This window comes from Tasmannia lanceolata, unplaced genomic scaffold (assembly GCF_043159265.1).
Source record: "Tasmannia lanceolata isolate RefF3 unplaced genomic scaffold, GAP_Taslan_0.1 ptg000012l, whole genome shotgun sequence".
NCBI classification, from domain to species: Eukaryota; Viridiplantae; Streptophyta; class Magnoliopsida; order Canellales; family Winteraceae; genus Tasmannia; species Tasmannia lanceolata.
In genome coordinates, this window is record NW_027518689.1 from 2,946,096 (window position 1) to 3,018,184 (window position 72,089).

At 37.9% G+C, this 72,089-nt stretch overlaps 3 protein-coding genes, 2 long non-coding RNA genes and 1 pseudogene across 16 annotated transcripts; 4 read left to right on the forward strand and 2 right to left on the reverse strand.

Annotated features, from left to right (window-relative positions):
• Positions 1-23,950: 23,950 nt before the first annotated feature.
• On the forward strand, positions 23,951-25,220 carry LOC143888251 (F-box/kelch-repeat protein SKIP30-like; annotated as a pseudogene).
• A 1,813-nt stretch (positions 25,221-27,033) lies between these two features.
• LOC143888252 (pectinesterase-like) lies at positions 27,034-30,362 on the reverse strand. The gene is made up of 4 exons (XM_077392613.1): positions 30,137-30,362; positions 28,834-29,026; positions 28,501-28,562; positions 27,034-27,728 (listed from the first exon to the last, which is right to left on the reverse strand). Exons 1-4 carry the CDS (start codon positions 30,360-30,362, stop codon positions 27,034-27,036), a joined length of 1,176 nt encoding a protein of 391 aa, XP_077248728.1.
• A 6,536-nt stretch (positions 30,363-36,898) lies between these two features.
• LOC143888253 (lysine-specific demethylase JMJ27-like) lies at positions 36,899-39,887 on the forward strand. Its single transcript, XM_077392614.1, has 8 exons — positions 36,899-36,964; positions 37,043-37,105; positions 37,581-37,670; positions 37,925-37,988; positions 38,034-38,380; positions 39,120-39,469; positions 39,662-39,818; positions 39,876-39,887. Exons 1-8 carry the CDS (start codon positions 36,899-36,901, stop codon positions 39,885-39,887), a joined length of 1,149 nt encoding a protein of 382 aa, XP_077248729.1.
• A 3,525-nt stretch (positions 39,888-43,412) lies between these two features.
• LOC143887020 (uncharacterized) lies at positions 43,413-60,737 on the reverse strand. Of its 3 annotated transcripts, XR_013253984.1 has the most exons (10): positions 60,229-60,737; positions 57,500-57,741; positions 56,484-56,573; positions 56,320-56,416; positions 56,023-56,125; positions 55,385-55,427; positions 55,191-55,307; positions 54,657-54,942; positions 54,501-54,549; positions 43,413-43,591 (listed from the first exon to the last, which is right to left on the reverse strand). XR_013253984.1 is itself a non-coding variant. In XM_077391149.1 (9 exons), coding segments are annotated over exons 1-4 (390 nt in total). In that variant the 5' UTR covers positions 60,430-60,737; the 3' UTR covers positions 43,413-43,591; positions 54,501-54,549; positions 54,657-54,942; positions 55,191-55,307; positions 55,385-55,427; positions 56,023-56,123. The 3 variants fall into 3 exon arrangements, 1 of the variants encoding a protein (XP_077247264.1); XR_013253983.1 differs by having other exon boundaries at positions 56,320-56,573; XM_077391149.1 differs by lacking the exon at positions 57,500-57,741.
• LOC143887019 (uncharacterized) lies at positions 49,544-52,334 on the forward strand. Of its 2 annotated transcripts, none has more exons than XR_013253981.1 (4): positions 49,544-49,737; positions 51,265-51,345; positions 51,508-51,794; positions 52,085-52,334. It is a non-coding gene; the product is annotated as an uncharacterized LOC143887019 (long non-coding RNA). The 2 variants fall into 2 exon arrangements; XR_013253982.1 differs by having other exon boundaries at positions 49,545-49,737; positions 51,265-51,334.
• Positions 60,738-62,078: 1,341 nt separating the features above from the next.
• LOC143887547 (uncharacterized) lies at positions 62,079-66,225 on the forward strand. 9 transcript variants are annotated; one of them, XR_013254238.1, is made up of 5 exons: positions 62,079-62,707; positions 63,501-63,659; positions 65,401-65,473; positions 65,577-65,626; positions 65,714-66,225. It is a non-coding gene; the product is annotated as an uncharacterized LOC143887547 (long non-coding RNA). The 9 variants fall into 9 exon arrangements; XR_013254230.1 differs by having other exon boundaries at positions 62,096-62,707; positions 65,701-66,225; XR_013254236.1 differs by lacking the exon at positions 63,501-63,659 and having other exon boundaries at positions 62,087-62,707; positions 65,701-66,225.
• The last annotated feature ends 5,864 nt before the right edge of the window (positions 66,226-72,089 follow it).

The following is a 72,089-nucleotide window of genomic DNA, read 5'->3' on the forward strand; positions in this document are numbered from 1 at the left end:
CTAACAATATATGGACGATTGATGAATGAAAAAGGAGAATAACAATTCCCAAATTTATTAGTATATATCATGCATACATACAATCCAAAAAAACCAGAAAAGAACAACCTCAAGAGGTCTTCTACTGAAACTAACTCAATGAGAAATCTCTTCGAAATCTAAGTAAATATTACAGTGGAAGCCATATCTAAATGAATATTGACCCAATTTCTAATACAGTGATCAAACTCAGAAGCTGCTATGCGTTGCAACATATGATGCAACCAAGAGAAGGAGCATCACAAGAGAGAACTTGGGTGTTGTAGAACTGTCATTTGATGGATCCCCACCTGCCACTTGTGGTGGTACTTCTGATGAAGTTGGCTCTTCTGCTGGAGAAAACGACGGAGATGATGCCGGAGCAGTTTCAGGCGCACCAGAGGCTGTCCACAAGCAAAGGTTTTAGTAAAACTACTAAAAAAAACTCTTTGACTGTTCGGTTCTTTCTTTCCTAACAGTCACTTTTTTGGGCCCCACATATGCAAAATGCACAAGAGTAGCTTGATCTTGATCTGACGGATGAGAACAAGATCATGTGGGTCGCCTCATAATGTTCTTCAACATCAATGGCCTCAATTACATACCCAAGCAGAACTCTATTTGCAGATTCTCAAGTAGTTAATAAGCTCAAGGGTGTTTGGATTACCGGAATCAGAAATTGGCATGTCTATTTCAATTGAACCAGAATACGACCTCTTGGGGCAGAAACAAATGGTGACATGAATTCCCCCATCTATTTTCCCCTTAATTCGTAATCACATGCCGGAATCGGATGGAATTAGAATAGGATGCCAATTCCGATTGCTGATTCCAGCAATCCAAATGCACCCAAAATATAATATATACTATACTCATATATCCAAATGCACGCAAAATGTAATATATGCCTATACTTTATGTTATTGGTATATAAATGAGAGGGATTTGCTAGGAAGTTTTTCAGAGGCATTTCGCAGCTGACTTTTGCATTAAAGAACAGCCATCTCAGATGAATTAAATGAATAAGACAAAACCTGTTGAAAAGTGAGCCTATGTCGCCGTTCTCATGCAAAAGTCGGCCTCGAAGTGCCTTTTCCTGAAATTCCCTAACAAATACCTAAAATGAGATTACTTGATGGGCCACCACTGGTCCAACTCATTAGTTTCCATCAGTTGTAATTAGTGTTGGTATTTTTAATTATTGAAAGCCTTAAATGCTTTTGGATTTTAGTTAATCAAATTTCAACCCTTTACAAGTTTCAATTTTGCAAGATCTCTTTTAATCTTCTTTATATCTTATTTGATTTAAATATCACGTGCGGATTTGTGGCTTACATATATTCGTAATCTTCAAATTAGTACCTCGATTTGTCAATTATATTGTTGAACCAATCATTTTAATCCCAATCCTCCAACAATTAGCAAGGGGGGCAATTTGGGTCAGGTTGGGTCCGGTTGAGCTTTTGCTAAAAAATGAATTGGAATCAACTCGAACCCATCCCAATTTTATGGTAAAAGCTCAAACAAAATTCCTAAAAATTCGACCTGAGTTGAACCCCTAGCAATTAGATCAACCTAAAAGTGAATCTTAAAATAAAATTGAACTGTGATCTTACCAGTGCAAATGCTAACAGACGGGGTCTGGACATTGCAAGCGGTGGGAAGTGCCATAGCCAAAGTCTGGTTGATATTGAGCCCTAGCGAGGCCGCAGTGCCGTTGATGACCAAGCAAAGGCATTGTGGCTGAGACCTGACAACTCCGGCAAGCTGCGAACAACACGCAGGTGAAGGGACCTACGAATTACCCCTAATGTAGTTTAAGCACGGCGAGAGGCTGATGATTGCATTGTTGCAACTTTGTTGAGCCATGGCTCCTGCCCAAAGTGTCATCACAAGGACCATAACTAGACCCATATTCATCCCTCTCAAAGCCATTTTGTTTTGGGTCTGTAACTTGAGTTCACAAGAATGAGGATTAGAGGTCTTGTGTTAGATTTGAGGCTATTCAATTAAATATTTCTGAGTTTGGGATGGAGATGAGAGAGAGATATATAGAGAGAGAATAGAAGAAAATTCATGTGGGTTTTGTTGGTAGCCAACTTTGCTACTCTCAAAACAGGTTTTTGGTCAGCCTAACTTATTCAAATAGAGACTAACCTTTTGAAGGGGAGTGATATATTTGCCCCCTTTTCTTATCTAGGCCAGCCCTCTCTAGTGTCTTTATGACTACCCTTTTACACCACAAGGGGTGGCCGAGGGAAGAAAAAGAGGCGAAGATATCATTCGCCCCTTTTGAAATGTAAAAGTTTATTGCACTAGTCTCGTCTAATAACGCGTGGAAACTTTGAAATAAGAGAAAAAAGGAGGGAAGAAAAATGTGAAAAGCCCTCTTTCCTTCCTAATTCTCGGGTGGCTGTAGTGTCAAAGACGCATGCATATTATAATTTGTAAGGAAGAACTTTGCCTATGTTCCAATTGTTTCTTGTTCCTTTTCTAGAATGAAATGAACGTATTCTTACGTTGGTCCTATCTTGCATTGGGTTGGGTCATAGTTTCTAGGAGGAAAAGTACGGTGCCCGTAGAGAAGTCTGAGGAAATGCTATATCCAACTTTTTTTTACTTGGGACAGTCCCCTCCAGTGTAAAAGAGAAGTCCTAAATACAGTAGAGGGGGCTGTCCCAAGTTTAAAAAAGGGACGAATATATCACTTGCCTTTGTTATCATGTTTAAGTCTTTTTTTAAGAGAAAGATGATTATTACATTCATAAAAATTATAGAGAACCACCATGCGGTAAAAGGCAATTTTTGGGTCCTCAGTGTTGGAAATTTGCCTTGTTTTCCATCCTTGCAGTTTCCAATTATAAGTTGGACTAAGCAAAACAAGAAAGGTGTTTCTTTGGATATGGTAAAACCTATGATATCTAAGAAAGAAATCGTGGGGTTACGGTTTTCTTGAGAGAGAAAAAGTGAGCGAGTTTTTTTGGTTTCCCTTGGTTTTTCTCTCTAGTCATATACTCTTGCTTGAGAGGACAAGAGAGAGTTCTGGTTTGGGGTTTGTAGGTTAATCCCATTGTATTCTTTATAATTTTGCTTTATCATAGTGAATATTGTGTTTCCACCCATGGATTTACGCATCTTGTCTATTCCATGTGTATGATCAGATCGGAGTTTACCTGGTTGATTTCTCAACAAGGGGCACATATATAAAATCAAGACCGTTGATCTTGTAAAACATCATGATGAGACCCACATGGTCGCGATCCCTTAAGGAACTGTTTTAAGAAGATGATGATTCATATGTGGGTTAGTGGGCTACCTTACAAAAGAATGCGTGATTTTTATTTTTTTTTGAGAGAGAAACATAATTACATTCATAATCATATATAACAAGTATAAAGAGAAAGGCCATGCAAAAAGTCACTTTTACAATGTATGGTAAAAAGCAATTTTTGGGTCCTACATGGTGGCATGTAGGTGAAATTGAGATAGTTGATTTTATAAATCATGTCTACGATGGAGCCCACGTGACAAACTATTAGATCATTTTAGATCATTCAGATGAGCCAAACTACAATGTTTCACATTGGCACATCTGTAGCAGTTGATTTAATATGGGTGCATAGAAATTCGCTTAGGCCATGTTTGGATTGCAAGAAAACATTTCTTGAAGAAACTTTTTTCCTAGGAAACTTTTTTGTTTCCACAATTTAGGGGAAAGTGATAAATTTTAACAATAATTTTATAAATTAAACAGAAATTTTCCTTTCATATGTAATCAAACAATGAAAAATATGAAAATTTGGAGAAGTTTCACTGTCCAAACTTTTCCATAAAATATCGGACCTACTATCATACATAAGTCATACCGATTAAATGATAGGTTGTCTGTAAAATTCCAAATATAATCAACTAACAATGATTGATTAGGATTAAATTTTCATCTTAATTATATCTTCATAATATATTATGGATGAAATTTGCTCCACTGTTACAACCAATATACATATAACAATACAAGCAAATAACTGAAAAAACCAACATACAAAGATGATCTCTTTTACGTACCTAGATGGGTTCCACTTGGGGTAGAATAAATTAGTTTAGATTTTTTGAAATTCTCTCTAGTTGTTGGTATGGATAGGAGTCTTATAGATATAAGGGTTATCAAGATTGGCTTGCGTAGGAATTTTAGAGTAAGCGGTCAAGGAGGTTTTCTATAAATAACATGTAAGTAGTCATTTTCAAATTAATGAAGAATTTTATACAAAAATTTTATTTTTTGAGCACGAAGGAGGATTGGCCCTTTCCTCTAAGTGGGTCAAGAGGCTGATCTTCCCTTTAAAAAGATCAATCATGTTACGAACCGATTCGGGTTCATAACAATTGGTATTAGAGCAATACAATCTGACCTCATGTAGAAGCTAATTGAAGGAACAATGGATCAGTCAGATGAGACTATTAGAAAGATCAAAATGCATCTAGCTCCTATGAATGCTAAGTTCTACAAGATGGCATTGTCTCTTGGTGTGAAGTTAGAAGAACCTCCATATCTATAGAAGATAAGTGAAGAGTTCAACGAGAGCACTGTCGAGAAGGCTTGCACAATGAAAAAGAAAAGATGAAACAGAAAAAAAGGAAGAAAAGAATAAGAGCGAAAGAAATCAGGAAGAAGAAAAGGTGAAAAAACACAAAAGAAAGGCGTCGATGATTATCGTCGTTGTCAATTCTGAAAGGGTCATCATCAAAGAATCCATCATTTTGCTCAAATTGGTCAATGCTATTGAGAAGATCCTCACCACCAACCATCTGTGCGTCAAAATATCTTTTATTTCAAAAAAACATAGCGAAGGAGCTTTGATGAACAACACGATGAGATCGATTTGAAAATGAAGCTGCCTAAAACCCTTAAGACGACATACGAAATGATGACTAAACCCAAGACAAAGAGAAGAAGAAAGGGAGCTGTAAGCCCAATGGTTCTCACCTTGGCATTCCCATCTTATTTTTATGATTCCAATACACAAGTGATTTAAGATCACTAATGTGTTTGAATGTCTAAGTTGTAGATGATAATGGTGTTAAGACAAGATTGCTTGGATTGAGGCCAAGAAGCTCTTATTGGACCACATTCGGAAGGCCAAAGACATCGAAGATCCGAGGCGAATGAAGACTTGAAGAATCACATTGAAGATCGAAGTTATGTTAGAATGTATATGATTCAATCTTAGTTTAGATTTTAAGAGGCATAAATTAAGTTAATCTCACACACCCTAAATGTCAAAGTGTTTGTCTTTGTGGTGTTCCAACAATGTGGAACTCTCATAACAATCTCAAATTGGTGTAAAGTTGGAAGCCAGTGAAACAGATTTGAAAATCTGCTGCTGATAGGCTTCTCGGAACTCCGAGAGAATTCTCGGAGCTTCGAGCTTGGAACTCCGAGAAAAGCCTCGGAGCTCCGAGATTTGGTCCAGTAGAATTTTTCATCTTCTATTTGTATTCCCGGAACTCCGAGAGAAATTCTCGGAACTCCGAGACCACTATAACGGGAAGAAATTTGACCGTTGGGAACTTTGCCAGATTTACGACAATGCCCCTCAAATGGTCATATTGGGTTTTCCTATATATATGGGTATTCCAAACTTTCTAATCATCAATCCTAACACTCTAAAACTCTACTTGAATATCCCAAGAGTGAATCAAAGCTTGTTTATGCCTCTCATCCTCTAAGATTAGGATTTGGATCATTAGGCTCAATTTGTACATCTTCTACAAATCTTGTAAACCCTTGTGAGGGAGTTTTTGTTCTTTCTTTCTTATTCAAGAAACTTGTATTAGGCGAGTGTTCGGAGAAGCAGAGCCCACTCTCCGTGGTGAAGATTGCCACCAAGGTTAAAGGCGATCGAAATTGTAATCGACATTGATCTTCGCCGAAGTTAAGAAGATCACATAGTAAAGCCATCAACGGGTTTGGTTGGTGGAGTGGAGTAGGCCTCTCGTTTGGAGGACCGAACCACTTTAAATTTCGGGTGCACTCTCGCTTATCTTATTGCTTTATATTTGCATTTGCACCTTTAGATTTAACTTGTGTGCTTGAATTTCATCTTGATCTCTTAATCTTCAAAATTGGGTTGAGTTTTTAAAAAAGGTTAAAACTTGTTAGCAACCTTATTTTTAACCTCCTTATTAGTTGCCAATTCGGGACCACCCTTGGAATTTCAGGAGCAAGAAGGAGAAAGGGAAAGGGGAAGAGAGAAGAATTTCAGAATGTTCTGCGCGAGATCTCATTTTTCATTAAGTGACCAGCACTTGATGAAAAATGAGATCTCGACCTTAAGGACAAGGTTGATTTCAAGGCTGGTGGACTGTTAAGTACATAGATGGATCCCACTTAGGGTAGAATAAATTACTTTATATTTTGTGGACTTATTTCTCTAGTTGTTGGTATGGATAGGAGTCTTAGAGGTAAGGGTTATCTAGATTGGCTTGTGAAGTGAGTTTTAGAGGAAGTGGTCAAGTGGGTTTTCTACCCTAAGTGGGACCCATCTATGGAATGTTCATGCTTCATTCTATCCTAAGTGGGACCCATCTAGGTACGTACCAATCTCACTGAAATTTCTTGAACTCGTATTCTGCTTCTTGCATGGGGATGAAGGGTCAATATCAGGCTCCACTATAGCTATTAACTTGCAGTTGTAAGTGGCATCCCTTTTATGATGAATAAATACTTGGGGAAAGACCTATGAATACAATTGGAAGGACTCACTTCACATATTTGCTAGAAGTTTGTAATTATTAATATAATTAGAGTACATCAGTTTGGATCTCTTTAAGAGAGATGATTACGGCAAGTTGACCTATCATGATATACACAAATGAGATAGAGGAGCCCATGGACATATCCTGTAGAAAAGTATTGTTTATGGAAATTAAACCAAACCATTATTATCACCAATACATCCTCGAAAGTGTACGGTTCCATCAAGAAGAGTGTGCTTGTCATGTAGCCACTAGAATCAATGACTACTGAGCCCTTTTGTCATGATGTCAGCAACTTGATCATTAGAAGAGATGGATTGTACTTAAAGTTGATTCTTCATCACATAATCGCATATAAAATGAAAATCAATCTCAATCTATCTTTAGTGTGAGCATATATGAAACATTGGATTAAGTGAAAGATATGTAATGTCAATATTATCACACCAAATTAATGATGGAGTAGATGTTGTCGGTTGTGTGTGTAAACAGTATTTTGGGGATTAGAAATATACTTTAAGATGATGATGCCGTAGAAGATGGAAACGTAACCAATCAAAAGCAGTAATCTCACATGAACTGTCAAGTAAACAAAGAAACAGAGAAGAGGTCACATATCAAGTCGCGGCACAAAAACTATTCGCTATCCTCACGGCAAATCTCGCTCCACTATAACGAATCAACAGTGCAAATGGGCTTCTTAGCATATGCCTCCAGGATACATCAACTCTCAATCCAATGGTCTGAACTCACGCAGCCCGAATGCCTATCGAGCTCGCTTATCTTGCTGAATGTCATTAGAAAATTTTGGGAGAAGAAAAATTGAAAGATAAAGAAACAAAGAGAAGACAAAGAAGATAACAGGGAGCCTTTTTTCCCAAAGGATATCTTTCTATTATCTTTAAAATCAACTTTATAGAAAATAAAGAGATCTATAATTGGCGAAATGTTGCACCCCTTAATGCGCAAAAGACATTTCCAAACAGTCCAATAAGATCACTTGGAAACCGTATCTAGAATGGTAAAAAGAGATGAAAAATGGCAAAGCTAATACTCTTTCCACTATAACGTTGCGCTTATGAAAAAACATCTTAACGTCAATGTTAATCTCCAAATAACGACAATGTTATTCTTCTATTACCGGCAACGTTAAGTAAGAAAAGGATAAAACGACAAAGAAAAGGGTGAAGAGAAGGAAAAAGATAAAACAAATAAATAAAAGAGAAAAAGCTTCAAACCACGAGCGGCCAGGTGCGCATGTGTGGTATAGTTAAAAGCTCATCGAATCCACTTGGTGACTCATGTGCGTAGGACCCCTGCTTTTCCTTATCCCATTCACAAGACAAAAGTGGAAATATATATATAGACACACACTCACACATACATATATGGGGAAACTGTTAGGGAGCTTGAGCTCATATAAGCTTATATGAGCTAGAGTGCCCAAACATATGGGTCCCACATTTTTTGGGGTGATCCAAACCATTCATTTGCAAGGCCCCATCATAGATAGGGTGTGTACCAAAAATCAGTTCCATTGGATCATCCTAACCCTCCAAAAGTGGAGGGCAACATGGGTAGATTTGTCGACAAACAATGTCTGTCCATTTTCCCTCTACTTTTGGATGGGTTAGGATGATCCTATGGACTTGATTTTTGGTACACACCCTATCTATGTAAAGGCCTTCCAAATGAATGCTTTGGATCACCCCAAAAATGTGGGACCCATGTGATTGTGTCACTCTAGCTCATATAAGCTATATGAGCTCAAGCTCACAAACAGTTTTCCCTATATATATATATATATATATATATATATATATATATATATGAGGAAAGTGTTTCTAGTCGGTGGCTAGAGAATCTTCTCTAGTCCGCTGACCAAAAACACAGTGGGCCCATGTTGTTTAGATAATCCAAAACGTTCATTTGATAGGCCCTGGCATAGATAGGGTGTGCCCAAAAAATCAGCTGCATAGGATCATCCTAACCCTATGATTTGTGGAGTTTATACTCGTCCATTTTAACCTCTATAAATTGAAGGGTTAGGATGATCCTATGGAGATGGTTTTTTAGGCACATCCTATTTATGTCAGGGCCCATCAAATGAATGCTTTGGATCATCAAAACAATGTGGGCTCACTATGTTTTTAACCTCCACTGTCCATTTTTAACTTTGACAAATCGAAGGGCTAGGATGGTCCTATGGAGCTGATTTTTCGGGCACACCCTATCTATGCCAGGGCCCATCAAATGAATGCTTTGGATGATCCAAACAACATGGGTCCACTATTTTTTGGTCGGCGGACTATAGAAGGTTCTCTAGCCGACCGACTAGAAACACTTTCCTCATATATATATATATAAGGCTCCCTCTCTTCAAGACCAATCTTTCAGCTAATTGGCACCTCCAAGTAACCATAAAAACACACATCAAGTGTGATGAGCAGATCAAGACGAACGTGATGAGCTTTTCCACGTTCGGATCCAAGTCAAATAGAACTTGGTTGGTGCGATCATCGATCCAGGAAGCCAGAAGAATTTAATCTCCGAAGGACTAGTGGCCAAGATGAGATTGACGACCACTCCACATCCACGGCCATATCCACTTGGATGGATCCAAGAAGACATGGAAGAAAGATCACACGTCAATGTACGTTGAAGTTCGCCATTACCGACAAGTACGTTGACGAAGTCACCTGTGAGATGGTACCGTTAGATGTTTGCCAAGTAATTGTTGGTAGTCCGTACTTATGGGACAGCGATGCTATTTTCTACCGTAAGAGAGAAAGTATCGGCTCGTCAAGGATGGAAAAGGCTACGTCATTAAGGTAAATCAACCGACGGAAGGTGCGAAATCACTCATCTTCGCCACTCAAGCCAAAAGGTTAGTGAATGCTAGCGGCAAATTTGTGACGCTCATGACAGGGGCAAAGTCTAGTAGTTCGCAAATGACGGACACACCAGAGACCCAGGCCATCCAACCGAAAAGAGATCCTAAGCAGAAGAAACAGAGATGTACTCGGAAAGTTCATCAGACGAGACGAACGAGCCGTGGAAGACTCCAAGATGAGCCATATTGAGCATTATTCAATTGTAAAAGGCGGACCCATGCCAAGCCAATCGAAATGGACATATGAAGGTGGGGAGCCAATAGCCTTCACCCATCTCAACCGTTGATTTTGCAGGAGCAAAATCCCCTAAAGAGGGGGAGCCATGATCTAGGTGGATTGTGGCTAAAGGTGGGCCCGATTGGAGGCACCACACGTAGCAATAAGTTAGAGCCCGCATGTTTTTTTTTTTTGCCAGGATGATGTGGCATGTTTTTAGCATGGGGTTGATGACATGGCGTGGAGAGAGTCCTACTTGCACGAGTGAAAGGAGAAATTCAAGTTTAGAGATAAACACTATCTCATTCTTGGCAACAAACGTGACATCAAAGGAGCCTACATGCCAGGATTTATCTTATCTAATTAGAGATGTGTTTTAGGAGTTCTTATCTTTGGAAATTTGATGTAAACAGTGACATTAGTTCCCAATAAAAAGAAATCCCACGTACAGTGGAGAAGAAGGATTGCATTTTATTTTCTTAGTTAAATCTACTAGAGAGCTCCCATATTGGAGAGGACAAAAAAAAAATTGCAACGTAAATCCAACTTTGAATCACCCCTTTTTCATTTATTTTATCAATCTTGCATCCGCTGCGCAACGAAAAGCGTCCAAATTTTTGGACTGCATGAGATATCAATATTGCAATTGTATGACGATAGGAATAGAAGTGTAGAATCCTCGAATAAAAAGAGAAGCATATGTGTGAGATGTAGTTAATCAAATGAACAAAAGAAAAGAAATGAAAAAATTAGAGCAGAAAAATATAAGCATAGCAAATGTTGCTCGAAATTCAATTAGAAAAAGAAAACTGCATGGAAAAGGTTGTTCTTTGCCTTAATCAGAGGGAATCGTAGAAAAAGAGATGGACAATTCATAGAAATTAATTACAAAAATTTTGAAAAAAAAAAAAGAAAAAAAAAAGAGAAATCTGCAATACAAAGAGGGAAAAAATAGAAGTGATAATGAAATGCTCTAGAAATAAATAATAAAATGAACAAAACACTACACTTTTTAGTTATTGCTTAAATTAAATCAATTGAAAGAGTCGATAAATTACGGAATAAGAGGGAAAAGGTTCAAAGATGGAGAATTTAGGTTTTTAAGACATTAATAATGTAATTTACGAAGGAGCCATAAAGAAAAAACGAGAAATTGTTGGAAAGAAAGATTCGAACGTAGAAGGATATGGGGCTGGAAAAAGATAAGATTTTCAACTCGAAGGTTGTTCTTCAGTTTCAGATATGAAATTTGTTCATTTCCTTTTCTCTTTTCCTTTTTTTTTTTTTTTTAAGTTTTCCGGTTGGGGAAATGATAAATTTCAGCGGAAATGAAATTTTTATAGGGAAATGCTATCAGCACAACCATATTTTGATATTTGCACAAACCCGGCTATCTTTTCTTCTTTAATTGGCTTTGTGGTCTTTTTGGGAAATTTAATATCCTTTTGACAGCTCTTTAAATACTAAAGGTTTGTGAAAATATCAAAATATGGTCGTGCTAATATCATTCCCCTTTTTATACAGTTAGGGCCTATTTGGCGATCATGAAAAAAGTTTATGGAATATTTGTTTACATGGTGTAAGAGAAGAGAAAGAGACAAAAATGAAAGAGAGATTTGAGGGGATGGTGAGTCACCCAGGCTTGGGAAGCGTTTGGAAAATAGGGATGATTAAAATCCTAATTTAAAATCAGATTTTTTTTTTCCTTTGTTTGCCAAACCCATCATGTGCTCTCCTCCACTCACGTCCCCCTCAATTATCTCTCTCACCATCCCTCTCCACCCTTCTCTCACCTTAGGTAGAGAAATATTCCATGAATTTTTTTCATGGTTACCAAACATTTTTTTCATGAATGCTAAACTAAGGGGCGCCCTTGGAACAAGGGGATGAAAGGGTGCCCCCATTAGCTGCCCATCACCAAAGTGCAATTAATGTTCTTTGACTTCTACATATTATAAATGCAATTATGCACAAACGTAAGATCATGTGAACTGAATATATTTTAAAATTCTACTGTTTAGTTCCACCGCATTTCAATGAATCAAAAAAATTACACCGTCCCCTGAACGATTGTTCTTGCACTCAACGAACCATGATCCAAAAATCTCACCGATTACACAATTCTAGCCATCCACTTAGCATCAAATCCGTTGAGCCTTCGGTTTCAAAATTAACATTGTAAAAAATAGAATTCAAGTCTCACTCTCCTTCTCTCTCACCATAGTTAGGCATTAACCTAATCCTTTTTCTAGGTAAGCTGGGATTGAACCTGTGACCTCAGGGTTAAGATACAAAGCCTCAACCATTGAGCTACAGGAGCAACCCCATATTTTATGCATTAACCAAACCTTATTGACTAGACTATTAATTTCTTATTTACAACGACTAAACTACCATATGGCACATTTCAAGGCCTCAACCCTGACCCAACCTGGCTTGTACCAACCCAAACCTGAGGCTATGCCCTACTCAACCTAAGGAAATGCTAACCCAACCCGAGCCAAAATTGGGTTGGACCCCAACCCAAGTTGCAACCCTCCCTATACGGCTATACATATGGGGGCACTACATAAAATCTCACAAAAACAGCTCTTTAAATGCAATCCTGTCTTGGCCTTTTTCAAAGATTTTCTTGTTTTCTAATTTCTCACCAGAGAAAATCTGAAGAAGAAGAAAGCTTCACATTGCACATTTGAAGGTGAAATCCTCTCTCTCTCTCTCTCTCTCTCTCTCTCTCTCTACAAAGCCAGGCATGCCTCTCTCTGTTTTTGATACTGCAAATTTGCTTTTGTTGGATATATGTTCAAATATAAGCCCATAGATAATGGACCAGGTGTTTGGGCTCATATGGGCTGAAGCCCATAACCTCTTATTCTCTCATCCTTATCCCTTCAATATTTATTCTTGGAATAAATAGGGGCTGGAGGCAACGTGTTAGCATTCCACTTAGATGGAACCCACATAATGCTTCAAGCAAAGATTCCACCGACTCTCTTTTTCTCCTCATTGCCTCTAACAATCTTGAAGCAAATTTTGGGCTAAACCCTAATAGGAGAAAGCTTTGAGCGTGGGTTTCTTCTCGCTTGTGTCTGTCTCTGCAACTCATATTTTGTGGAGAACAAAACAGAGACGAGTTGACTCTCTCTCAAGCAAGCTATGGGTTGTAGTTGGAACAGAATCCATCGGATTGCTTTGTGCAAAACTTCTCTCACATGAAACCCCTGTTTTGGGTGTGGGCTTCTCTCAAACAGATTTTGATTGGAAGTGGGTAGGATCAGAATTTTGGTTGTTTTGTGTTAAACCCCACTTGCAGACACCCATTCTCGGATAGATAGTTGCTGTAGAAGGAGGTGAGGCTACAACAGGAGGCAACCTTCGAGACGGATTTGAGGAGAGAATTTGGCCGTTTGGTTTTCCTATCCAAATCAGCCTTCACAAGCAGATTTGGGCGTGAGACACTCACCCTCACCTGATCCTCCATCGTGGGTTAATTCCCACTCACACATAGCAGATTTGGTCGTGGGTTTTGTATCCCACAGTAATTATTTTTTGCGTATGTGGTTTTATTCACACAGAAACAAACATTTTGGGGGTTCGTTTCTTGGATTTTGGTCCTTGCCGATTGGGTTTCTCTTCGCTCGTTTCACGCGGTTCGTTGTGGTTCTCTCAGTTCGGGTCTTGGATTTGACTTTTGGATTGGGTTCTCGCGATTCGCCAATCAGGTGCACTCTTTTCAATTTATTTTCGTAAATATTAAAATGGAAAAGTATGCGATTCCCTTTGAGATGGTCAAACTTCAATCGTTTGGAGGATCTGAGTTCAGTTCCTGGAAGCGAAAGACTCAGTTCGGTTTGAAATATGTGAATATTTTCTATACTGTTCTGAGTACCTTTGCTGATACGGGAGAAGATGTTGATGAATCTCAATGGAAAAAGGACGAGGATTTCTGCAAAGACTTCTTATTAAATTGTTTATCAGATCGTCTTGCAGAAACCTATAGCAAATTTGGCACTGCTAAAGAAATCTGTGATCATTTAGATGCTCAATTCAAGAAAGAGGAAGAATTGTCCAAGACTCACCTTGTGGACAAATTCATGGATTTCAAATTCCAAGAGAACCTGGAAATCACTCCTCAAGTATCTGATTTAGAAATTTTGAGATCTAAATTGGCCAATGAGAACATTCCTTTACCTGATGCTTTTCTGGTAGGTGCAATTATATACAAGTTACCATATGCATGGCACTCTTTCAAAACAGAAATGTACAGAAAGGAAGTGCAAGTGGGACTGGATGATCTCAAACAATTCATTCGAATCGAAGATGAGAATAAAGCTAGGAATAACTTGGAAATTGTTAGACATCAACAGTCAGCTGCTAACACTGTGATATATCCCAAGAAATTTCCTAAGTCATCTAAGTCAACCAAAAGTGATACCCCTAAGTTGGAAGCCAAAAAGCCTATCTTTAAGAAGAAGAAGGGCAAGTGCCACAATTGTGGAAAGTGAGGTCACTTTGCTGCAGATTGTAGGTAACCTAAAAAGGTTAAATCTGACACACCACAGAAGCAAGCTACTATGATGATAGATAAGGCTGAGCCTAAAAGTTTTGTTGCCATGTTGGCCAAAGGGAAGGCCAGTACTTCTTCTGAGTGGTGGTTAGATACAGGTGCCACTTGTCATGTTTGCAACTTAAAGAAACTTTTCACTGATATTACCCAAGTAAAGGAGACTGTTACAGTGGCTAGTGGAGCAGATGTAGAGGTCACTCACACTGGTACTGCGAACCTGGCCCTTTCTTCAGGTAAATTATTAACTTTAAAAGTTGTTAAAGTAGTTCCTACTATTCAAAAGAATTTGATTTCCATTGGTTTGCTTGACAATGCTGGCATGTGTACATCCTTCTTGGGTGGTAGAGTAACTTTAACAGTTAACTCTTATTATTTTGGATGTGCTTTCTTGATAGATGGTATGTATAGATTGAGTTTAGCAAATGAGACTGTTAGTCAAGTGAGTTCACCTTTGATTGCTCCTAAGTTGTTACATAACAGACTGGGACATGTGAACTATAAGAAAATGGTCCAACTTGCTAAAACTTATGGTATACTTTTAGATATGTCAAATGATTTTGACAAGTGTGAGGTTTGTGCTCAAACTAAGATCACTAGAAAACCTTTTCGTCAGGTTTCTAGGAGCACACAACTTCTTGGATTGATACATTCTGACCTCTGTGACTTTAAAAGTTTTACTACTAAAGGTGGTCAGAAGTATATGATTACATTTATAGACGATATGTCAAGATATTATCATATTTATTTGTTAAAATCAAAGGATGAAGCTTTTGCTAAGTTTAAGTTTTCAAGAATCGAGTTGAATTGCAACTGAACCTGAAAATTAAGAGAGTTAGGAGTGATAGAGGAGGAGAATACACTTTTACAGAGTTCAAGGAATTCTGTGCCTCTCAGGGCATAATACTTGAAACTACTGCTCCTTACTCGCCTCAATCTAATGGTGTAGCTGAGCGTAAGAACATGACGTTAACAGAAATGTTAAACTCCATGTTATTGACAGCCGGCATGCCTAATTGCTATTGGGGAGAAGCAGCTTTGACTGCAACTCACATTCTGAATAAATTGCCACACTCAAAATGTTCATCCACTCCTTATGAGTTATGGCATGGACATCCTTGTAGATATGATACTCTTAAGACTTGGGGCTGTATTGCTTATGTAAGGATACCAGATCCTATGAGACCTAAAGTGGGACCTAAAACAAACACTTATGTTTATTTAGGAGGTGCAGAAGATAGTGTTGCTGATCGTTTTTTGGATCTATCAACCAATATGGTTATAGAATCTCGAGATGCAGTTTTCTTTGAGAATAAATTTCTCAGAGATCAGGGTTTGACCATACCAGGCAATATAGAGGTGGTTACAGAATTGCCAGTTGAGTCAGAACCAGTTACTTCTGACACTTGTCCCAAATTAATATCTGAGTCAGTTCCTGTAAGAGTTTCTACAAGAGATAGAGTACCCAAAAATTTTGGTGAGGACTTTGTGACCTACCATTTAGAGAATGATCCATCATCCTATAAGGAAGCGATGAGATCTAGGGTCTCTTTGTTGTGGGCAGAAGCCATTGATGATGAAATGAGCTCTCTGTTACAAAATCTAACTTGGCAGCTAGTCGATTTGCCAAAAGGGGCCACGACTGTGGGCTGTAGATGGATATTGAAGAAGAAACTTAATCTTGACGGATCTATAGCTCGATATAAAGCACGTTTAGTAGCTAAGGGCTATACTCAAGTGAGTGGGATAGACTACTTTGATGTCTACTCACCGGTCTGTCATTTGGCTACAATAAGAATTCTTCTTGCTTTGACATCTATTGAGCATTTTGTTGTGCATCAAATGAATGTAAAGACAGCTTTTCTCAATGGAGAACTGTCGGAGAAAATCTACATGAATCAACCTGAAGGGTTTGTCATGAAAGGTTTTAAGCATAAAGTTTGTAAATTAAACAAATCTTTATATGGTCTTAAACAAGCACCTAAATTGTGGCATCAGAAATTTGACAAAGTAGTAAAGAGCCTTGGGTTTCTGTCAAGTGACTCAGATAAATGCCTTTATTATCGTTTTGTGTCGAATAAGATCGCAATTATTTGCTTGTATGTAGATAACATGTTGATTCTTGGTTCCGATCTCTCTGTAGTGAGTGATGTGAAACTAGCCTTAGGTAAAGAATTCGACATGAAAGACCTGGGTGTTGTTGACACCATTCTTGGTATGAAAGTAAGTTTTGAGAGGCAAGGAATTTCCCTTAGCCAAGCCCATTATATTGAAAAACTACTTTCTATATGGGGATGCAGTGAGTGCAAACCGATTGAGACACCATTTGATTATACCAAGAAGCTGATCTCTAATGAAGGAGACAGTGTGAATCAGTTAGATTATTCTAGACTGATTGGTAGTCTCATGTATGCTATGAGTTGCACTAAGCCAGACATAGCCTTTACAGTTGGCATGCTGAGTCATTTTACTAGTAATTCTGGCCATGAGCATTGGGATGCCCTTATGAGGCTAATGAGATACCTTAAGGGTATTTAAAACTATGCTCTTTGTTATGGTGGCCATCCTCCTGTTTTGGAAGGATATTCTGATGCATCATGGGGCTCAGAATTAAGTGACAGTAAGTCTACCAGTGGTTATGTGTTTACCCTGGGTGGAGCTGTTGTAGCGTGGAAGTCGAAGAGACAGACTTGCATTGCCTTGTCGTCTATGGAATCAGAAATTTATGCTCTAGCTTCAGCTGCAGATGAAGCAGAGTGGATAAAGAATCTGATTATGGACATTCCACTTACTAGGTTAAGGATTCATTCCTTAAGTGTCTTCTGTGATAATCAAGCTACAATTACGATTGTGAAGAACTCACTCTTTAATGGTAAGAGGAGACATCTTAGGCTGAAACATGCCATGCTGAATTATCTCATTGAACACGGGATTATCACTTTGATTGATGTAAGATCGAAGGATAATATGGTCGATGCTCTCACAAAAGGATTGAATAAAGCTCGAACATTCAAAATTGTAAAGGAAATGGGATTAAAATCTGTAATGATAGAGGAAAATTAAGTTAAAGCCTTTATAGACAAGACTTAACTTATATTATCCAGGTTATGGACTTAATCTACATTCTCCATGTTCATTTGAATTTTCGAATATTCCTTGTATGGCCCTAGATAAGCACTTGATATGTTTTCTTTATGTTTAAAGTTGTTGTATATCATTCCACACTTGATGATATACTCTCTTCTGAGATAGGTTGTACATTCCACATTTGATGATACAATTTAACTGAAACTTTGTTATCCTGTTTGGGAAGGGTTGGACATTCCACACTTGATGATTCAACTTGACTCAAATATGGATAAGATGACTTAACATTTTATGGAAACATGAAATGGTTGTTTGCAAAAGAAACCAATTTTTGGTCTTGTTCTTTATTGAAACTTGAAAATTCTATTGAATGGTTCTTTGCAAAACAAGCTATTTTGGTCTTGTTCTTTATTGAAACTTGACAATGATGCTTATGGTGAGAGTGATACTGATACTTTTTCAGTCATTCATGTGTGTAATTTATGTTTTACACAAATGGTTGGATTCATTCTCATGAAATCCATATTGTGGTAATTCATAGGGATTGGCGAAAAAGGAGGAGCACATCTTGATTTTGACTTTGACGAAGATGACTTACTTGATGATGAGTAAATCTTCTAAAGTTGTAAAGACTGAGTGCCTTCTTTCTGTATGTGTATAGAGTTCACTTATATGTGAAACTTTATTTTTGGATCTTGATGAGAATCATACCCCATGAATGAATTTTTCTGAGATCAGTGAGGTTCATGTATATATGAAACTTCATTTTGGTTGAGTTTATTGTATATAAAACTCTTGTTTGTTCATAAAAGTATTTGTGTTTTTCAGTTGGATTACAGATCTTTTATGATAATCTGATGTGGATAGTTTAATATATTGTTTGAACATCACACTTTCTATCTATGGATCGTGCCATATGTAGAACATAAGGAGGAGATTGTTAGATATATGTTCAAATATAAGCCCATAGATAATGGACCAGGTGTTTGGGCCCATATGGGCTGAACATAACCTCTTATTCCCTCATCCGTATCCCTTCAAATATAAGCCCATAGATAATGGACCAGGTGTTTGGGCCCATATGGGCTGAAGCCCATAACCTCTTATTCTCTCATCCTTATCATTCAAATATAAGCCCATAACTCTCTTTTTCTCCTCATTGCCTCTAACAGCTTTCATTCGTACCTTTACTTTGAAATTACTGCTTTCTCTTCCCTTTATGTGCAAATTTCAGTTGTTTTTTTTCCTGGTTGGAATTTTCGTTATGTAAGAATGCTATGTTGGGTTTCTTGAAGTTCTTTATCTGAATAATATGTTGGGATTTCTTGAAGTTTTGACGTGAATTTTCGTTCCATTGTTTTACACAATACTATATGTTTGGATTTCTTGAAGTTTCTAATGTGAATTTTCTTTTTGTTGTTTTATAGAGTAGTATGTGGGGTTTCTTGAAGTATTTGATGCGCATTTTCTTTTCATTGTTTTATAGAATAGTATGTTGGGGTTTCTTGAAGTTCTTGACCTGATTTTGATGCGGATTTTCTTTCCATTGTTTTATTCACCGTCTTCGTAGCAAAATGTGAGGTGGGCTTTATGCCTACTCGTAAGTGATCGTAAATATTAGGGATTTTCAGTTCAATTTGATTTTCTTTTTGTTCTTGACATTGATTTATTGCACATTTTCTTCTTGACCTGATATTGATTTCCTTAGTTGTTATTCTTTGATACTCTGCTTACTCTCAGATATTCCTATTTGCCTAATTTTTTTATGGAAATCTTAGGTGTGTTTGAAGAGCTTTGAGAATACGCTATTCCGCTTAGTTTTTGTGATGTTTTGTTATAAACGGCTGGATATAGCAATTCAAGACACGGACGTCGTTGATTTAGTGAGACATGGGATTTGTTAATTTAGGGCATTAGATTTCAAGAGTTCTTGAAATGATTTTTTTTTTTTGGTTAAATGTGGCTTTCTTCACTGTTTATACTCTTCAATTTCACTTTGCCCACAGTTTTCTTAGCAAATATGTTTGTTTGACCCCAAAAGAAGGTTCTTGAAAATTGTTGCTGTTTCTTTTAGGGTGTTAATTTGGTGGCTATTAGGGTTCTGTAGTGTTTTACCCGTTGTTTATAAACTCATACTTGGTCAATAACTCTCCCTGGCATAAGTGCGTTGACTCAGATGATCTATGTTTCAGGGTGTTGGTTAAATAGAGTTGTAAAGAAGTCGTCTGGTAACCTCCCAAAGTTTGGAAATTGTAGTTTTTTTATACAAAGAATACCTTTTATTATAGAGGTTTAGACATTAGGAAAAACGTTTTGAAATCAGTGTAGGACTAAAAATCAAGTTGGAAGCATTCTCAAAATGATTTTAAAAAGAAATCAAGAGATTAGGTTTTATTTAATGTAGACTTGATTTTGTTTAGAAACCAATGGCTTGGATTGAAATTAGGCTTTAGAACGAAATCCTAGCTTCATAGAGGTTGAATCTACTTAGGCAATTGCCTCAAGAGAGTCTACACAAGGTAGAACACTTTGGAGGCAATTTGATTAAATTTAAAGGCAAATCGAAATTAACTAGGTTGTTTCATTATTGATCTTGCAGTTCACAATAAGCAATCGATAGCTATTTAGTACCAATCAGTAGCGATTTGTTGTGACCAAGTTCTGATTTGTGCAGAAACGGGCTGGCTCAGTTCAAGATGTTTTTAGTTTTCTTCAAAACAAGCTAATCCTAAAGGAAATGGTTTTATGAATGAATATCATTTTTTTCTTGCTCTCTTCCAAGTCATGGATGTGAAGTCTACTTTCCAAAGGAGCGCCCTTGACCCTATTGGGTGATGCCTAGGGTTCCCTTGTTGCGATGCCTCATGATTGAAAACCCCTTTGTATGATGCATTAGGTCTTGTTAGAGTGATTTGAACTATATTATCATGATCTCCTTCAGTGTGATGCCTTAGGAAAACCGTCTGTGTGATGCATTTTGTTCCATTGGTGTGACTCCAACAACTATTCTCTCTATCCGATCTATCTAAGGTATTAGTTATTTTTTCTATTTAGATGTCTCTTTATCTTTGATTCCAATCATCAGTTCTTTCTTTTCTTCCCTACCAATTCCATTAGATCCATAGATTTCAAGTCCTATGATCATTTCTTCTTGATAAATCATACATTAGCCTTGTTAGTATTCTAAGAATTTTATATAAGACTATTAGATTTGTTCCGCAACTTCTGGGTGCTTTCAAATTACTAGAAGTGACATTATTAACCTCAACCAGTCCAGATTTAGCCACATTGTAAACCCTAGCACAACGAAACCTAGTTCTTTTCCCAAATCCTTGACTACATCTCTTCTATTTCAAAAAAAAAAAAAAAGGAAAGAAAAGTGTGACTCTTTTCTAGCTTGACAGAGTGACTCCATCGAGAACCTTTCTAGATTGGTGAGATGCTCTTCTAGTTGAGATATAACTTGAGCTAAGTTGGGACAACGATGCAAGACAATGCAAGACAACGGGATCTCTAAGAACGAATGAGCCATTGCTCGAGGATATATTGAATGTCAGTTCTGTTCCTCAATCCCTGTGTGCTTCTTAATGGTTAGAGGCGACCTTATTGACCTCATCCAGTCCAGAGTGAGCCATATTGTCAACCTTAGCACAATTGAACCTAGTTCTTTGCCAATCATTGACTACAACCCGTTGTCATCTAGGTTCAGATCCTGCAATTTCGAATAATAAATCATGCACATAGTTAGTCCTATATCAACTTGGTAGTATTACTTGTAGTGGGGCTATGTCACAAGATGTGGTCGGCTGGTCTTGTAAGTATTGGCCTTGAAGGCTCATTTGATGGGATGGCATGTGGCACATATGGTGTGGGGGTCTAACAAGAAACAATTCATCCTGTGGAGGGCAAGTGGCACACTCAATGCAGAGGGGCTGCCTATTGCTGATGTGAATGCCATATTGTCCGGCCTTGATGGCCGAAAGGCGGTAGATGTTTGTGAATGCTGCCTGTTAATAATGTGAGTTTCATAGATCCACTTCTCAATTAATTATTAATTTCTATTTTATGTTATTATTTTATTTATACATGTCTATATTATTTTATTTATACATGTCTTTTATCATATCTATTGGTATTTTTATGTGATTCTCTTACTGAAAAAAAGTGGTTCAGGTTGTAGATTTATGCAAACCCAAACCCAAGAACAAGTGCTTCTGACATCGAGACTGTTATGATTCACCAATTTGGGTAGGTGCCAATATAGCAAGCCAAATCATGATTGGTGAATTTAATTTTTTCAAATGCCTATTGACCACTGATGTTTTATTTTGTTCCATGTGTCAACCATGATTGCTGAATTTATCTAGATTAAATCTCTCCTCAAAAAAAATGGAATTAGTGCATGAAACATTCTTGTCATGTCTTGTGATAATTTGTGATTCACATATCAACAAATATGATTTTGTGAGTGGACAATGCACATTGAAGGTGATAGTTGTCACTTGTAAGTGAGGTGTTCTAAAGAATTGTCGAAGGTCATATATATTTATATATTAAAAGTGAAGATTAAGTGGAAAATTTACTCATCCAGGCAACAGATAGATGGCGATTTTGAGATCTTGTTGGCCATCTCAGAATGAAGGATCCCCATTTTCTAACTCGAGGGAGAGCTTAGCTCAAAGTGCTTTTAGGCTAGTTTAGTCATTCCATATTAGCATTCCATTTCTTTGTGTGGTTGTAAGGGACAATATATACTAGTCACATTTTAGGAACATTAATCAGGCACATGAATTGGACATGTGTAAGTCACCATCCCTTTCATTTGTTTGACCAGTTTGATGGTTGACGGCCGTCCAATTCTCACATCATCATTAACCATCCAAATAGAAGACTTATAAGGACTACAAATGTACTATTAGAAAACAAATGATGGACGGTATGCACTTTCAATGGGTAAAAGTTCGTTGATTGGATGATTAGGATTGTCCTATTAACATGATTTTTCAGTTGTAGCCACCCCATCTGTAATCGTCTTCCCAATTGACTATCTGGATTCAACAGGTTCTGAATTTTAGTTTATTCCATGTATTCTGAATTATAGTTCCTAATACCAGAAATAGTAAAAATACGTTTCATGAAGAAAACACTGTCTGTGTACAATTTACGTTTCTCAGCATTTCTGTTTCCGTCCCTAATGATCCATGTCAACCCCAACCACCCCCACCCCCCAAACGCACAAAATCACCACCACCACGACGATCATATACATACACACAGTGCCATTGTCATCCGTTACACATGTGTGGAAAGACTCAAAACCAAAATGAAGCGAAATCTAAACCTTCCACCCCTGTGACGTGAGGTTCCATGGCAATTGAGCCTTCTTCGCCAAGTAAAAGGCCATGTTTTATGGGTTTCTCTTCAACAAGAGAAAAGACAGTTTCCCACCATTCAGCTTGCTGAGGATTAGCCAACCAATTCTCTCCAGTGTGGTTTCAATTGGCAAAGAGATTGGTGCTGTTTAGGGCTGCAAATGAACCGAGCTGGATCACGAACATGTTTGGGTTCGGCTCATTAAAAGCTCGGCTCGGGCTCGTTCATTTACTAAACGAGCCGAACTAGAGCTGTGTATAGTTCGGCTTGGACAAGCTCATGAACGTTTTAGGCTCAGTTCATAAAGCCGAGCCGAGCTTTAAAGCTCGGATTATGTTCGTTATATTACTATATATATATAGATATTATATATAAATAAATATACTACTTAATGGTATTTATTTGATGTGTTTACTAAATGAGCTGAACCCGAACCCAACCAAGCTCGAGCCTGGCTCTGCTCGGCTCGGCTCGGGCTCGTTCGTTTACTAAATGAGCCGAGCCGAGCTCGAGCTTTGTTGAATTTTGGCGAGCCTAACACGAGCCGAGCCGAGCACGAATACCCCAATGTTCGGCTCAGCTCTGCTCGGCTCGGCTCGTTTGCAGCCGTAGTGCTGTTCCTGGTCGTTTCAAGTGGTTGATTGCTGTTCAAGGAAAACCCCCTTTGGTTGGTTGTGGAGGAGGTGACACCACTGTTCTACTTTGGTGCCCCAAAACTCCCTTCATACACTAGCCCAATGTCAGTGTCTTTCATGTTATTCCATTCGCCTCCTTTTTCCCATGAGATGAAACTGATTTGTCATTATTTTTTTATGATCAATGAAGTGCTTGATATGACTTGCAAGTAATTAATAATCAGTCATTGCTTTCTTCCCACCAAATGAAGTGATTTAAATCATTTGCGGAAAATAGATTACTGATTTACTCGTATTAGATTCCCCTCCTAATATTCATTAACAAAGGAATGGAGTCACCAGTGCAATTTGATTTTTTTATTTTTTTTGAAAATTTAGCAATTTGATTCAATAGAAGCATTTCACTAATGGCAATACATCTTCACTCATTCAGCATGCTTAAATCTCGAACATCCCCTTATCTTGTTTTTTCGGATATTTACATGTGCAAGCCCAGCATTGCAAGGAACAAGCTCTTACACCGACATAGTGATACTCTTCTGCATTTCTGGTTTTATGCTCTGTATGTTCCACAATTTAATGCCATTGCCATCTACTTTGGCAGGAGGAATCATTTGAATGCGATTAAAGGCCATTATGTATGGCCTAATAGATGGTCTGCCTGATGAAGTTGCCCTATGGTGCCTAGCATGTGTGCCCTTCTATCTCCACCCTCGTTTGCAACTTGTTTGCCGCTCATGGAGAGCTGCCCTTCAGAGCCCTGATATCTTCAAGGCCCACATAGAGGTCGGGACAACAGAGGAGCTTTTGTGTGTTTGTGGCTTTGAGCCTGAGAACAAGTGGCAGTTCTATGACCCTCTTAGAGATCAGGTGGTGTCACTAACTGCTCAAAGTGGATATCAAAAGCTGAAATTTATGACCCTATGAAGGATATGTGGGACACACTACCTGATCTTCGTGTGACACATAAGGCTGAATGCTCTGGGGTGGTGATCGATGGTAAGGTGCTAGTCATGTATAGGGGACTGTCAACAGTGCAGATCTTGGAAAACACCGAGCAGCGGTGGGCTGTTGAGGACTATAGCTGGCTACTCTCAGGTCCCGTGGCAGTGGTTCGGGGGAGCTGTATATGTTGTACCACGGCCTTGTTGTCAAGCACACCAAGGATCAAAGTCTTAGAAAGGTGGGTTCCTTAGTATCAGATTTACTGCGCCGATTTGGGTTTGGAATGATTGCATTGAGTGATGAAATTTATGTGATTGGAGGGGTTGATGGATCAGGCCAGGAGTTCCCTGATTTGAATGTCCTTGATGTTCGGAGCAAGAGACGAATATGGCGCCGGGTAGCACCAATGACACGGTGCGGCGGTTACTTGGATGTGAATCGTTGAGAATTTACGTCTTTTATGAGTTTGTTGTGATGGCTGATGCTATGGCTGTGGACTAGAATCTCCCTACTGGAATGTGAGAAACGAGATAGAAAGCTTAGTTACATTTTTCTTCTGAGAGTTTTTGGGGAGGAACTTTTATATTAGCAGGGCAAAACTATGAGAAACAAGCATCTATCTCTTGAAATTCGAACCAACTGCATCTCTATTTGTTCCTTTCGATGAATGAAGCCACTTGTAGTAATGAATATTATTCGGATTTTGAGACAAAAAAACTCCCCCTTGATCAATCAATTATTTCAAAATGTTCCTTATTGTTCCACCCTTTCAAGGAATAGGACGAAATTACATATAGATAAATAGATAGATAAAATATAAACAAATCAAGTACTATTACTATTTCGGTCGGATCCAAAAGCGAAATGAATACCGTTAGACCATTAAAAAGTAATTGGAAAGAACCATTCTATGTGACTCTGAGTGATAATAATCCTGAATTTATTACATTAAGCATCTAAAATTTACAATAAGTAATCTGCATGGGATGAGTTGTTCCTGCAGTGACGCCACATTACATAAAATAGGAACTATTGGAAATACTAATGTCCTTTTTCATCATTCAGACATGCTACCAGTCTGTTTTTTAGACCCTCTTCTTGTATTTCTATTTTAGACCCTCTCGGTCTGTTTTTTAATGAAATCTTTTCGCCATTCAAAAAAAAAAAAATCATTCAGATATGCTGCCACAGGCTCTACCGACTGAGCCTTGGCCGGACTGTTTCCATAAATTTACGGTGATTTGTGATGAATTTTCGGAGCGAAGCGGAGTTCTGGTCTAGAAAAACATGAATGAGAAGTGTTGAAGAATATGCCCATTTTGCTCCCCTACAAAACAGGGTGAGTGATTTTTTTTTTAAGAGAGATATAATTTACATTAGTAACAAGAGGTATGCTCAGTTGAAGGGCGCCTTTGCAAAACTGGAAAATAAAGACAAATCCCATGTTGTGACACATGCTCAAGAAGACAAGATGTGAGCTCCGATCAACACGAAATGCAAAAAAACACTGCAAATGACCAAATTGTTGGCCAAATTCACCTTGGTCTTTAATTTTACTAAATTGTTGGTCAATTTCACTTTCGTCTTCTATGATCAATAGCAGAAGGAAAATTTTGGGTCCTACAGGCTGGCATGTAAATGAAATTGAGATCGTTGATCGTGAAAAAAATGCCCATGATGAGGCCCACATGACACACTATCAGATCATATCCTTGCAGATGGGGCCCAATTACAATGTTTCACATTGGTGCATCTCGTGTCAATTTAATCTCGTTGCATAGGGGTGTCATTGGACCCGGACGGTCTGATGGACCATCCGAATCCAAACTTAAACGGTCAGGATACAGCCACATTTCGGGACCCTATCTTAGGTTCTGAAATTATTACCAATCGGATGGTGGCAACCAACAGAAGCCCGCGGGACAATCCTAAATCTGATTTTATTATACTGCTTTACAAAAAACACCCTCTAATATTTTATTATACAGAAGTCTGCGGGACAACCAAGGAAAATTCCATCGTCCCGTGAACAATTGTTCTTGCAGTCAAGGAAATATGATCCAAAAATCTCACCGATTACACTAGCCTAGCCATCTACTTAGCATCCAATCCATTGAGCCCTCGGTTTCAAAATGAACATTGTAAAAAATAGAATTTCAGTCTCACTATCACTCTCACTCACCACAGGTAGGCATTAACATAATCCTTTTTTTTGTAGTAAGCTAGGATTGAACCTATGACCTGAGAGAGAGAGAGAGAGAGAGAGAGAGAGAGAGAGAGAGAGAGAGAGAGAGAGAGAGAGAGAGAGAGAGAGAGAGAGAGAGAGAGAGAGAGAGAGAGAGAGAGAGAGAGAGAGAGAGAGAGAGAGAGAGAGAGAGAGAGAGAGAGAGAGAGAGAGAGAGAGAGAGAGAGAGAGAGAGAGAGAGAGAGAGAGAGAGAGATATAACATAATTTTATTAATCAGTTAGATGAAATGCATCACCCAACATCTTACTAATACAACCCCAAAAGCCAGCTACATCAAAACATGATGCCCAACAAATAACTAACTAATCAACCCTGATGTAAATGGTATACCCGTCCATGGTATCCAATTTTCACCATCAAGAAATTTTTTAACAGTAAAATTCAAAGCTTCATCAGGGTTATTCGTGACCTTGTACCCGGGCCATTTCACCCTATGCCCTATATCTGCTCCTGGGCCTCTATTTTTGTATTCTCTGTAGTAACATGTACTTAATCCAAAACTGCTATCATTCCATTTCGTCCAACCCGCTGGATCAATTAAATCATCAATCGATGATTCCATGATAATTGTCCTCGAATACTCTTTCCATGGGCGTCCAAGAAATGACATATACGAGGATTTTGCTAGTTTCAGATCTGGTGCTACTCTTATAGTGCAATTATGGATGGATGTTCCTGAATTCTTCCAAGATATACTCCTTCCTTGGGCCACAATTACATTTGCATAGGGGGGTTTGTGAAGGTATATCATACAATTTTGAAATACAACTGATGCATCACCGAAGATGAAATCAACCGTACCATATATCTCGCACTCTCGATAGAATTGTTTCCCTTCCTTAGCAAATAAGGTGTCTTGAAATCCTTTGAAGCTGCACCTATAGAAACCTGAAAGATCGGACTCACTTCTTAGAGCCACTGCTTGCCCTTTTTCAGGGCCGGCTGAATTTTCGATGGTTAAATCACGAGCTGTGAAGCCAACTCCAAGTACAGCTGATAAGAAGAAGAATCAACTGGTTTCTTATACGACAGTTAACATAATCAAATTACATTTGTAATATTCAATCTAAACAGTAAGAGGCAAACTTTAATTTCACACAACCATTTGGAATTCCAGTTGTTTATTTGTGGAGGATAAACATTTCTTTTAGGCTAGTGATATTGGCACTACAATATTTTGATAGGTGCACGAACATAGCTTGTCTTTTCTTCTTATGGGCATTCAAAGGCTGTTTTTGGTACTATGTGGGGCAGGAATGGGATTAGATGTTCTATGCAGGGGGGGACAGCAGCCCGCCCCGCTGCCAGCCCTACAGCCAGCTTGATAAGAAAAAAAACAGGGAAGTGATATTTTTGCCCCTTTTTTTAATTGGGACAGCCCCTCTAGTGTATTTATGGGTATTCTTTTACTCTAGAGGGGCTGTCCCAATTAAAAAGGGGCGAATATATTATTTCCCATCGCTACGATTTTTTTATAACTGCACCACTCCTCTTGTCTTTTATTATTCAAACAGCGGTCAAATGTTAGTACAGTTCTCAAAAAGCTCTAGGTAGCCCACTAAAATAGAAAAGACAAGAGGATTTTGTGCAGTCATTAAACATGGTAGTGCCAATATCAGTAGCCTGAAAAAATATAGAAAATGATACGGTAATCGATTTTATAACCAGCCATGAAATCCTACAATCCATTTAGTTTATTTTTGTATAGGTTGTGATGCCTTTGCTGTGCTGTGTTTTTTTTTTTTTTTTTGTGTGTCGACTTGACCTGTCCCTCCTTCACTGTTGTAAAGAATGTTCATCCTCGAAGAACGAAATAATAATTCGCATCTACAATAATTAGCAAAAATAAAAAAGGAATTTAGAGGAATGCTAGGCTCAAGCGGCTTGAAATGTTGTGCTGGCAACCTTGACTCTCCTTTTCACTTCATAGGAATGCTAGGCCCATCATCCCGGTCTCTCTCTGTTAAGTGCGTGTTTGGCGTACCTTTTAAAACACCGTTTGGAGTTTGAAACACTGTTTTGCGGCGAATCTTGGTGAATCCTCTCTCTTTTAAGTCAAGAAAAAAAAAAAAAAAAAACCCGGAGATGCAAATCAAACCGCATGCTCCCTTCTGAAACTAGAATCCTATAGCATAAAACCGCAACCGAAGCATTTAGAAAGAGATGAACTTGGCCATTTTTCACTAGGATTCTTTGAAGATCGATTAGATTTCCCCTGTGAACCAACTCACTCTGAATTGCATGATTTACATCTTGGTAAACATGGGAGGAATCAAAATCCAACTTGGCATCTACAAATTGTTGCACAATAATAAGCAAAAGAAATTTGTAAGACCAAGTTCACAAGTTTGATCTCTGTTTCCCAGCATTGAAATTGCGTCTGATTTTGTCTGGATTTTCTTCCACGATTATTATCTCTGTCTTTGAATATGCTTGAAATCGACCGAATCACCTTCCTCTTTCACTTCTTTTTTCTTCTTCTCATCCTTTTCTCGATTTTTTTCCAATCGAGGCTGGTTTTCTCGTACCTTGTAAACAGAGAGAAAATGCAATCTCTCTGAATTATTTCTTTCTTCTACTTCCTCATCTTCTCTTGTTCCAAAAAATGGGTGGAAGTGTCTAATTTCATAGGGGTGGCAATATTATCTCCTTTGTTTTATCAACCTCTACTCTCTACTTCAGTTTTTAGCACCCCATCCCCAGATCATTTATATACGATGTTGATGGAGGGATTGAAAACAAGGAAGAAGGGTTTAAAGAAGAAGCAGGAAGCAGAGGGAGTATAAAAAACGTAAGCACCGGTTTATCGGTTTTGCCTCAAAATGAAAATATCATTTATTTGTTTCTCTTCAGTAATTAAAGTATGAAAGTTTAGAAATATTTTTTCTTTCCAAACTTTTTCAAGAACTTCTTGCATCCCAAGCAGGGTTACGGAAGTGATATTTCCACCCCTTTTCAAGCCAACCCCCTCTACCTTTTTTATTCATTTTTCTAAAGTTTTTTTTTTTTTTTTTTTTTTAGTAATAGTTAAGATATACCCTCAGGAAGATTTTTAGGCTACAGATACAGGCAGTTCCAAGTTTTGATAATTGCACAAGCTCAGCTTGTCTTTGATTATTTAAACAGCTGCCAATAGTTTTATAATTTCTAGAAAGGTGTAAGAAGATAATTTTAAAAAAAACACAGCCTTAAGGAACCTAAAGCTCTAAACCTTGATTTACCATCTATATTTTCGTTTTGGCTCTCTTTCACATAAAAACTCCAAGAATTCCAAACAAATTGTTGTATAAAATAAAGGAAATAAAATTCACATCAATATGAGATAAAGAACCAAACAAATTATAACTACATAATGAAAATTTCAATTTACAGGATGAAAGCAAAAACAAAATTAATTTTACCTAAAGTGGCTGTCAGGATTGATCTAACATTCGACGTAATAATCGTTTTGTTCATTCCATCACCGATAAAGGTGATGTTCGCCTTTTCACTACCGACAAGTACACTTTCAACATATATGCCGGCTTTGATGTAAATGACAAATCTTCTCGTGCTTGCTATGGGAGCCGCAACAATGGCTTCGGAAACTTTAGTGTAGTTTCCGGAGCCGTCTTTAGCCACGACCATATCGAAGCTCGTGGTCAGTGAAAAATAAGTTTGCATTGTAAAAAGGAAGATGATTGAATTCACTATTGATGTGGGCATGATGATCGTAATTCTGCTAGAAGAAGATGATGTAGGAAAAAGAAAAATGTCTTATGAAAAGTTGAGAATCAAAAGAAGTTTCCTCGGTTGTGTGAGATAAGTTGTAAGCAATTGGGATTGGTTTTCATGCAAGGCTAGAATTGAATTTACTATGGAGAAAAACATCTATTAAATAGGTAGGCCGTATTTTAAAAATGTCCATTGTTGCTGACACCATACAATGGACACAATATAATGAGTAATTTTAAAAACAATAATAGCCATGCGTCGTTTGAAGAACCAAACCGTTCATGTTGAAGAGGGCAAAAATCTCCTTCGGGAAAAACAAACTACTATAAGCATTCGACGCGGTTTGAGGGTTGTTTTGCTCATTTCCCACTTCTCTTAAAACAGGAAAGTCAGTAGCGTGTATTCCTTTTTGTCAAAATTAACCTACGAAATGGCCACTCTCTACACTTGTACCAATTTATTTCTAGGAATATTTAAATGATGTATGATGAGGGTCCCTGACATCTAAATTTTTCTTTTACTTGATTCTTTATTAGATTAAACTTAATAGTGTATCTCATTTACTTGATTCTTTTTCTTTTACTTGGTCAGGGCTGGATTTTCTAACCCTGAGGGCGGGTCAGGGTTCATTTTTTTAGACCCTGACACAGGTCGGACGGGTTTTGGGTTAATGCCTCGGGTACCCTGACCCGGCCCGACCCTGAGTTTTCTATTATAGAATTGAACCATCTGTGCATGTTTCTTTTGCTAATGTTTTCTATTATCTTGGATTGATGTTTCTTTTGATTATTATTATTAATTGTCTCTATTGACCGTCATGTTATTGAATTCATATTGTCTTATTTTGTTTCCTTTCTCTGTTTATTGATCATTTTGTTCCATATGATAAGTGATTACTTTATTTTTGGCACTCTTAACAGGTATTTGCACTAGGGTCAATTAGGGCTGGCCCGGCCTCGCCCAATCAGGGCCAATCAGGGCGGGCCAGGGCCAAGGCCAACACAATACCCTATAAGGCGGGTAATGGGTTGAGGTTTTCCGACCCTCACTCAGGATCAGGGCCGAGATAATGGGATCTAGGGTTGGGCTAGGGTTTTGAAAAACCCGACCCTGTTGCAGCCCTATTCCCAAGGAAGCTCTACTACATGAAAATGCTCTTTAATGGAACTTTAGCTTAAGTTAGCCGTGACCAAGAAACTACCTATTCTAGTTGGCGGGCCAAAACTAATCAATTTGTTCAAGAAAGCCACTTGGGGCTTACTTTGCTCACTTGGAGGCCACCTAGCTCATGCCAAATTAAGCATAATCTAAGCTGGAGCAATGAATCTCAACCCATGACCAATATGAGCTCAAAGCTTTCTTTGTAACTCTCAGAGGTCGGGACTTCATAGTGGCTCTGATCCATGCCTCATTTCGTAGTAAACTTCAAAGTGGCTTCATTTAAGACCACCTTCAGCGCAATTATAATGATTATCTTCAAGTCAATCCATCATACTTTAAGGCATGTATTACTCTTGATTCTCTAATTAATAACCAAATTTATCAGCCAAACATGATTTTACCCCTCTCTCTCTCTCTCTCTCTCTCTCTCTCTCTCTCTCTCTCTCTCATTTACGCAGACCTGTTTCAGGCTCGCTAATGAACAATGCTTCAAATCCATCAACATCAAATGAATATGCTAATCATTTGTTCAAGACTGACAAAGAAGAATTATCAAGATAAGAGAATGAAATGCCATGAAATTGGTTCAAAGCATTAACTCAGATGTAGGATTAGTACTGCTTAAAAACTCCAAGAATCAGTCATTGACTTGGGTGAACCACTCGTTTATACCTTGGCCAAGATCTTTCCCTGAGTCCAAGTTTGGCCCCACTGAGTCATTCCAAAGCTCCCTTACTTGACTTAATAAATCATTGATGACTCTGAGTCGATTCAGTTTTGCCTTGGCCAAGTTCCTGTCCTAGAGCCTTGAGTTTTAAACACTGAAATTAACATGTAATCGATAGGCCTAGCTCCTGTCAATATATATAAATATTAACTATGTTGAATGCTATTAATACTCATTATGAATAACATTTTTCATTGTTTTATCATACTAATAATGTACAGAAGGATTAGATATAGAAAATTGAACAAAATATATAAAAGGAAAATTTCTTAGCCAACCTCATGAGCTCTGTTGTTAAAATCTTATGATTTATGATTTGAATCTTACGATTCAAATCGACTCATTAGTTGAACGATTCAAATCGGACGTAGAATCCTTTTTCGTAAAAATCTTACAATTTAAATACGATTCGACTTTGAATCGTGCAATTTTTACTATTTTACAATTCTTGTTTATGATTTTGACTGTTTTGGATTTTGAGAACTGATTGTGATTTGAAAATAAAAATCATTTCAAAGTGCTTTGTTTATTGCTGACATTTCTTTGTACGATGATTATTATAGATTTGAGTATATGCTATGTTTACTTTTGTGATAAATTATATAATGATTTATTATATCATGAATATTAGGGCTGCAACTCGAGCAGGGTTTTACCCGACCCGCATCGACCCGACCCGAAAATAGCTTGGGTCGGGTTTAGATTTCTCGGGCTTCGGGCAGGGTCGGGTTTAAGGTCCAAAAACCCGGATGAATCTCGGGTCGAGCCGGTTTTGAAGGGGCCCGGCCCGGCCCGACCCGAGTTACTTTAGTTTTTTTTTTTTTTTTCCTTAAATGTTAAAACTTAAAACTCATATGTAATACAGTATATAACTATATATGAGAAAACTTAAAAGTTAAAACTCATATCCAAAAACCCGGATGAATCTCACGCACGCGTCTCTCCCCTCTTCTGTTCGTTCAAAAACCCGGATGAATCTCACGCCTAGGGTTTCATAAATATTCCTCTCTTCTTTGATCTATTCTCATTTCTCAAGACTCAAATCTCAATCTCTCTCTTCCCTTCTTCTTTGATCTATTCTCAAGACTCAAATCTCACGCACGCACGTACGCGTCTCTCCCCTCTTGTCACTCACAGAAGAGGTAAATCTATCTTCCTCTCACTCCATTTTTTTAGGGTTCTATTCCCACATAAATAGTTTCAATAGTCAATACAAGAAATCTGTGTTATGGTTTCCCCTTCCTTATCTCTTTGATGAATAGTATTTAAAAATCTCTATTTTCTGGTTTGTGGATTGAGATGTGAGAGGGAAAAAAGGAGCTTCTTAAAACCCCTAATTCTCTCACTCTCTCTAAAAACCCCAATTTTTTAGATCCATTTCATCTAATCTCCCTCTGATTTTCTTAAAACCCTAAAAAATTAGAAAAACCCCAAAACGAGGGTCGATTGACTGTGGTCTTTGATCTCTGAAGCAATAAAAGGTATGTGTGCTCATTCAGTCATTCGATCCGTTGCTAACAATTTTGACTGTCTTTGATTTTTTTATACAAATGTTTTCTATTTCAAATTGTAATAGTTATCTCTAGAGATTTGTATGCGAAAGAAAACCCTCTATAACTAATTAACTATGAGCTAGAAGCCTAGAAGCATCCATTTGGGTTCAATGTTAAGAGCTATTTGATTATGGTCATGCGCGATGAAACTTCCTACTCTGCTCTGTCTGACACGAAGTTGCCTGATCTGAATTTTTCACAACTCCTTTTGATGTAGAATTAATTCAAACTATGTTTGGCTGAATTCATCAAACATATTTCCTCTGTTCACCCATGTTAATTGTATAAACTATTATATTGGTGCTTAATTATTTGTTTCCTCTTAGGCCATGTTTGCAACTGTGAAATTATTTTTCATTGAATATTAGTTTACCAAGTGATGAGAGGGGTAGGGAGAGAGTTGAGAGGGCATGAGCTATGAGATGGTCCGAAGTGGTTGAAATGGGGGGGGGGGACTTATTTTGACTAGAGTTTTTTTTTTCTCTGTTCTTCAGCCACTTCTCACCCTTTCTTTACTCATGCCCCCTCAATTCTCTCCCTTTCACACCCTCTTTGCCCATCTCCCACCACCGGATAAACTAAAATTCCATGGAGAAAAATATTTCATGACTTCCAAACATGGCCTAGTGTACTAGGTAATTTCTATCACCAAAATGCCAAGTGGAGACAAGCTAAGTGTTTGTATTTTGGTTAGAATGGTAGTATTTGTTGTTTTTACATGCAATCTCTGTAGTGTTTGTTATTCTCAATCTCCGTAGTGTTTGTTGTTCTCAATCTCCTCATTTCTCATTGCTTTTGTTCTAATTCTCCCCTGCAGGTTTGTTCAAAAGCCTCAAAAAATCTCATTGGATTAGTGATTACACCTCTTTTGAAGTGAGTCCCCTTATTGAATGATGATGGAGGATGATATTAATGAGAACTACGATATTCCGGTGAGAATTGCTTCTTATTTATTTATTATAACGATGCATTTATTTCATTCCTGTAAGATTTACTTTTTATTTTATTTCCACCAAACTTAAGAAATGGTAATTTGTGGATATTTGTTTAGGTCTTGGATTCTTCTGAAAATGCTACTAATACTGTTAGCACTCCTGGGGACTCCTCGACACAAACATCTAAAAAAAGAGCATATCCAACTAAATCTGTTGTATGGAATCATTTTACCAAAGAGAAAGGACCTGATGGGATAGATGAGAGGGCTAAGTGTAATTATTGCAAGAAATTATTTGCATGCCCAAGTAGCAGTGGCACTAGTAGTCTTAAACGACATTTGGATAAGACATGCATCCCTTATACCTCACAAGATAAGAGCCAGAAGTTATTGTCTTTTAAATCCGTTAGAGATGGTGATGATGTGGAGGAAGGGGCGGGTGTTATGCCTTGGGTGTTTGACCAAGATCGAGCTCGAAGAGAGTTGGCTATTTTTATAATTAAGATCGAACTTCCATTTAACATAGTTGACAAGGATGCCTTTAGAGATTTTATTATGGTTATCCAACCTCGACTCAAAGTTATATCACGCACAACTATAAGGAAAGAGTTGTTGAATATATATGGAGAGGAGAAACTTAAACTGAAAAGATTGATAGGTGTATGTCATCGGGTTTCTTTAACTGCCGACATGTGGACATCTAATCAGACTTTAGGTTATTTATGTCTTACAGCACATTTCATTGATGATAATTGGAAGTTACATAAGAAGATTCTGAATTTTTGTATGGTTCCAGCTCCACATGGGGGAGATGTTATTGCGAATGGAATTGAATTGTGCTTGATTGATTGGAATATAAGCAAGTTAAGTACCATTACCCTAGATAATGCCTCAAATAACACCGTTGCTGTTAGGACACTTGTTCCGGTTCTTTCAAGGAAAGGCATGTTACTACAAGAAGACCGATTTTTTCACATTCGTTGTGCTTCACATGTCATCAATCTCATAGTGCAAGATGGGCTAAATGAGATTAAAGAATCGGTTGATGTTATTCGAGAAAGTGTTAAATATGTTCGGGGTTCACAAGCAAGAAAACAATTGTTTGAAGAATGCATTTTGCAAGAGAGGCTTTCAAGTAAGAGAGGCTTATGTATAGATGTGGCTACAAGATGGAACTCCACCTTTTTTATGCTAGAGTCTGCATTACAGTTTGAGAGTGCCTTCACTCGCTTACAGACACGAGATGCCATCTTTGCAAGAGAAGCCCCTAATGTTGTTGATTGGAAGAATGCTAAAGTTATTTGCCGATTATTAAAAGTCTTTTATGATGCTACAAAGCTTTTCTCTGGGCATAAATATACAACTGCAAATTTGTATTTTCATGAGGTTTTTGCGATTCAAGAACACTTGCTTGGAATGGCTATACACGAAGATGTATCTATTAACCAAATGGCTACTAAGGTGCAAAGTAAGTTTGATAAATATTGGAGGGAGTGCAATGTGATGCTTGCTATTGCAGTTGTCCTTGATCCTAGGTATAAGCTTAAATATTTGAGTTTTATGTACCATCTTATCTATGCTACGGATGAAGCTGAATCACAAGTTTCACTTGTTAAGTATGAGGCCTTTAAGATTTATGATGAGCATGTATCTGCCCATAGTTCAAGGCGAAGGCGAGTTTTACAGTCGGTGGAAAGATTTTCAGAGGTTGACAGTAGAACTTCTCCTCTTGGTGAGAGGAGGATTTCTAGTTTACAAAAATAATTTTTCAAGATGAGTGCTGAAAAGAATGATGTTGGGCCGGCCTCAGAACTGGAACGATATTTAAAAGAAGAGAATCATGTAGATGATCCTAAATTCGACATTTTGAGCTAGTGGAAAATTAACAGCTCAAAGTATCCTATACTTTCTCAAATGGCTCGTGATATCTTGTCGATTCCGGTATCTACAGTTGCTTCAGAGTCGGCTTTCAGTACCGGTGGTAGAGTTCTTGACAAATACAGAAGTTCAATGAGTCCTGGGGTTGTGCAAGCATTGGTTTGCACTCAAGATTGGCTACGAGCTGTTAGATGTGATGGTGATAATGATGAAGAAATCGAATTTTATCAACATGATAATGATATTGAAATCATTGAATCAGGTAATGTAACTACACATTTGCTTAGATAATTATAAATATGTTTTAAAAATTCTAATGTATTTTCTTTTCTTTTTGAAGGTCTCATTGATTCTCGACAAATTTCATAATATGATAACAATCTTGAGCTATGCCATAGATGAGGTAAACTTCATATATAAATTCTTTTAGATAATGGCTGTCTATAAATTCTTTTGGATAATACTCAACTTTTGTAATGCAAAAATTCACTCATACTTCGTGTGTTTTTTTTTATGCAGAAACCTATTGGAATTCTTTTTGGTGCAGAAAGCCCTCTATGGAAGCATTAACAATGGAATCAACTACATTAGCTTTTAAGTCAATTAGGCATATGTTGTCTTTTTGCACTTAATTTTGAGTAACTTTGTTTTTTCAATATTTTACATTTCTTTAGTTTCTGGGGACAACTTGGTTTGCAGTGGGCTGGAACAATACATTATAGTCGTTTTGAGCAACTTTGTGCTTAATATGATAATTATGTTTTGATAAGTTTCTTAATATGGCATTCAATATCATCATTGACCTTATATCAGAAATCACCTTCATGACTGGAAAGCTACTTTATATTCATTCCATTTGAGAAATTATTGCTTTACAGGCCGAAAGTGGTGATCTTATTGCCTACGGTTTAATCTATGTTGCGGATCATATTTTGTCTCACTTCTTTTCTTTGGATCATGAACAACAGGTATCCTCACATGTCAGAGGCAGAATTTGCAGAGGCTTGCCCATTCTTGAAAAAAAGCAACGGTCTCTTTATTTGATAGATCTACTTCTCCCATTTCTAAAACAAATAAATGAAGATCAAATACGGGAAAAGGAGTTAGAGGCTAAGATTCGAGGTAAAACCTGCCAGACTTTTGACATCATTCTGTTTTTTTAACGGTATTTTGGCATCATTCTTCTTAATTGTTTTCCTAACATAAATTTCCATTTGAATAGGATTATTACCGTCTGAAATCAAACTTCAACACACGGTTTGCTTTAATGACGAGCGTGTTTACTGGTAGATTTCTCTTTCCTAAATTGTTGTAAAGTTATCACTTATCAGCAAGTTTGTTTAGCATTTCTTTCTTGTGCTGGTCTCGATGCTCATGCCTTAACTCGGGTGGTCATATTGATTCCCGTAATTCACGAAAAGCAGCTTCTAGGGAAGATTCTGAGGACAACTGTCTATATTGCCCAAGTGCAAGAGATACTCGAAATAATGATCTAGTGCATTTCCAGTTGCATTGGATGAAAGGTGAGCCAGTGATTGTTCGCAATGTTCCTGATCTCACTTCTGGTTTGAGCTGGGAACCATTTGTAATGTGGCGTGCATTTCGTGAGATGACAAAATCCAAGGCTGATTCCGAATCTTTGACAGTGAAGGCTCTTGATTGCCTGGATTGGTGCGAGGTTAGTTTTATTGCCCTCATATTTGTATGGCCAAATATGTATTAAATTTTTACTTTTATGTTCTATGTACATTCCTTAAGTTGGAGTCACTGCTTTATGCATAGTACATTATGGTTTCCTGTTCTCCTTGGTCTCATGTGTCCTTAAGCCATGTTCCTTTCACTACAGTTATTTTCTTAATTCACCTCAACTCTTAAATAGAGACATTGGGATTGCGTTTCTTCTGTAATTGTAGTGAACTTGTTACTGCCTCCGAGCATGTGAATCAGTCCATGGGTTTCTTGTGTCTTTTCTAGGTATCTAACTCTGGTTTATACGACATTCAGGGTCAAATGTTGGACTAGTAGCCTGTTTTGACAGGAGTGTCGTTTCTAATATAGGCATTTATACTTGTTCAGAGCAACATAGTAAACTTATATCTAGGCTTGGATGCTGCCATTATTGAAACTGAACTAAGCATTTTTTATCCACTGATTCCTAAACTGACCCGGATGCCTGTTAAGATTCGAAATCGTCTTTTAAAATAATACATTGTAGGTAAACGGCTGATTGGCCATACTTTCTAATGGATGTTTCCTTAGTTCATAGTTGCATTTATTTTGTTCTGTATTTCTTCCTTTGTTGTGATGAGGATCTGTCCGCAATCTTGATAGTTTGGTTCTTATTTTGCTCTTGCATCAGTGTTCTAAACTGGTGGATTATATCTAACGTTTGCATCAAATTCTGTGATAATATGCAGGTTGAGATTAATATTCACCAATTTTTCACAGGATATACAGAGGGTAGAAAACATTACAATCTTTGGCCTGAGATGCTCAAATTGAAAGATTGGCCCCCTTCTAAGTTCTTTGAAGAACGCTTACCACGCCATGGTGCCGAGTTTATTGGTTCATTGCCATATCAGGAATATACGGATCCTAAGTTTGGTCTTCTTAATGTTGCTTCAAAGCTGCCAGCAGGAACCCTAAAGCCGGATCTAGGACCTAAGACATATATAGCTTATGGGACAGCTGAAGAACTTGGGAGGGGAGATTCAGTAACTAAGCTTCATTGTGATATGTCTGATGCGGTATGCTTTGTTCTTATGAAGTCTTGTCTCTATCAATATTTAAAAACTCAACTTCAATATGGAAACTTTATTGAATCGACAGGTAAATCCTCCATATTCTCATGATTTTGTTCTCTCTAGTGAATTACTATTATGCGTTACCCAATCTCTATCTCTCTCTCTCTCTTCATTTTCTTGTGTCTCTTTCTAATTTTTGGACATTCACTGTTTAGTTCGAGGATAAGATCTGAACAATCCCTTGTCAGATGGGCCACTCCACAGCTTCATGATATTGATGCTTTAGCAAAAATGGTTGATCCTGCACTAAATGGCATGTACCCTGCAAAATCTCTATCACGTTTTGCTGACATCATTGCCCTATGCGTTCAGGTACATTCCATGACTTTTATTCCATTTTGCTAGCATGCATTGCTTTCATGATATTAGGAATATCAGTGAAATGACTTTTTTTTTTATGAAAGCTCATGAAATTTTAGTTGTGTAAAATCTAATATTTTCTTCAAGAGAAGTTCATGCCTTATTTGCAGCTAGTGTCTTGCATTATCCTTGTAAATGAGACCAGCATATTTCAATTGACTACTGATATGGACTTATTACATCAGTTTCACGACCCCTGCTCTGTCTTGGTTTTAAATAGTCTGCGGATAAAAGGATTCTAATATGTCCAACTTTACACTAGTTTTTTGGGCGTAAAATTTTGTTTTACGCCCATTTTACGTCGAAAGAAACAGAGCCCATGTATCAAACCTATAGGATAGGACACATGGCTTATCAACAGTGAAGCCATAATAACATATATCAGCATTTAACTTTTATAGGGCCTAGGAGTAGGAATGCTATTCATACAAATAGGATAATGATCGAGCGAGCTCAATGCCTTCCCTTTTTTTGGCCGATTAAACCTTTAATGAAGCTGCATCATTTAGGTCTGTACCTGTGCAAAAGATAGGAATACATTTATGCATGGATTTTCTGTTTTCACTTAGCACACTTATACACACTGGTCTAGTGGTCTGCACACACACCTAAGCATGTGTGCAGATGTGTACATGCAATAACTAGTTTGAACTATAAGTGCAAAAGTTCCAACTTGTTGAGGTAGTTCCTTGGACAGGCTCCATCTAAGAACTGTGTTTACAACATCGCTTTGTAGGTTCTTGCCAAACAAGAGTTTTCCTTAAAAAATTGCATCAACGTGAAAAAACCCGACCCGATCCGACCCGAGATTTATCATGGGTACGGCCGGGTTTGGGTCTCGTGGGTTTTCCGAAAAAAAACCCGACCCGACCCAACCCGAGATATTTCTTGGGTTGGGTTGGGTTCTTCAAAACCCGACCCGCCCGACCCGAGTTGCAGCCCTAATGAATATAGTTTGTTCTTTGTTTAGTAATTTATTGTGCAATGAATATGGTTTGTGCCACGGATTACTAATCATGAAATTTTATCTTTAATTTAATAGTTTCAAATGGAAAATAGATAATTACTCATTTTATTTTTATTTTTTACCATTTTATATTTTTTAATATTTTATATATGAGTTAAGTGAAGCTACATATACGTGTAGCTAACTTAGCTACACCGACGGCTTAAAATACAGTGGGCCCACATTATTTGGGTGATCCAAACCATTCATTTGATAGGCCCTCACATTTATAGGGTGTGCCCAAAATATCAGCTCCATAGGATCATCCCAACCCTTCAAACAGTGAAGGCAAAAATTGATAGATTTGTGAAGGTTTTTACACGTCCAATTTTGCCTCCACAAATCGTAGGGTTGGGATGATCCTATGGAGCTGATTTTTTGGGCACACCCTATCTATGTGAGGGTCCATCAAATGAATGGTTTGCATCACCCAAACAATGTGGGGCCCACTGTATTTTAAGCCGTTGGTGTAGCTAAGTTAGCTACACGTATGTGTAGCTACACTTTTCTCTTTATATATATATATATATATATATATATATATATATATATATATATATATATGAGAAAACGGTTCCTACACATGTGTAGAGAGTTCTCTACACACTAGCTTAAAATACAGTGGGGGCCCACATTGTTTGGGTGATCCAAGCCATCCATTTTAAAGGCCCTCACATAGATAGGGTGTCTACAAAAAATCAGATCCATAGGATCATCCAAACCCTACGATTTGTGGAGGTAAAATGAATGTCTTTAAACCTTCACAAATTAGTCCATTTTTTGCCTCCACAGTTCGAATGGTTAGGACGATCCTATGGATCTGATTTTTTGTGGACACCCTATCTATGTGAGGCCCTTAAAAATGAATGGTTTGGATCACCCAAATAATGTGGCCCCCACTGTATTTTAAGCTAGTATGTAGATAACTTATCTACACATATGTATAGGAACCGTTTTCTCTCTCTCTCTCTCTCTCTCTCTCTCTCTCTATATATATATATATATATATATACTACTATAAGCTGGGAGGAAAAGAAGTGAATTTTTTGAAAATTATATGAGAATTACACATCACTTTTTTTTTACTTTTTTTAACAAATGCACCCATTCAACTCACATATTTTCAATCCTACCCCCTCCTTTATGCTTTTAACAAAGGCACCCATTAAAGCCATATAATTTCAATCTTACCCCCCTCCTTTATGGTTTTTTAATAAAGAATCTATAAGGTGATCATAACCATTCGATTTAAGAGGAATTATGGAAACATCTATAGATTGGAGGGCTAGGATCAGCCTATGGAAATGATTTTTGGGGCACAACCTATTTATGTTGTGTTCCATCACATGGACGGTTTGGATCAACCTATGACGTGGTCCGTATAGTTCTTTGCCGGCCCGTGCATCGCACGGGTTTTTTACATCTATAGATTGGAAGGCTAGGATCAGCCTATGGAAATGATTTTTGGGGCACAACCTATTTATGTTGTGTTCCATAACATGGACGGTTTGGATCAACCTATGACGTGGTCCATACAGTTCTTTGTCGGCCCGTGCAACACACGGGTTTTTTACTAGTATATATATAAGCTAGGAGGAAAAGAAGTGAATTTTTTGAAAATTATATGACAATTACACATCACTTTTTTTGACTTTTTTAACAAATGCACCCATTCAACTCACATATTTTCAATCCTACTCCCTCCTTTATGCTTTTAATAAAGGCACCCATTAAAGCCATATAATTTCAATCTTACCCCCCTCCTTTATGGTTTTTTAATAAAAAAATTATAGGGTGATCTTAACCATCCGATTTAAGAGGAATTACGGAAACATCTATAGATTGGAGGGCTAGGATCAGCCTAAGGAAATGATTTTTGGGGCACAACCTATTGATGTTGTGTTCCATCACATGGACGGTTTGGATCAACCTATGACGTGGTCCGTACAGTTCTATATATATATATATATATATATATATATATATATATATATATAGAGAGAGAGAGAGAGAGAACATTTCCTACACACTTGTGTAGTTAAGTTACCTACACACTACCTTAAAATACAGTGGGGGCCCACATTGTTTGGGTGATCCAAACCATTCATTTGAATGGTCCTCGCATAGATAGGGTGTCCACAAAAAATCAGATCCATAGGATCATCCTAACCATTCAAACTATGGAGGCAAAAAATGGAGTAATTTGTGAAGGTTTATACACGTCCATTTTACCTCCACAAATCGTAGGGTTGGGATGATCCTATGGATCTGATTTTTTGTGGACACCCTATCTATGTGAGGACCATTCAAATGAATTGTTTGGATCACCCAAACAATGTGGGCCCCCACTGTATTTTAAGGTAATGTGCAGGTAACTTTCCTACACAAGTGTGTAGGAAATGTTCTCTCATATATATATATATATATATCCGAAAAAATCTTAGGATTTACGACCCGATTTACGATTCGAACCCTGTTAGATTTACGATTCGATTCTGATTATCAGAACCTTGCTCATGAGACCAAGGAATATGGCATACTCTTACACTGTGGAACCTTGTACGATGAAGGAATTTCTGCATTCTATACACAGTGGAATACCCTCCGGTGGATTCCATCAATTCTGGTAGGTCATCCAGCCATGCTAACCTTTTGCAATCCCAGCTCCGCTGTAATGAGCCTAATCAATACTTGCACGAGCTCCCTTACTCTGGCTTCTCTGCAGACAAAAGGAAGGAATGCAGACAAAAGGAAGGAAAACAGATATATTAAATAACAGTGCAATTCAACGAACTACAATCATGGACATCCCAATGTCTAGAACTGTTTTATCATACAACCTGTAACTCTGGAAAACACCTCCAATCTTTCAATTCCATGTTATATAACACTTAGGCCATGTTTCAGAACTATTAGAAATTATTTCATGGCATATTCGTGGGTCCAATTGTGAAATAGTGCTAAGGAGGGGAGGGGGAGAGACCAGAGAGGGCACAAGTAGAGAGAGGATGAGAAATTCATAAAAAACGGTAAAGAAATTTAAGCTACTTCAAATTGATTTTTTTTTTTCCTTTTTTTGAAGGGCTTTTCATGCTCCCTTCACTCCCACCCTCTCAAATCTTGAAATCTCCATCCATGTCTCACAACTGGCCCCACTTATATTCAATGAAATAGTTTTTCATGGTTGCCAAACATGCCCTTAAAGTTAGTAGCAGCGCTTTGATGACTTTTTCGCTCTCTCAACTATCGGTCTTTGTTCCTTCACTATCCCTTCCTTACCTCCAAGTGCTAGTCTTATTTCTACATGTTCCTTCACTATCCCTTCCTTACCTCCAAGTGCTGGTCTTATTTCTACATGTACGGTTGGGTCACAATGTCCTAGTAAAAAATGTATTTGCAGTCGTCTCAACATAGTTTTTCTTGCCACGTACTTTTTTATAACTTTCAATACTAACACTTTACTGTACAGGTGTGTCAGCGTTTCAAATTTACCATGATTATCATGTCTGATACTGAATCTCCATGTTGGACACCGACACGCTAGTTTATACATCGGGATGACCATAAAAGAAGGATGCAATACCTAATCTGGCACTAAGGAAACACCTTTAATAACTGTTCCAAAAAGAAGGATACACCTTTAAAAGGATGCAATACCATATTTTTTGTGGTGATCCAAACCGTTCATTTGCAAGGCCCCATCATAGATAAGGTGTGTACAAAAAATCAGCTTCATTGGATCATCCTAACCCCTCCAAAAGTATAGGGCAAAAATGGGCAGATTTATAGCAAACGGTGTCTGTCCATTTTGCCCTCCACTTTAGGATGGGTTAGGATGATCCTATGGAGCTAATTTTTTGTACACACCCTATCTATGTAAGAGTCTTTCAAATGAATGCTTTGGATCATCCTAACAATGTGGGCCCACATGAATTTTATGCCCTCGAGCGCACAATCTTATTCCTCATATATATATATATATATATATATATATATAGAGAAAAGAGAAGGTACTCCCTGGAGTAGATAACTTATGTACTCCCTACCTTAAAATAACAGTTGGGGCCACATGGTTTGGATGATCCGAAGCATTCATTTGATGCGCCCTCACATAGATAGGGTGTGCCCAAAAAATCAGCTCGATAGGATCATCCTAACCCTATGAACTGTGGGGGCAAAAAATGGACAGATTTGTGCAGGTTTATACACGTCCATTTTTGCCTCCACAGTTCATAGGGTTAGGATGATCCTATCGAGCTGATTTTTTGGGCACACCCTATCTATGTGAGGGCCCATCAAATGAATGCTTTGGATCACCCAAACCATGTGGCCCCAACTGTTATTTTAAGGTAGGGAGTAGATAAGTTATCTACTCCAGGGAGTACCTTCTCTTTTCTCATATATATATATATATATATATATATATATATATATATATATATATATATATATATATATATATATGATCATCCTAACAATGTGGACCCACATGAATTTTATGCCCTCGAGCGCACAATCTTATTCCTTATATATATATATATATATATATATATATATATATATATATGGTGGCCGACTGTGTAACAACAATGGCGGGAAACCCACCCTCAATATTTGATCCAACAGCTGCCCCTTTTTTACTTTCTAGGGTGATGTTGTTCGATCAAATATCAAGGGTGGGCTTCCCGCCCTTGTTGGTGCACGGTAGGCCACCACATAATCTCTCTCTCTCTCTCTCTCTCTCTCTCTCTCTCTCTCTCTCCATAGTCCGTTGGTTTAAAACACAATGGGCCCACATTGTTTGGGTGATCCAACTCATTCATTTGATAGGTCCTCACATAGATAGGGTGTGCTCAAAAACTCAGCTCCATAGGATCATCCTAACCCTTCGAACTGTGGAGGTAAAATATGGACAAATTTGTGAAGGTTTATACCTGTCCATTTTAACCTCCACAAATCGAACCATTGGGATGATCCTATGGAGCTGATTTTTTGGGCGCACCCTATCTATGTGATGGCCCATAAAATGAAAGGTTTGCATCACCCAACCAATGTGGGCTCCCACTGTATTTTAAGCCAACAGAGTGGATAACTTATCTAAATCCATAGGATCATCCTAACCCATCCAAAAGTGGAGGGAAAAATGGACAGACATTCTTTGTCGACAAATCTGCCCATTTTTGCCCTCCACTTTTGGAGGGGTTAAGATGACCTAATGGACTAGATTTTTGGTACACACCCTATCTATGATTGGACCTTACAAATGAATGGTTCAGATCACCACAAAAAATGTGGGACCCATGTGTTTGGGAACTCGAGCTCATATAAGCTTATATGAGCTCGAGCTCACGAACAGTAAGCCCTATTTAAAGGCCTTCCAAATGAATGCTTTAGATCACCCCAAAAAATGTTGGACCCACATGTTTGTGGCACTCAAGCTCATATAAGCTATATGAGCTCGAGCTCACAAACAGTTTTCCCATATATATATATATATACACTAGTAAAAAACCCCGTGCGATGCACGGGCCGACAAAGAACTGTACGGACCACGTCATAAGTTGATCCAAACCGTCCATGTGATGGAACACAGCATATATAGGTTGTGCCCCAAAAATCATTTCCATAGGCTGATCCTAGCCGTCCAATCTATAGAGGTTTCCATAATTCCTCTTAAATCGGACGGTTAAGATCACCCTATAGATTTTTTATTAAAAAACCATAAAGGAGGGGGGTAAGATTGAAATTATGTGGCTTTAATGGGTGCCTTTGTTAAAAAGCATAAAGGAGGGGGTAGGATTGAAAGTATGTGAGTTGAATGAGTGCATTTGTTAAAAAAAGTCAAAAAAGTGATGTGTAATTCTCATAGAATTTTCCAAAAATTCAAAAAATTCTCTTCTTTTCTCTTCTCCTATATAGTATACTAGTAAAAAACCCGTGCGATGCACGGGCCGACAAAGAACGGTACGGACCGCGTGATAGATTGATCCAAACCGTCCATGTGATGGAACACAACATAAATAAGTTGTACCCCAAAAATCATTTCCATAGGCTGATCCTAGCCCTCCAATCTATAGATGTTTCCATAATTCCTCTTATCTTAAATCGGATGGTCAAGATCACCCTATAGTTTTTTAATTAAAAAACCATAAAGGAGGGGGGTAAGATCGAAATTATACGGCTTTAATGGGTGCCTTTGTTAAAAGCATAAAGGGGGGGTAGGATTGAAATTATATGATTCAATGGGTGCCTTTGTTAAAAGCATAAAGGATGGGGGTAGGATTGAAATTATATGAGTTGAATGGGGGCATTTGTTTAAAAAAGTCAAAAAATGTGACTTGTAATTCTCAGGTGATTTTCAAAAAAATCAAAAAAACCCTCATCTTTTCATCCCAGCTTATTATATATATATATATATATATATATATATATGAGAGAACGGTTCCTACACATATGTGTAGATAAGTTATCTACACACTAGCTTAAAATACAGTGGGAGCCACATTATTTGGATGATCCAAACCATTCATTTTTAAGGCCCTCACATAGATAGGGCGTCCACAAAAAATCAGATATATATATATATATATATATATATATATATATATATATATATATATATATGTGTGTGTGTGTGTGTGTGTGTGTGTGTGTGAATACAGTTCCTAAGGTATCACCTCATATAGCTTATATGAGGTGGCACTTAAAAACATAAGGGGCCCACTTTGTTTGAATGATCCAAAGCATTTATTTGATACGCCCTCACATAGATAGGGTGTGCCCAAAAATTCAACTTTATAGGATCATCCTAACCCTTCCATTTGTGGAGGTTGAAATGGATGGGTATAAACCTCCATAAATCTACCCATTTTTAACCCCCATAAATGGAAGGGTTAGGATGATCCTATGGACCTGATTTTTTGTAGGCACCATATCCATCTAAGGGCCTTTCAAATGAGTGGTTTCGATCACCCCAAAAATGTGGGCCTCTTATGTTTTGTGAGCGCCACCTCATATAAGCTATATGAGGTGACACCTTAGGTACTCTATTCTCTCTCTCTCTCTCTCTCTCTATATATATATATATATATATATATGTGTGTGTGTGTGTGTGTGTGTGTGTGGCGTCGGGGGGGGGGCAAGGTTTCTGATCTAGCCACTATAAAGACACCATCTCCATGTTGTTTGACCCATCCAACCCATTCATTCTATAGGACCTCACATAGATGGGGTGTTCCTAACAAACTATCTCCATACCATAATCCTAACCATTCGATCTATAGAAGCCCATTTCTAGCCTCCATTTTAAACCTCCACAAATCATAACCCTAACCATAACCTATAATCCTAACCATAACTAGAAATCATAATCCTAATCATAACCTATAAAATTAATGGGTTGGATCAGTCAAACAACATAGAGATGGTGTATTTCTGAGCTCTAGCTCACGCTGAGCTCAAGCTCAGAAACATTTAGCATTACTGTATTTTGATGAGGGCACTCCTCGCTTTATTAAAAGTACGGTATGGCCCACACCATAGGATGATCCAAAGCGTCCATTAGATGGGCCACAGCCTAAATAGGTTGTGTAATGCCCGACCCTACTAAGGGTCGACATTGGCTATTTTTTATAATTAAATTAGACAGTAGATCATCCGATCAACGATCTTGATAAAAAAGATCTCGGTGTTCGGTAATCATCTGTACAAACTTATGATTTGGAGCCTTTCTGACCGTTGGATCAACCATCGAATTCCTCCAATCGTCGATCTAGCTCAAGTGGATAACTAACCATACTACTCGAGCATCTAAATCCTTTGATCTGCAAGAGATCAAGGAAATTGAGAAAATCGATGGCTCATGTTATATTTTTGTCACTTTTCTTATAGCTCACTTTTGGGGCATCAAATCTTGTCTGTTCCACTTGATTTTGGTTATGTTAGATGAGTATTTCGACTATCTATCCAGCGGGCCCAAGATTTCGCGATTCGGACATGATTTGACAAAGTTATGGGCCATTTACTATTAGGGTATGGCCTTATGACGGGGTTTGTCTTATTAGGCAAGCTTTAAGATTATTTTATGGGTTGAGGCTCTTGTTTAATCTTTGTAAAACTTTAATTGACTCATGATTTTACTCAGAATTAAAATTCCACAGTAAACAACAAAGCTCGTGAAAAATCTGGTTTCAGATTTATGCCCAAGAGAGTGTTGCACGTTTTCCCATGGGAAGAAAAACGCGCACATCTTTTTCTTCAAAAATCGTATGGGCCCACTTTCAATACCTTTTAGAAAAGAGAGAGAGAAAACCCAAAGATATGGTATATCTGTCATTTACTTAAAATATAATTTAAATAAATACTAGATATCGTAAAATATGGCAAGGCAATAATCTTACCCATTGAAATAATATAGGAAACAGAGAAGATAGGAGATTTTTGGGGATTTCTTTTTGGAACCCACGATCTCCACTAAAGGAAGAATCGTTGGCACTACTCAAAGACTTGAATGTGCGCATATCTTCGGTGGGGCCACCAAATTTGTTTGAAATTTTAAACACTAATTAATTAGCTATATCACCTCTCTTGATATATGTCTCTTAGATTTGTAAACTATAGTCAACCAATCAAAACCATTGGATCATATGAGGAATATCAAGGGAAAACATCAATAAAAATAAATAAATAAAGGAAATATACAATCATGGCCTCCCTTTCTCTCTCTCTCACGGCCAGTATTTGAGAGAGAGAGAGAGAGGCTCACGTTAAAAAAAAAAAAGGAGAATGGAGGGAGGGAGAGGAAGAGAAGGAGAAGTGGAGGAGAAGAAGAAAGGGAGACTCCATCGTTGTCGTTCGGATTTCCAGGTAGGTGCTCTATACCTTCCTTCTTCTTTATTCATAGATCTTGTATACATGTGTGTAAGTGGATTTAAATCTAGAAATTTCCAAGGGTTATTATGTATGTGATTATATGAATTAAATTTGGGGATCTTTTTTTGAAGTTTTTTTCGTTTGTACGTTGTATGCATTAATTCTCGGAATTTTCTAACGCTTTTCGTATGGATGTCGTATATGTATTAAACCTAGAAATTTTGAAGGCTTTTCATACGTATGTTGTGTGTATCAAATCTAAAATTTTTTAAGGCATTTCGAGTGTGTGTTTGGGTGCTTCAAAGCTGGAAATTTTTAAGACATTTCGATGATTGTGTTTATGTGCCTCAAATCTGGAAATTTTAAGCCATCTTGAGTACGTGTTTAGGTGTATCAAGTCCGGAAATTTTCAAGGGTTACCATGTGGGTGTTTATACATATTAAGTGGGTGTAGTTATGTCCCCAAAACAAGACAGATTTATAATATGTTTTGTGTATTTTCGAGTCCAAAACGGACCAGATTTGTGAACTGTATGTGCGTGTACTTTCAAGTCCGAAACGGACCAGATTTGTGAAGTGTATGTGTGTATTTTTTAGTCTAAAACGGACCAGATTTGTGAACTGTGTGTATTTTCGAGTCCGAAACAGACCAGATTTGTGGACTGTATGTGAGTGTACTTTCGAGTCCGAAACGGACCAGATTTGTGAACTGTGTATGTATTTTCGAGTCCAAAAAGGCCAGATTTGTGAACTGTGTGTATTTTCGAGTCCGAAATGGACCAGATTTGTGAACTGTATGTGCGTGTACTTTCTAGTCCGAAATGGACCACATTTGTGAATTGTGTGTGTATTTTCGAGTCCAAAACGGACCAAATTTGTGAACTGTATGTGCGTGTACTTTCGAGTCCGAAACGAACCAAATTTGTGAACTCTGTGTGTATTTTCGAGTCCAAAACGTATAAGATTTGTGAACTGTATGTGTATGTATTTTCGAGTCCAAAATGGACCAGAATTCTGGATTGTATGTGCGTACATTTTCGAGTCCAAAATAGATCTGATTTGTGAACTGCGAGTGCATGTATTTTCAAGCCCAAAACGGACCAGATTTACGAATCATAAGTATATGTATTTTAGTCTGAAACGGACCGGATTTATAAGTTAAAAGTGTACATGTTTTTAGTCCAAACCGGATCAGATTTATGAACTTTGGGTGTATGTGTCTTTGAGTCCAAATCAGACAGAAACATGGTATGCATATTAACATAAATCATTGTACAAATAATTGGCAGCAATCACTCTGTTAGTGTGTGACACGAACTGGACAAACTTAAAACTGATTGCGTGTGTATGTGTGTGAAAAATAATATGGGACAAATCCGACATGTGTATGTGTGAAAAATAATATGGGACAAATCCGACAGTTTATATTGTATATGAGAGGGGGTAATTATGGACAGAAGACTTAGGACTTGAATTGTTATATATAAACGAACAACTTAGTGTATGATTCTTTGATTTCAGGCTTACTACTTCCTTCTCCCACTTAAAGGGGCCCTTTTTTAATCTCTCACACATCTCCAGGTTTGAAAAGGCAGGTGACAGGTAGATCTTGTTTTGTAATTGTATTCAATATAACTTGTCATATGCAATATAATTCTACGTATGTAACTGTGTCTCAATGATAACTACTTAGCTTATTGCACTTGTATATTTGAAATGCGATGGGTAATAAACTGTTTCTAACCCTTGTGCAAAAAAATGCAGGAGAAGAAAAGGGCAAAAGTAATGTACTTCAAAACCCCATTTGCATATCAACATGGGAGAAACTGAGAGGGAACTAAGGGTGTGGTGGTATCATCCTAGGACCTAAGGTCCAAAGGCTAACACGAGAAGCATGTACTGCCTTTCGTTGGCAAACCATCCAAAGGGATAAGATCCCCGAAACGGCTCGGCATTAAATGCGAGACCGTAATCGGAGACCATAATGCAACTACCTTTGGACAGGGGTTAGTGGGTAGTCGTGCAGCAAGGACACCGGCAAAAAGAAAAAGGTCAGAAAAGAACTGACAGAAAAGTAAATTGGGAAAAAAGCCAGATTTACCTGAGGAATGTGCTGTCTCATTTCACATATATGATGCACACATAACACGACCATGCATCATTGTCATTCATTTCTATTAATATTTCGATAGATAGTATAGTTTCTTTCCAGTTATTTACTATTGCCTCTAGATTTTCGTTAAGGATCTGGATTATATTGCATGCCCTTTTATATTGGTTTTTTTTTACTTAGCTCGGTCTCTGGAGGACCCTGCTCTAACGCTATTTTTCTCCGCCACAGAAGTTGAGGCGTTAGACGGCGGAGCATTTGCAAACGAAGAAACAACGAGTTAAGGGATTGTGTGCTCGGCGAGTTCGTGTTATGGCTTGTGGTGTTATGACGTTCTACGTCATTTGCTTTTCTTATTTATGGAGACTTGTTTTGGATTTTAGATGTTGAACTATATCTTTCATACGGAGTATGCTTATTGTAGGGATTTCAAGTTATGGTAGACTTATTTAAATTGGAAGAAGATATTGGTTATGGTTGTTGGTTATCTTTACTTATCCTCTCCATATGTTTAAAACAAAAATTTACATGATTTTATGTTGTTCTTTTGCTCGTAGCGACACGGTGATATCAAGTCGTTACAGGTTGTGCCCCAAAAATCATTTCCATAGGTTGATCCTAACATTCAGATTGAAGGGTTAGGATCAACCTATGGAACTAATTTTTGGGGCACAGCCTATTTACGTTGTGGCCCATCTAATAGACGGTTTGGATCATCCTATGGTGCGGGCCATACACTACTTTTAATAAAGTGAGGAGTGCCCTCATAAAAATACAGTAGTGCTGATAACATTTTCCTATATGGGATTTGCTACGCTTCATCGCAAAAGGCTTTTCGCGGCTGGTCTGTTGCACGTCAGACCATGTCGTGAATGGACACAAAAGTTGTTGTCTTCATTAACGAGGTGGCTGGTCTGTTGTGCGACAGACCAACCGCAAAAACCCCTTTGCGATGGACGCTAGCAATTCCCTTCCTATATATAGCAAAGGGGTTCTGCGCTCAAGCACAGATAAGCTTATCCTCCTTTATGCTTTTGTAATAAAAAAAGTGGACAAAGTCTCTATAGATTGCAGGGCTGGGATCAACCTATGGAAATGATTTTACGGGCACAACCTATTTATGTTGTGTTCTATCACATGGATAGTTTGGATCAACCTATGATGTGGTCCGTACAGTTCTTTGTCGGCTCGTGCATCGTAAGGGGTTTTTTTTACTAGTATATATATATATATATATATATATATATATATATATATATATATATATATATATAGCAGAAGAGAAAATGAGAGAATTATTTGAATTTCTCCCAAAATTCTATGAGAATTACACATCACTTTTTTGACTTTTTTTAACAAAGGCACCCATTCAACCCACATATTTTCAATCCTACCCCCTCCATTATGCTTTTTAACAAAGGCACCCATTAAAGCCATATAATTTCAATCCTACCCCCCTCCTTTATGCTTTTTTAATTATGGAGACCTCTATAGATTGGAGGGCTAGGATCAGCCTATGGAAATGATTTTACGGGCACAACCTATTGATGTTGTGTTCCATGATATGGACGGTTTGGATCAACCTATGATGTGGTCCGTACAGTTCTTTGTCGGCCCGCGCATTGCACCGGGTTTTTTACTAGTGTATACACACACACAGAGGAAAGTGTCACTAGTCTGCCGAGTAGAGATCATTCTCTAGTCCACCGACCAAAAACACATGGGTCCCACCTTATTTGGGTGATGCAAAGCATTCATTTGATGGGCCCTGACATAGATAGGGTGTCCACAAAAAATCAGCTCCATAGGATCATCCCAACCCTACGATTTGTGGAGCTTAAAATGGACGGCTATAAACCGCCACAAATCTGTCCATTTTTTAGCTCCGCAAATCGAAGGGTTAAGATGATCGTATGAAGCTGATTTTTCGGGGACATGATAGGGTCCTATCAAATGAATGGTTTAGATCACAACAAAAAATGTGGGACCCATGTGTTTTTGGACGGCAGACTAGAGACTCTTTTCTCATATATATATATGAGGAAACTGTTTGTGCGATTAAGCTCACCAAGCTTATCGTGCGCTTAAGCGCCCAATCACATGGGGGCCCACTTTGTTAGGATGATCCAAAGCATTCATTTGAAAGGCCGTTACATAGATGGGGGGTGTACCAAAAATCAGCTCCATAGAATCATCGTAACCCATCCATTTGTGGAGGTCAAAATGGACAGACCTTGTTTGTCCACAAATCTGCCCATTTTTGTCCTCCACAAATGGAGGGTTAGGATGATCCTATGGAGCTGATTTTTGGTACACCCGCTATCTACGATAGGGCCTTGCAAATGAATGGTTTGGATCACCACAGAAAATGTGGGACCCATGTGATTGGGCGCTTAAGCACACCATAAGCTTGGTGAGCTTAAGCACACCATAAGCTTGGTGAGCTTAAGCGCACCAACAGTTTCCTCTATATATATATATATATATATATATATATATATATATATATATATATATATGTGTGTGTGTGTGTGTGTAAAAAGTTACTCTCGAAAAGAAAAGAAGTCCACGCCAGAAAGAACTGATCTCAACTAATAAAATGACAAATTCAAAGTACCAAAACAATTAAGAACTTTTCTCCATTTACCTGGAACCCCAATGGGACAAGATCCTTCTCTGATGTATTGGCAACTGACCTGAGAAAAACAAAACAAATAAATGCAAGCAGAACCAAGAAGATACCGGTCAATTATAAACTTAAAAAAAGTAGTAGAAACAAACATACTGAAACTATAGAACAAACCTCAACATCTCAAGAAAATCAGGCCAACTGTAGTATAACTTCTCTCCATGATTCTGAAGAGCAACATAGCGAGAAAATAATATTTCAGCCATTCAAGGACTGAATGTTCATGTGAACTGGCCTTCTCAATTGGAGAAAAAAATTAACTCTAAAACATGCAGCAAAATCTTCAAAGATCCAGCATGAACGTCAAAGTTTTGACCAGACACATAGAGGATCCTTAATGGTGAAATAACAGAACACTCAAATGATCTCAAATCTGTACGACTGTACCTATGGCTTCCATCTGGAGGAAAAGAAAAACATATAGGTTAACAGTGTCATACGTCAGTCATAGGACCCTTAACCATTGTTTTAAATTTCGGCCGAAATCTTCAGATTCCGGCCAAAACCGAAATTTAAAACTGAAACAGAAATTTAAAAATTTCGGCCAAAATTATAAGATTTTCACTGAAATTTCATTTTCGGCTGAGGCCGAAACCGAAACTGAAATTTCAAACCATGCTCTTAACTAAAGAATGCTAATTATCTGACCTGGTGTTTCGAAAGTGTCACACTTTGAAATTGGTCAGAAGCTAAGACAGCAGAAATAGATTGATCTAATGCATCAAGAGCCAAATTGCACAATTGTGGGTTGGAGTTCTCTGAAAGCTGCACAACATTCTCATGATGTAAAGAACTAAACTGCAATTGCCTTATTGCCACATGAAAATCTCATTACTTATCACCTCAAAAGATGGCCAACAACTTCATCCCACAAAGGCTCCACTCCTGGAAATATAATAGAAAAAATTAGCATGTAGACAATGACACAAACATAGCCACAGTCAGAAGACTCGGAAAAATAAAACAGAAAAGTTGACAGGTCCAATATGCAAATGGATGAATTCACATGTTTTCTTACTTATGCACCACTATAGCAATTTTACAAACACAAAACAGCTCAATATTTGTAGAATGTAAGGAATTGTGAGACAAAATTTGACTATCATACAAGGAAATAAAATATATACAGGTTAATATGTACACGTATAATAAAAACAATTAACGGTCATTCTCTAATGAGTCCTGAACTATTTCATTCGAAGAACATCTTTTGACATGCCAATAATAACAAAATAACCGGCATTTTAGTTTAGCTATGACACAGTTCATCTACCATTGGAACAACTAAAACACTTACATGCTTCAAAGAAATTTGAAGGGGCAGTAATCTCAAAATAATGTGTGCAGTCAAAAGGGAAATAGTTCCAAAAATTGAGATAGAAATTCAAGGAAACGATTATAAGCAGTAATCAGCATGGCCAAGGCAGGAAACTGGAGAAATACAAAGATGACCTATATAATGTACAAAGTGATGAAGTACCTGGTACAATCACTCAGAAATAGGGATGCCAACGGATCCACTTATGAATTGGTCATGATCTGTTTGGATCCCTTATCGGAGTGTTCTAGGTCCTACTTACATTCTGCACGGTTAGGGCTTAGGGTTAGCATAGGGAAGACCAAAGAAACTCAAGAGAAAGAGAGGAAAATCGTCACCAAAACAAAAACTGGGAAAATGATATGTTGTTTGATATTTTTCATTAGGGTTTTAAATGTCACAAAAAATTCCTCATGAATTGACATAAATGAACAAAAATATGAAGGGGAATTTTTGTACAATTGCATCTCCATTCGGATCTAGGACGCTCCATCAGTTCTTGGTAAGTGAAGATGTGTCCTCGAGAACGCAGCATTGGTTGTTGGAAAGTGACCATCTTTGCAGAGAATCACAAAAAGGTGAAAAAACATGAAAGTAGAAAATATATAAGTATGAATGTTTACCTCATTTTCAGGATGTAAATGTGACTGGAAAATAATCAGTATAGTTTGCAAGGTTTTAAGTTGAACACTCTTATCAGTCATGTCAGCATGCTGAACAAAGACCAAAAAAGAGGATGTCAGTCAGAACAAAGGAATTCATCATCAAGGAAACAGAAAAATGTCAAAAACATGGTCCAAAAAACTACTGGTACATTAGCAAAAATATATGGTCACAGATAGAACCAATTAAAACAGAGAATTTGGAAGCAAAAGGATAATTAGGTTCCTTATGAATGCAAATAAACTACAAAAGTGCACATCCAAGGTTCGGAAAAACTCAATCCTCTGAGTTTGCAATTGCAGTAGTAAGATATTGAATTTAGCTCACCAATCATGACCAAACCAACGACAGCAATAACTAATAAGCCATAACTTTGCCTGGCTTGTTTTCAAGTATAGACACAACACAACATGGACCCAAGAACCAAAAGTAATCTGAAAATTTATAATGCACCATATATTTCCCTATGTGTTTGTTTGAGACAAAGGCTTAGTTGAGTTGAGTTGAGTTGTATGTCCATACATACTACATATGCACCTATATAGTCATCATGGTTTTTAATCTCAGTCTTGGTTTCAGACTCAGCCAAAACCGAAATTTCAGTAATTTCGGCGGAAATTTTGAAAAAAAATAAAATTTAAAAGCATTTTAAGGAAATTTCTGTTTCGGCTCATTTCGGTTTCAGTCTTGACCAAAATTCCGAAATTTCGGATTTCGGTAGAAATTTAAAACCATGATAGTCATATTCATATAACTAAACCACATACTGAGGAAAACGAGCATCTAAGTTTGATTTTAACTTTCTCAAAATTATGAGGAAGTAACTGCAGAGATTCTCACTGTAAACTTCAAGAGTAACTCGAGAAATTGTTTGAAAGTTCAATCGATCATCCAATGGATAACCTGTTTAACAGAATCAAATTTATATGAAATCTAAATGTAAAATAATTGATAGTGCTCTCATGAGAGTGCTCACATGCTCAGAAGAACTGAATGTCAGAACCCGATAAAAGAATCTCCCACCAGGCTTTGGCAGACCTTGAGAAACCATAAGATGTACTTCATAAATTAGACCAACAGTAAACCATGGTTACGTACGTGCACAATTCCTATGCACACTAAAAGACTGGCTTGGAAACCGTCTCTTCATCATCTCTTCCAATGTGAACAGGCACCGCCATCCTCTTTTCTCAAGGCAGACCTTGAGAAACCAGGTGCCTGTTTTTTTTTGAATAAAAAAAACAAAAAAAAGGCACCGCCACCAATATCAGTATATTCTATTTGACCCATTTTCTTATATTTCAAAAAAAAAAAAAAAACTATGGGTGGAAGTGCATAATTTTAACACTGCAATCTGAGCCTTCTGTAGTTAAACTATTTTTTCATTTAAATGAATAAGTACTAAATTAGTGGTCTCTTTCCATTTCAAAAAAAAAAGAATAACTATTAAATTTTAAGAACTATAAAAAATAATTGAGAGAACTCATGTGCTTGAAAGCGAAACTTGATTGAAAAGCATAAGTCAAATTATTGATTGCATGTGGGTTAGAACCAGTAAGCACTACTGGGGGAGCATCCAACCAATGATGCGCAAAGAGAGATGTGCCGGCCGTGGAATAGGAGAAACCATGTGCAAGGAGTCGTAAACTAAGTCGAAAAAACCATGCTTGTGCTGAATTTTGTATCCCATATAGGGCTTGCGTAGCTTACAGACATGCAACGGAAATTTAGGGTGAGTAAATCCTGACGGCTGTGACATGTACACATCTTCAAGAAAACCATATAAGAATGCATTTTAGATACCTATTTGTCGTAAATTCCATCCAAAAGAAAGTGCAAGCGATAGTACGAGGAGGATCGTTGTCGGTTTGACCACTAGATTAATAATTTGCAGAAGTCAACCCCAACTTCTTAATTGAAGTTTTTTGCTACAAGGCAGGCTTTAAGTCGTTCAATGGATACATCAGCATGATGTTTAATTTTAAAAATCCATTTACAACCACTATGTTCAGATCAGGGCGATTGGGACGAGTGTCCATGTACCATTGCGCATGATCATATCAAACTATGTGTTCAAGGCTTGACACCATTGCGGTATTTTGATCACTGCCAGTAAAAGGGTTGGCTCAATTGCAGTTTGTGTGGGCCAATAGTGCAACTTGTAAATGTTTGGGTTTGACGAGGTGCATTAGACGAGGTGACGGTGGGAATGGTTCTTAATCGGGAGAGAATGCACGGGAGGATGACAACTCAGAATGTGAGAGTCGGGGTGTAGTTAAGCTGGGTATGACGTTGTTGGCCGGAGAGGTGAGCGATTGTGATGGGATAGTAGGGACCAGCGAACCAAGGGCTGATAGAAGATAGATTGGCGGGGTACATGATGTAGTTCAACTTGTCAAAAACCGCATGACAAGGGATGAAGACCGAACCAGTGGTTGGGACAAGGCATTTATAACTACAGTGAGAGGTTGTATGCAAAGAAGACACATTAGATCGAAAATTCTTCTTATGGGCATTAGAGGGACGAAGACATTCACAGCCAACCCTCCTAAAAATGGAGTAGTTAGGTTTCACATTAAATAGGCGTCTTGAGTGGTGCTTGTTGAGATATAACGAGTGAGAGCAATTGGTTGATAAGAAAACACGCTTTGCTTTTTTTTTGTTTATGGATGAATTCGCCCATCAGGCAAAACTTGTCTCAATTATATGGCAGTGTTTATGCTCCACTGACTAATTTTATTGGTGGGTGCGGGGACAAGTGGCATGATGAGTTATCCCAATTGAAGAGAAAATTTTATTTAATATGTGATACTCCCCGCCCCAATTGGTTTAAATGTAATTAATTTTTGTGTCAAAGATACGCTCCACATTTGCTTTGAATTTGATACAAAAGAAAGAATAAATATCTTTCTTTTTTTGAAATGCAGAAAGAATAAATATCTAATTTATTGACAAAAGAGAACAACCAAGTAAACTTGCTGAAGTGATCAATAAAACTAAAACAATACCGACAACCAGATAAGGGAACCAGGAGGGATGGGCCCCAAACAACAACTACAACAACAATAATAGAAACAATAGAGCGAGTCTAAGTGAGACAATTAATCAAACACGAAGAGAGCAATCAGACATGAGAATACCGAATATTTTACGTGGAAGGATATGCCTCAAATATGTCGCCAGCCCTAACATGGGAAATATAAGAAAGATGGGAGACTTACGCGTAATCTTTAAAGGCTTTGGCTTATTGCGATTAGAAGAGGATGGGATTCAACCATTGCTCAAGTTTATAAGCTTAAAAATTATAATGATTATACCATTTTTATGCAACAACCCCTGCTCAATCTTATAAGCTTAAAAGTTGTAATGATTTTACCATTTTTATGCAACAAAGCAACTATAAATTCAACCAACAGACACCTTACTATGTACTCCTGTTGCCAGCCTAAGATTAAAGAAATATCAAGTCACATTATTCAAAAAAAAAACAAAGATGAAGAAAAGGTTCTTACAAAATTCAATCAGTTACGTAAATTAAATGCCTGCTTCAAATACTCTATAGATGAAAATAATTGCATCGGCATCACTTACATCATAAGTATAAAGGATCGTAAATAATATTTTCTAAGTAGACTCATAATAATGCCAAATAAATAAACATCAGACAAGAAGCTAAGGAAGACGAACTATAATGAGGGAACTTACATCTTTCAGAGTCGAAAGTATTTCTTTAAAAGCTGATGGTGCAACAGCATCTTGAGATATGAGCTTTTGCAAACAGGAAAGAACGATAACACTGAGCTTCACTGTTTTGGCCTCGCAAGCCATCAGAAAGATACGCAGTATATCTTCATTATGTGCAATTTCGCTGGGATTTGACAACGAACGAAACTGCCACGAACACATGACTTACCTTCTTGAATATCAATTTCATAGCATTATCAATTTAGAAGGAGGGGCATCTATTTTAATACTCCCACTCTCACAAAAACAAAAAAACAAAAACAGTAACACCATCCAAATCGAACCAATCCTCATTCACTCAGTTTGGTTTCAATTTTTTTATGACTCCAGTCAGACTATAAACCAATGTTTCAAATTCCGGGAAACATGCCTGAAAATTTCAGCTAAACTTTTCGAGTAGAATCACATTGAATTTATTTTTTATATACTCAAATGCCAGACGTTATTTGCAAAGTGTCAAAATTCATGAGGCAATTTCATCCAAACACGAGAAACCATAAAAGGTTGGTCAATTTATGCCACAAATCCCCAAAATCTCAGCCAAAATGCTCCATTCCAAGGTTGCCAGAGCGGGAATTCGAAGGCTCCCGGGATGGTCGAAAGTGAGAATCGTGAAGGCGCAGGGGAGTCGCCAGGGAATTGTCAGGAAGTCGTTGGGGAGTTGGGCATCGCCAGGGAATCTCCGGGGAATCGCCGGGAAATCGCGTTTCACATAGCATTAAACCGTGGTTCTCAAAAGTAGGAATCGGGTTTCCGGGGAATCATAAACAACGATTCCCAAAAGTGGGAATCGGGTTTCTGGAGAATCTAAACTGGGATTCCTAGTTTTTGGGATAGATGAAGGAAGTGGGATTCGTCCCTGGGAGTGGGGAACCTTGATTCCCGGGTTCTCGAATCCGAAATGGGAATCTTCTAAATTGAAGTTCATAAAATACATCTGAAATTTGATCCCCATAACTTTACATGTGTTGTTTGTTTTTTATTTATTTAAAGCAATAAGTCTCATGGAAAAGCTACAGGGCACACTCATTCCATCAGTTACTGAAAAATCCTTCACCTAATCTCACATTCTCGGCTCATGTTCTAGAAATCCACCTAAATATTCCAGTTACCAACCCTAATCTCACTTCGATCAATCAAAACAAAACCCTAAAATGGACATAGTCTAAGCAATGCATCATCTCGTTCACAGAAATCTATACCTAATTTTAGTTAATCACTAAATTTCCGCTTCAAAAGAAGCTTATCACTTCAATTTCAATCAAATCCAATGGTAAATCTACAACTAATGTCAGTTAATTACTCAATTTCACGTTTCAAAATAAGTTTATTTATTACTAGAATTTCAATCGAATCGAAGGATAAACACCAGATATGAAATAGAACTCAAAAGATCTGTCGCTGAATAAACCTTACCTTCATCGCGTGGTAGGCGCCGTCTTTGACCGCGGTGCGGCGGGATTCGACAGATAGGGCGCGTGGATCGGATTCGAGAGCGGCCATGAAAGCCATTTCTTAGAAGAAGGTATGGGTTTTGGTTCTTTGATTGGGAGGGAATTATGATTTCAGCATCGAGGGAGAAAGAAATGTTGAGTGGAAATGAGGAGATTTATATTTTTTAAGATCGAGAAAATGGGTTTCGGAAATGTTGGAAATGGAAAAAGAGATTCATTCGCTCTGTGGAAGTAGTAGTCAACAAGAGGCGACAAGGTGGGATATGTGTAGACTTGTCTAGAGAAGATTAGAGGGAATTTTGGTACAGCTTTTGTGTCGCGCGCATTGGGACATCTTTTGTGTTTTTATGGAGAGAGACTAGCACGAATCTTCGTACGTGGGAAAGGGGGAAAGCTGAAAGCCTCGGAGAAACGTGCAACGGGTTCAACCCGACCTCACCTGAACCCCTAAGGCCATGTTTGCCAACCATGAATTCTTGTTCCATGGAACATTAGATCACCGAGCATTATGAAAAAGGTAACATATGTCCGAAAGGGAGAGAAATGAGTGAGAAGATGGTGCCAAATCCATATCCATACTATTCTAAAAGCCTAAACCATCGAAAATTCATCAACCATCATTCCCTCAAACTCCACTTACATCCCACTTTCTATTTCGTTAAACTCACTCCCGTGTCCTCTTTCTTTCTGGCTTTTACGACATTTTCGCTGATGCTTTGCCGTCGAGAATAAGTCCAAAAACCCAACCACATGTCGCTCATATTTAATGCGTTGCTCTCCACTTGGCTACATGTATCTTCCAATCCCGCCAAGTGTCTGCTATTTCAAAGCGTTTTGGGCGGCTGCTTCCTTCTTTAGGAATCATCCCGTTTCACCGCGAGGGTTTTTCTGCTTAAAAAGCTCATCTCCCCCTCCTGTTTTCTCTTCTCTAACGGGTCCCGCGAGTTTTACAGTCATCTTCCACTCACAGTTCTCCCCCCTCACAGGTTGGGCGATTTATCCAGATGCTCTCTCTTACTTTCTCTCAATATCTCTCTCTTACTTTCTCTCAATCTCTCTCTCAATCTCTCTGTCTTTCTCAATCTCTTATCTTTTTCTCTCTTTTTTTCTGTGATTATATATTATTGTAGGTGTGTTGGTTATTTACATCCAGATTCAGGATTTTCAAAATCCGTTTCCGAATTACCTTTGAGCTTATTTTCACTTTCAAGTGATCCCATATTTCATTGCTCTTTCACTTAATTAAATTTAAGATGCTCATTTTCATGTTGTCATTACTCTCGAGAAATATTGTTTGTTTGTTTTTCTTATTAGTCTTGTTTTGTTTTATTTTCTCTCTTTTTTTCATTTTCAAAGTTTTACCATGCTCATGGTTTGTCCCTTTTAAAACATGTTAGGCTTATTGTTTTTAGATAGTTAAAACTTTAGTCATGCTTTCCTCCTCCACACCAACTGTTTGAGGAAATGCTAAATGCACAATACTTATTAAAATCAAAAGGGAAAGACTTCCATTCTTATTTTTTTGGACACAAACTGTTTGAGGAAATGCCTCATGCACAATACTTATTACAATGAAAAGGGGAAGACTTACATTCTCATTTTTGTAATTTGTATATGCTATGAATTAATTCAACAATGGACTTTTAAGGCATCTTTGATTTTTTTTATTCCTACCTGATGCTTGTTGTCAATGTTGAAATTACTGTTTTTGCTTCTCTTAATGGTAATATATTATTTTTTGTCATCTGATTGGATACTGGAAGTCCATTGAATAAGCAGGTACATACAGTGACAAAAAAAATTATTTCTTCGATGGGAGTTTCATACCACAGAATTGTTGTTCTAATAAACATTTATCTTATGGTATATGGGATATTCGGCTATCAAGTATGGTTTCTCGTTTCTTGGGTATAGATTGTTGACTCTCCTCATGTATTGGTATGTGCTTATTTTTTTCCTATTCCCTTTCCTTTTACATTTCGTTTTATGGGTTTTTGTTACTTCTTTTTATTGCTGATTTTGTTATGTTTGGCTCTTATCAATTTAATTTTTTTTTACCTCCATCTCCCTAGACAGGTTGGTATTAAGATGATGTGGGTTGGGTTTTCGGGCTTCCCTTACTAAGTTTATTTCTCTTATGGGAATTTTCTGGCGGTCGGTGTTTTTTCTTCTCTTCATCTGAATTTCTTTTTATGTTGGGTTTCAGATTTGCTGTGGAGGGATTTTCGCTTGAGCTTTTTATTAGACTTTAATTTTAGTGATATACTTCTACTGCTAGAAAAGGGATTTTTTCTTTATCTATCTCGAAGGCTATGGCAGAAACAAGATGGCAAAACTGAGTTCTCAACGGCGTTGCTTTCAGATTTTGTTATCTTCTTTTATTGTGCTCAAAATAAGAAAATGGGGTAAAGGACGGTATTGATTTGATATTCCGATTTCCGTGAAGATTTTCATTTTCTGTGTGCTCCATTCTTTTTCTTGTCATTTTGCTTCTAAGGCAATAGCCATCTTTATATATTTAACATAATTTTTTTTTTACTTTGCTTTGATACTTGTTAATTTCTCTTTTTCGTGAATTCTTTTCCTTTCTCTCATTTTTTCCCTATTAAAGCGGCCTTTTCTTAGGCTTTATACTATTGTTTTTGTTTTATTTTTTCCTTGAATATCTGGCGTGACTTTGTTTTTGGGGTATTTTCCAATATCTTTTCTCTTTATTTGTTTTTTTTTTTTTTTTTTCTGTTGAAGGTGATCTTTTACCTTTTTCCTCATTGATGTGAATATCTTCATTTTTGGGTTTTGCTCTATTTTTTCCTTCATTTTGCTTACTAATATACTTGCTTTCTTAATGTTGTTTTCTAAATAAATAATTGAAACTCACCGTTGAGTTTGCATATACTTTCACATTAAACTTTCCTGATTGAAGCTAACTTGATCTGGCTTCTCACATAGGCCACATTACTGCAATTTGCACAGCTTAAAATACATGCTTCCAAGACAGCTTAAAATCTTGATGAATTTATAATTTCCACTTTAGTCAAATGGCATTTCAATGAACCCTAATTAATTATTTACAAATAGATTCCATAATCAATGTTGTTTAGTTGTACAATATGCCTGCTATTTAGCACACTATATACAAAGAGATCTTTCAAATATATATAGTTATTTAGGAGAAAATAGGCCTACCTATGCCATATACATGATAAGATGTGTTAATCATAATAGAGATTATAAGCCTAACCAAATGCCAAAAAGAATATCATGATTGGATAATTCAAGGCCCTTGATCCGTCAAGTCTTATTTATGGTTCTATCAAGAAAAAGATATAGCATTGGGCTAAGGATGTTGAAGGAAATCATTGACACTAATTTAAAGGGCTTTTGAAGAGTAACCCCACCGAAGTCCTTAAACATCAATCACATTTTTATAACTTCCATACTGGGGTACAGGAATTGTATGGTGAACTTCCAGCTATTGTAATCATAAATGTCTGCATTTTCCATGCCCGACAACAAAGCCAAATCTTGAAGAGGGATTTGTAGACTCAGAGAATGGGAAATCAGACTGAATAAAGGATGGAATGATGGTTCTGAATGGATTTGTTCTTCAGTTAAATATCGGATACATGGTCCATTGGATCACATGCTATTAATGGTGGGTGTTCTTTCTATTTTGTAGTATATTGCAGAAGGTTAGAGAGGAGCGAGGATTAGCATCTTATAGAACAGACACACAACCATCAGCAGAGCATGTAACTATTCTCCAGCCACAAGGATCTACTAAATTGATATTCAAGTTTGCCAATAGATTATTTGGGTCATTCATATAAATTTTTTAACCCTTTGCTTGTCAAGTGCTGCTCTCTTAGCCCTGGGAACACATTGCATAAAATCTTTTGTTTTAGGTAAATTCTCTCAACAGTCAAATATTATGATTGTCTTAATGACTAAATTGCCAAACTACTTATTGCTTATTCAGGTCTCTTATTCAGGCTGTCGGTCGGTCATACTTTCTCACCCATGTTGGAATTGTTGGATTGATTCAAGATACGCAAGCTTCTGGGTGCCAGTGATATGGCGTTGTTGGAAAGCAAGTGCATGCATGGCTGTGCACCATATAATTTCTAAACATAAAAAGAAGGAAAATACTTCCAAGACGAGATCCTCTTTTGTTGAAACTGGAACCTTACAACATAGCACACTGGAGCCTTGATGTTGTGGGCACACTTGACCAAAGATGAAGATGAAGAAGATTCACAACCTCAATATCGGTTCCGTGTTAAAACTGTTGGGGAACGTCCTGTGAAGTGAAGGTCTTGTCAGTAGTAAACCACGACCTGTGAACTAAAGGTCTTATCAGTAGTAAACCATAATAAATTATGTTGTAAGATAATGATTCTTGATTTTGATTCTTCAATGAGATTTAGGGATGTTTGAAAGCTACTGAACATACATGTTGGATATTTTTCTTTTTGTTGGTCTTTAATCCTTATAATTTCCTTAACTCCATTTTGTAAGATATTGATTCTTGATTATGATTCTTCAATGATTGGGACGAATCAATTATTCTTCAATTATTGATTTCCTTGTGAACATTCATGTTGAATAAAACTTCTCCAATTGTTCCCCTCTGATTACTGGCATGCACGTCGCAACGCACGTGCACTTTTAATAGTAGCTTAAAAATAGGGAAAACAGAAACTCTATTTTGGGCTAGAGTTTAAACTTTTCCCTATTTGTCCCCCACTTTATGTCTCCTCAATCATGCCCTCTCAATCCTCTCGCTATCCCTAAAACCTTCTAAGTCCCTCTCACACCATTTGATAAATTAATATTCCATGTAAAATGTGAAACGATCTCTTTTTAATCATTTATATTTCAACACTCCCCCCTCACGTATGGTCCCTCTTTTTTGGGTTGGCCTATATGTGGCCCATCTTTTGGGTTTGCTATTACATGTGAATTTTTAATATCAAGAAGTTTTGAACCCAGGACCTTTGCTGCCAAGCCTGCCATGTGTATCATATGCCATATTCAACTCAGGCCATTTAGCTTTGAAACCAACTGCAGCGGTGTTAGGGGTAAAATCGGTATATCCGGTACCGACCCTCAAAATCATTCTCCACTACTCGACTAGGTCAAGTCAACTGCCACAAGCAACACTCGTTAACAAATCATACCCTCAACATTTCTCCTTTGTATGGTAGCGAAACTCAAAAGGAGCCAAATACAATCGCAGGATTCTCGCCATTATGCAACCAATCCGGATTACAGTTACACGCAAGGTGCAATATTCAAATTCAAAACATCCCGCCTAGGCTACCGTCCAAGATCTCCGCCCAGAATCACTGGAAATCATATCTCCGCGATCTTATCTTCCATCCATCACGCCCCAGTGTGGACCTCGATCCTGAGGAGGTGGCAAGGAAACGAGTCCCCCATCGGTCCTTTGGATCTCCACATGTAGGAGAGCTCTACCAAGTAACTCTCGAAACAAAACGTCATATGACGATAAATGAGATACCTCTTGATCCGGAGACAAAAGCCTTGAAACCAAGACGTACCTACAAAATAACTCAGAGTCGCCATCCATGGGATAGGCCATGGAACCAAAAACAATTGCTCTGTTTACAATGGATCACCAGAAGCAATTGGGTCTGTGCCTGATTACGAGTTAGGAAGGTTCGGAGAGCATCCAACTCGTCCGAGCGCAAGCACTCAGTCTCTTATGCCATTTATTTATTAATTTCGAAGAGTTTTAGGCGAAAATCATGTGAAATGAGAACAGATATTCCCGAGAAGATGTCTACTTAAACATGCATGACCCGGGGATAAATAAAGAAAAATAAACATCAAAGTCCTAACTCAACACATCTAATCCTAACTCATCACATCTAAATAAGCGATAAACACACGCATGCACAGCTACAGCTAAAGAGATAAATCTGCACAGCGAGCAAATATTAGTAGATGATAACAAAAGTAATAATCAACAATAGTAAAGAGTTATAGCTAGGCATGTGATCAGGAGATAATAAACTGAAATCAGTAAAGAGTTATAGTTAAGCATGGAATAAATAGTAACCTAGATAAAATAGGCATGCAGATGCTACAGCTAAGCATATGAATCACCTAAAGAGAGTAATCACTTAACATGTCAGGAAAATCACACTAACATATCCCTATACATGAAATCATAACAAGCCACACAACCAAAATCACACAAGAGATATATCAAAAGAGAGAAAATACTCAAACAACAAGTACCATACTACAAATCCCTATGGCTCTAGGATAATAAACCCTAAGACTCTAATTGTTTTTCGGGCCCGAATCTTTGGATAGTCTGATGTTCATCCAAAGCCGCCTACGTATCCCCGCCTCATACAGGAATAAAGGCAACGTAGTTTTTGCGTGCCTATTCTAAACTATGATGCCTAACACATCTAGGACCACTATCCTAGACTCGATCAACTAGACTCAACTAGTTATGAAAACTTCTTGTGCGATTACTTAAGTTCAAGTGGATTGCAGATTTTAAGACACCTTATATGTCCTAACTAGATGCAAGTTTAGCCATAAGCTAATGCAAGTGGTTCCTATATCTTATGTGCAACTAGGCTGTAACCCTAGGAAAACCAATAGGCTAACTAACGCACCCTATTCTAGTCATCAGTCGGCGATGTGGATCGCCAACTGACCAGATAGAGGCGAGGATAGACACCTAACTAGGACAAACTCCTAACTCTAACACAAACACAAAACACCCAAAACACTCAATACATCTAGGACCAAACTTCTAACTCTGGGGGAAGATCTTTAAGAAAATAAGGTTTAAAAATGGTTTGTATGATTTCTTTTTGAAGGTTTGAAATGTTTATTTTGAAAGGTTTGAGTGGACTTGGGATAAAGATCACAACCTGCCTACGTGTCTCGTGGGAGAGGATTAAGCCAACATAGTTCGGAAACATACTTTCCTAACTATTCCTAAAACCTTTTGATTTTCAAATATTTTTTGATGTTTTTAAGTTTCAAATTTCTAATGTTTTTAGATTTTAAAGTTTTTCAATGTTTTTGAATTTTTCAAATGGTTCCTCCCTTTTGGTCAAAGGCCAAAGGGAACACACAAAGCAACACCCTGGGAAAAAATCCTAGGGCTAGAAGGGGAAACCCCTGAACAAGTAAGCTAGTGTCTCAAAGAGATGAAGTGATAAGGTCCCAAAGCAAGTAAACTAGTGTCCCACTATGAAAGTGATCTAAGATCCCAAATAAGCAAACTCTAATAAGACTGAGATAGTCTCTAACAAAGGGGAGTGACAATAACTCTAAAAGGCAAACTCCTAAGCTAAGGACAAACTAAAAATCTATAAAATGGACTTCTAGACAACCAAATCTAAGAGGGGAGCGTAAGTAAGTCAAAGAGTGTCTCACACTCTAAAGTGGGTGCAAATGAGTCAAAGAATGAATACTAACACGAAAGAGATAAACAATGGTGCCAGTGAGACTGGGCAAGTCTCCTAGACACAAAGGTGGGCTCCAAGTATCCCTATCATCGCCCTTGCAATGATAAATAGGGATAGAATAACTAAAATACTAAGTTATTCTTTAACTTAGTAGGGGGTACAACTTAGGGAGGGTTTTATAAATGAGGCCAAACATGCCTCCTATGAGTAACTTTCTAATGTAACTGATCTTGCCTCCTAACATCTTTTAGTTAATCATTTCCATATCTTTCATTTCAATTTTGATTTCCACTTGCATGCATTTAACATTTTTGAATCACAGAGCATTATACAAAGCATGGAATTCAAGGCATCCAAGCATAGCAAGACTCAAAATAATTAACTTAAGCATGAGTGAAAGCCTATAACATGTATAATATTAAAAACTAAACTCAAAACATTCAAAGCATTTTATTTCATCCATCACAAACTAGGCTAAGCATGAATCAAGCATCAAAAGCATGTATATTTGCATTCTACATGGAAACCGAAAATTTGTATTGAAAATTACACTATCTAAATGGCAAAACTAGCAAAAGTGATACACCTAAAAGTTGTAGGGGACACATCAGGGAACATTTGATTAGTTATGTACTTCGGTCGGTGCTCACCGAAAGTTGACGGAAAACAGCCATCTTTAGGCTGATTTCAGATTTCATTTATGCAGTTTTATTTTGAAAAGTTCCAATTTTGTTTTTCAAAATAAAGAAACAAAACACATTTTTAAGAAAAGTGCTCAACACCAAAGTTTTAGAAAATTCATTGGGAAAAACTTTCTGAGTTAACAACTCCGGCTGGATTTGGCCGTAAGATAGCCAGAAAACAGCCATCTCCGGTCAAGCCGCAAACTGGAAATAGGGTGTTTTTGGCTGAAATCTTAAAAATGTCATAACTTTTTTATTCCTTGGCCAAATTAGGGCCATGATATGTCAATTTGAAAGTCTTGGAGTGCTCTACAATCCTATGTGGTCCATTCATTTCTTAGCAGATTTTGATAAAATTTTAAAGGGATTTACTTAGGATCCTAACCTAACCTAACCTAAAACATAATTTGGGACTCTGTTCCATTATCTGAAGGAAAATCTTTCAAACCAAGTAGTTTAGGGTTCGACCAAAATGGGGTGTCTACACCCACGTGGGCTAAATCAAAGGCTTGATTGATATCTTCAAGATCATGGACCTCCACACCTATAAATAGGGGTCTATGCACTCAAGCAAAAGAGATGGGAAAACTAGCTCCCCTTCTCCTCCTTAGTTTCTGTTATGGTAACTTACCTTGACCCTCCCCTATCCACCGTCCATTTTTCTGTGATTGCCCGTCTCTGACTTGAGTGTTGAAGTGGCCGTCCAGAGCCACAACTCTGGGCCCGATGACGCTTTTGCTATGAGTGCAGGAATACAGGTTCTATCAAGCTAGTACATGTAGTCAGATTTTGGGTGTCATCAGATTGGCACCATCCGTGAGACCCGTCGATGTGAAAATCGAGAGCTCCCTCTCAACCTAACCGTGGAATGGTTACGAGAAGCTAAACAAGCCAACGAGACCAAGAACAGGATGCGGAGACAAGAAAAATGGTTGTCTCCGGCGACGCCCCGTGAACACCCTCAACCAGTTTGGGCAACAACTTGGGGATGTGGCAAGCGCCCTTCAACAAGTACTCCAAAGGTTCCTTTCACAACCAGCAGCACCACGCCCACCGTTGATTCCGCACGTTGAAGAAATTCCCCCCGCCGAGGTCTCCGAAGAACAAGAATCAACGGGAGGACGAAACCCTCGGAGACCCCGCCAGCACCAACAAGGGTCCGCGTCAGTCACCAGTCCATTACCCGACCATCGTCGTTATAATCGACATCACAGACGCAATGACCCAATGGTGGAACCAACATTAATAGATTTGACTCATGAGATTGATGGTCAGATACCTCCACGAGAAGAAGCCTGACGAGAAAAGACCAGGCGGAAGAAAACCCCACTGTCATGGCTAATCTCCAACGCCAGATAAGAGAACTCCAACAGCAGATGAAGGCGCCTTGTGACCCGGACCTCGTGGCAGAATACTCAACAACTCAACTCAACAAAGCCTTTGTCCCAAGCTAGTTGGGGTCGGCTAAAAGAATCCTTTAGAAAAAATTCATAAGAAGGTAAAAGGGATCTACCTAGCTCTAATCCTGGTTCTAGTTGAGTTCTTCTACGTGGATCATTTTCTTCCATTCTATCCTATCCAAGGTTATGTTCTCTATTATGTTCCTAGCTATCAAGTCTTTCCTCACGATCTCTACCCATGTTATTTTCGGTCTACCCCTACCTCTTTTTACTCCCTCAATTTGGCACGAGTCACCTCTTCTCACCGGAGCATCCAAAGGCCTACATTGCATATGTCCAAACCATCTTAAGCGGTGCTCTCTCATCTTCTCCTCGATTGGAGCCACCCCCACCTTTTTACGAATATCTTCATTTTTAATTCTATCTAATCTTGTGTGTCCGCACATCCATCTAAGCATTCTCATCTCCGCTACACTCATCTTATGCACATGCTGTTTTTTGGTGGCCCAACATGCTGAGCCGTACAGCATGGCTGGCCTCACAGTTGTCTTATAAAATTTTTCCTTCAACTTGGTAGGGATTTTACGGTCATACAGAACTCCTGAGGCAAGCTTCCACTTGAACCAACTTGCTCTTATTCTATGGTTAACATCCTCTTCAATCTCTCCTTGAACTTTGATCTTTCTCAAAGAAATGAGATTTGACCTTTCTCAAATGCTCAAAAGCATGTTTAGATAGGTTTTGATGGTGTATTTGAAAATATGACCGTTTGGGGGCAAGACTGTGAAAAACTGGGTTGAAAAAGTCAACCTGCGAAAGCCC

Excerpts from the sequence above, each read along its gene's own strand:
- LOC143888252 (XM_077392613.1), bottom strand. The coding sequence starts at position 30,362 with ATGGTCGTGGCTAAAGACGGCTCCGGAAACTACACTAAAGTTTCCGAA. Across the intron at positions 29,027-30,136 it reads AATCCTGACAGCCACTTTAG|ATGCCAAGTTGGATTTTGAT; the intron begins GTAAAATTAATT and ends AACAATTTGTAG. Across the intron at positions 28,563-28,833 it reads GTTTCAGAAGGGAGCATGCG|ATGCGAATTATTATTTCGTT; the intron begins GTTTGATTTGCA and ends TAATTATTGTAG.
- LOC143888253 (XM_077392614.1), top strand. The coding sequence starts at position 36,899 with ATGGTGATAATGATGAAGAAATCGAATTTTATCAACATGATAATGATA. Across the intron at positions 36,965-37,042 it reads TATTGAAATCATTGAATCAG|GTCTCATTGATTCTCGACAA; the intron begins GTAATGTAACTA and ends TTCTTTTTGAAG. Across the intron at positions 37,671-37,924 it reads CTTTGGATCATGAACAACAG|GATTATTACCGTCTGAAATC; the intron begins GTATCCTCACAT and ends CCATTTGAATAG.
- LOC143887020 (XM_077391149.1), bottom strand. The coding sequence starts at position 60,429 with ATGTGTTCGTGGCAGTTTCGTTCGTTGTCAAATCCCAGCGAAATTGCA. Across the intron at positions 56,574-60,228 it reads TACTTTCGACTCTGAAAGAT|CATGCTGACATGACTGATAA; the intron begins GTAAGTTCCCTC and ends GTCTTTGTTCAG. Across the intron at positions 56,417-56,483 it reads ATTTACATCCTGAAAATGAG|ATGGTCACTTTCCAACAACC; the intron begins GTAAACATTCAT and ends TTCTCTGCAAAG.